This window comes from Pseudogymnoascus verrucosus (assembly GCF_001662655.1).
Source record: "Pseudogymnoascus verrucosus strain UAMH 10579 unplaced genomic scaffold scaffold_32, whole genome shotgun sequence".
NCBI classification, from domain to species: Eukaryota; Fungi; Ascomycota; class Leotiomycetes; order Thelebolales; family Thelebolaceae; genus Pseudogymnoascus; species Pseudogymnoascus verrucosus.
The window spans coordinates 304,728-365,705 of record NW_017263683.1 but is presented as its reverse complement, the minus strand read 5'-3'; the positions used below and the strand labels follow the sequence as shown (position 1 = coordinate 365,705).

At 53.4% G+C, this 60,978-nt stretch overlaps 17 protein-coding genes across 17 annotated transcripts in view; 9 read left to right on the top strand and 8 right to left on the bottom strand.

Annotated features, from left to right (window-relative positions):
- Positions 1-276: 276 nt before the first annotated feature.
- VE01_07667 (uncharacterized protein) lies at positions 277-2,805 on the bottom strand. Its single transcript, XM_018277100.2, has one exon. It carries the CDS (start codon positions 2,209-2,211, stop codon positions 598-600), a length of 1,614 nt encoding a protein of 537 aa, XP_018129010.1. The 5' UTR covers positions 2,212-2,805; the 3' UTR covers positions 277-597.
- Positions 2,806-3,434: 629 nt separating this feature from the next.
- VE01_07666 (uncharacterized protein) lies at positions 3,435-4,453 on the top strand (the record flags this gene model as incomplete). The annotated part of the gene is made up of 1 exon (XM_018277099.2): positions 3,435-4,453. The coding sequence occupies one exon, from the start codon at positions 3,435-3,437 to the stop codon at positions 3,954-3,956; it is 522 nt and encodes a 173-aa protein (XP_018129009.1). The 3' UTR covers positions 3,957-4,453.
- A 110-nt stretch (positions 4,454-4,563) lies between these two features.
- On the top strand, positions 4,564-4,943 carry VE01_07665 (uncharacterized protein; the record flags this gene model as incomplete). The annotated part of the gene is made up of 2 exons (XM_018277098.1): positions 4,564-4,771; positions 4,819-4,943. The coding sequence occupies 2 exons, from the start codon at positions 4,564-4,566 to the stop codon at positions 4,941-4,943; spliced, it is 333 nt and encodes a 110-aa protein (XP_018129008.1).
- A 405-nt stretch (positions 4,944-5,348) lies between these two features.
- On the bottom strand, positions 5,349-8,839 carry VE01_07664 (uncharacterized protein; the record flags this gene model as incomplete). The annotated part of the gene is made up of 1 exon (XM_018277097.2): positions 5,349-8,839. One exon carries the CDS (start codon positions 8,837-8,839, stop codon positions 5,528-5,530), a length of 3,312 nt encoding a protein of 1,103 aa, XP_018129007.1. The 3' UTR covers positions 5,349-5,527.
- Positions 8,840-9,627: 788 nt separating this feature from the next.
- On the bottom strand, positions 9,628-10,871 carry VE01_07663 (uncharacterized protein; the record flags this gene model as incomplete). Its single annotated transcript, XM_018277096.1, has 2 exons — positions 9,628-10,156; positions 10,240-10,871. 2 exons carry the CDS (start codon positions 10,869-10,871, stop codon positions 9,628-9,630), a joined length of 1,161 nt encoding a protein of 386 aa, XP_018129006.1.
- Positions 10,872-11,138: 267 nt separating this feature from the next.
- VE01_07662 (uncharacterized protein) lies at positions 11,139-13,034 on the top strand. The gene is made up of 3 exons (XM_018277095.2): positions 11,139-12,111; positions 12,168-12,317; positions 12,434-13,034. Exons 1-3 carry the CDS (start codon positions 11,913-11,915, stop codon positions 12,910-12,912), a joined length of 828 nt encoding a protein of 275 aa, XP_018129005.2. The 5' UTR covers positions 11,139-11,912; the 3' UTR covers positions 12,913-13,034.
- Positions 12,941-17,023, bottom strand: MSH6 (DNA mismatch repair protein msh6). The gene is made up of 2 exons (XM_018277094.2): positions 16,326-17,023; positions 12,941-16,269 (listed from the first exon to the last, which is right to left on the bottom strand). The coding sequence occupies exons 1-2, from the start codon at positions 16,855-16,857 to the stop codon at positions 13,166-13,168; spliced, it is 3,636 nt and encodes a 1,211-aa protein (XP_018129004.1). The 5' UTR covers positions 16,858-17,023; the 3' UTR covers positions 12,941-13,165.
- Positions 17,024-17,442: 419 nt separating this feature from the next.
- Positions 17,443-20,494, bottom strand: VE01_07660 (uncharacterized protein). Its single transcript, XM_018277093.2, has 5 exons — positions 20,022-20,494; positions 19,868-19,970; positions 19,578-19,817; positions 18,430-19,528; positions 17,443-18,376 (listed from the first exon to the last, which is right to left on the bottom strand). Exons 1-5 carry the CDS (start codon positions 20,136-20,138, stop codon positions 17,683-17,685), a joined length of 2,253 nt encoding a protein of 750 aa, XP_018129003.1. The 5' UTR covers positions 20,139-20,494; the 3' UTR covers positions 17,443-17,682.
- A 509-nt stretch (positions 20,495-21,003) lies between these two features.
- On the bottom strand, positions 21,004-21,504 carry VE01_07659 (uncharacterized protein; the record flags this gene model as incomplete). Its single annotated transcript, XM_018277092.1, has 1 exon — positions 21,004-21,504. The coding sequence occupies one exon, from the start codon at positions 21,502-21,504 to the stop codon at positions 21,004-21,006; it is 501 nt and encodes a 166-aa protein (XP_018128939.1).
- A 3,740-nt stretch (positions 21,505-25,244) lies between these two features.
- Positions 25,245-30,552, top strand: VE01_07658 (uncharacterized protein). Its single transcript, XM_018277091.2, has 3 exons — positions 25,245-25,745; positions 25,799-28,731; positions 28,784-30,552. Exons 1-3 carry the CDS (start codon positions 25,422-25,424, stop codon positions 30,156-30,158), a joined length of 4,632 nt encoding a protein of 1,543 aa, XP_018128940.1. The 5' UTR covers positions 25,245-25,421; the 3' UTR covers positions 30,159-30,552.
- Positions 30,538-31,648, top strand: VE01_07657 (uncharacterized protein). Its single transcript, XM_018277090.2, has one exon. The coding sequence runs from the start codon at positions 30,846-30,848 to the stop codon at positions 31,629-31,631; it is 786 nt and encodes a 261-aa protein (XP_018128943.1). The 5' UTR covers positions 30,538-30,845; the 3' UTR covers positions 31,632-31,648.
- A 356-nt stretch (positions 31,649-32,004) lies between these two features.
- VE01_07656 (uncharacterized protein) lies at positions 32,005-33,615 on the bottom strand (the record flags this gene model as incomplete). Its single annotated transcript, XM_018277089.2, has 2 exons — positions 32,005-32,948; positions 33,001-33,615. 2 exons carry the CDS (start codon positions 33,613-33,615, stop codon positions 32,208-32,210), a joined length of 1,356 nt encoding a protein of 451 aa, XP_018128944.1. The 3' UTR covers positions 32,005-32,207.
- Positions 33,616-38,689: 5,074 nt separating this feature from the next.
- VE01_07655 (uncharacterized protein) lies at positions 38,690-39,456 on the top strand. The gene is made up of 2 exons (XM_059463901.1): positions 38,690-39,072; positions 39,190-39,456. Exons 1-2 carry the CDS (start codon positions 38,739-38,741, stop codon positions 39,375-39,377), a joined length of 522 nt encoding a protein of 173 aa, XP_059319568.1. The 5' UTR covers positions 38,690-38,738; the 3' UTR covers positions 39,378-39,456.
- A 636-nt stretch (positions 39,457-40,092) lies between these two features.
- VE01_07654 (uncharacterized protein) lies at positions 40,093-43,382 on the bottom strand. The gene is made up of 2 exons (XM_018277087.2): positions 40,552-43,382; positions 40,093-40,419 (listed from the first exon to the last, which is right to left on the bottom strand). The coding sequence occupies exons 1-2, from the start codon at positions 43,019-43,021 to the stop codon at positions 40,205-40,207; spliced, it is 2,685 nt and encodes an 894-aa protein (XP_018128942.1). The 5' UTR covers positions 43,022-43,382; the 3' UTR covers positions 40,093-40,204.
- A 220-nt stretch (positions 43,383-43,602) lies between these two features.
- MSY1 (tyrosyl-tRNA synthetase) lies at positions 43,603-47,410 on the top strand (the record flags this gene model as incomplete). Its single annotated transcript, XM_018277086.2, has 3 exons — positions 43,603-43,951; positions 44,007-45,675; positions 46,175-47,410. Exons 1-3 carry the CDS (start codon positions 43,707-43,709, stop codon positions 47,408-47,410), a joined length of 3,150 nt encoding a protein of 1,049 aa, XP_018128946.1. The 5' UTR covers positions 43,603-43,706.
- A 5,547-nt stretch (positions 47,411-52,957) lies between these two features.
- Positions 52,958-55,053, top strand: UGA2 (succinate semialdehyde dehydrogenase NADP+ linked). The gene is made up of 4 exons (XM_018277085.2): positions 52,958-53,293; positions 53,353-53,443; positions 53,507-53,876; positions 53,936-55,053. Exons 1-4 carry the CDS (start codon positions 53,159-53,161, stop codon positions 54,948-54,950), a joined length of 1,611 nt encoding a protein of 536 aa, XP_018128947.2. The 5' UTR covers positions 52,958-53,158; the 3' UTR covers positions 54,951-55,053.
- Positions 55,054-58,881: 3,828 nt separating this feature from the next.
- VE01_07651 (uncharacterized protein) overlaps positions 58,882-60,978 on the top strand; it is a 2,588-nt gene continuing 491 nt past the window's right edge. The window contains exons 1-3 of the mRNA XM_018277084.2: positions 58,882-59,686; positions 59,749-60,017; positions 60,560-60,978. The exon at positions 60,560-60,978 is cut by the window's right edge and continues 491 nt beyond it. Of these exons, the coding sequence (XP_018128945.2) occupies positions 59,530-59,686; positions 59,749-60,017; positions 60,560-60,978 (845 nt within the window). The 5' untranslated portion in view covers positions 58,882-59,529. The remainder of the gene's footprint in view (positions 59,687-59,748; positions 60,018-60,559) is intronic.

Genomic DNA, 60,978 nt, shown 5'->3' with positions numbered 1-60,978 from the left:
CTGTTTGCCTAAGGCTTCCTTGCGCGATGTGCCTAAGGCTCGCAGTCGCGACTGAACCGTAACGGCCCCGAGTCTCGAGGGCGTCACGTGATGACCGTAACTGACCCGAGTAAGAAGGCATCCTTACAAATTGATTTGTTAGCTCGTGTGGCTTGCTACTCGCGGCAATGGACCCCAACTGTTGGGGGCGCAGTGGTTATAATTTTGCAACCTGGTACCATCATGTATACCGATAGATTTGTACGCTAGAAGAACACACGATGTGAAGTTGTTTTTCCGGGCAACATTGTGGTGGCATCGATCGAAGCCATGTGACAGTTAGGGCGTCCACATGTCAGAAGCATCACATTTCAAAGCTATCCATCTCGCATCCATCACAAACTGAACAGACATTTATAGCACGTGAAGCGGAAACGAGCCATATCATTTGTCGTTCCAATAATTTAGGCTGTGGTACATCTAATAGTGTCAATACAACTGCGCACAGCAAATTCGCGCCTGGGTCAAAGCCGGGTATATGTCAATCCACGCCACGCTCTAATTGCTCTCATTAGGACTACGCCTTGGAACTGTTCCTCCAGGACTCCTCCCTTACGCCTAGAATCCCTGCCAAAGTTTTCTCCACAGCGACCTCCCCTTCCCCGTATCCACCGTATTCTCGTCCTCGACACTCGCGATGTCCACATCGGCACGGCGGCCATGATCCAGGTCCACATCCTCGATCTTCTGCCACTCCGTCTTGTTCACCCACTTAAAGACCCCGAAAATGACCGGGAACAGCACGAGCAGGATATACGCATCCACGAATGTGCCAGCCGTGAATGGCGCCAGCGTAGTCCAACCTTGAATCAGTGCGAGGAAGATGTTCGCGCCGAGCCCAAACCAGGCGTTGTACGGGTACAGCCACGACCGGTAGGGGAGGTCTTCGACGCGGCGTCCCTGGACGGCCCAAGCGCTACGGAAGCGGATGTGGATAAAGGAGATTGCGCCCCAGACCAGAAAGGTCGACACGCCCGACAGATTGACGATGTAGCTGTAGGCCGTGGCGGCGCCGGTGGAGACATTCATCATGGACAGCGCACCGAAGAGGTTGGTGAAGACAATGGCGGCGGTGGGGACGCCGCGCTTGTTAGTCTTGCCCAGGATAGCGGGGGCTTTGCCGTCCTGCGCCATAAAGAGCACGGTACGGCTGCCTATGTAGATCGAGGAGTTGATGGCGGACAGACACGTGACAAAGATGAAGGCATTGATGAGATGGACGCCACCGTACCAGCCGGCGTTCTGGATGGCGATACTCATGGGCGACTTGAGGGCGCGCGCCGCCTCGGAGAACTGCGGCGAGTTGGCGGGACACGTGAGCCCGAAGAAGAAGGCGCTGCCCATGTAGATGAAGAGAATGCGCCAGAAGACCTGGCGGATCGCGAGCGGCACGGCGACGGACGGGTTCTTGGTCTCTGTCGCGGCCACGGCGATGGACTCGCAGCCGGCATAGAAAGTTGCGCAGAAGACGAAGACGGATGCGACGCCGCGGAAGCCGTCCGTGAATGCGCCCGGGTCGTGCCAGTACCTGAAGCCGAGGGGCTCCGTCTGCCCCTTCAGCCCTCCCGCCGCATAGATGATGGAGAAGATGAAGTACGCGACCAGGCCCGCCAGCTTGACCAGCGCGAGCCAGAACTCCGCCTCTCCAAAGGCCTCCACGCCGAGCAACTGGAATCCGAGGAAGAAGAACCAGAAGAGCAGGAAGTAGCCCCACAGCGGGACCTTGTCGCTCCAGAAGTTGAAGATGGAGCAGATGGCATTGTACTCGTTCGCCAACACCGCGGCCCAAATGATAAAATAGTTCCAGCCGACCGCGGCGCCGAAGGCCCGGTCGACAAAGCGGTCCGCGAGTTTGGTGAATGCGCCCCCGCTGGGATACAGCGTTGTCATCTCGCCGAGGGACTGCATGATGCTGAACGCGATGATGCCGATGACGCCAAAGCCGATCAGCAGCGGCGCAGGGCCTCCCTGGTGTAACGCGCCGCCCGCGCCCACGAGCAAGCCGGGCCCAATAATCCCCGCCAATGCGAGCATGCTGAGATGCCGGGTCTTGAGGCCGCGCCTCACGCCGCTGTCCGGATCCACCCGCTCGCTCGTGCTGCTCACGTCATGGTCAGTCTGGTCCTCCAGCGAGGACGCGTCCTTGGTTGTTGGCCCTCGATATTCGGCCATGCTGCTGGGGTGATGGGATATCAAGGTGAGGCCGTGTGGCTAGCGAGGGACACGGCGATACTATATATCTGCTCTGACCCGCCTTCCTACGAGCACATAGCGCCATAGCGCCGTGACTGGGATAGCACCATCGCATCCCCGTTCGGCGAAGCCAGCGAAGCCAACTACAGCCCTGCCTGCGTCTGCCGACTAAGGTAGTGTGTCGTAGCGTGTATCCGCCTCGATAACCCCCCCACGGCGAAAATCAGCGTGGAAAGGAATAAGATTGGCCCGAGGCGCTGCGTCGGCACTGCGTTTGTGGCGGCATCACGTCATTCATGGAGGTTTGTGCACCATTCGCCAAGAACGGGACGTGAAGTGGGACATGGGGTGGGCCAGGGGGTGGAGGGTGGAGTGAAGGGTGGGGGGCGCCAGAGAGGAGAGAGGGTCGAGGAAGGGGCAAAGAGGGTTAAGTGGACCGCCGTAGAGCACTAATGGAGAGGCTAAAGACCTACTTTGCACGAAAGTTTCTCGGCCAGGGACGCTATCAGGAGATAAGGCGTGACTTGGCCGCCCTCGGCCCGCTTAACGCCGACCCCACACGTGACGTTGGCGTCGATGGCATGTGGGACGGCGGCCGAAAGTCAATGTCAACATCGTCGTTTCATCCTCAGCCTTCAGTTTTCGTCAACCTTCAACCTTTTCTCTGGTCTGTTGTGTGTGGTCTGATGTGCTGAGGGTGGAGGATGAAGGTAAATAACCGCCTTCAATGGTGCGAACAGTTCAAACCATACCTGTCGGCCGTTCACAATGAAACTGTTGAGCATCTCCAGGAACCGAGGAAGGTGCGAATGGCCCGTTCAAGAGCTTCCTGTCTCGGGAAGGAGCGAAAGAATAAAGCGGTGAGTCCCGGCCTTTCTCTCCTCAAACACGTCGTGCCATTGTGTCTTTTGCAATCCCCTTTGTCGTCCGTTTCGTCACTCAACGACAAAGACGGATTGTTTCGCATCGTGCTTTCACGGAGCCTCTTCCTGTGTGAGACGGCAATGATACTCTCTGTTCGCCTGCCACGAGTAAGGGACCATTCTTCCCTTTGTTGTGAAAAGTTGCATAAAAGCTTGCTTCGGCGCATCTCAAATCCTCCGAAAGCCAAGCAAATCCATCTGCCCACCGGATCAAGGTAAGTCAGGTGCAACCACAGGTAAGCATTTTCTTTTTATATCCACATCGCCCGGCCAGGCAAGATGTGTTGGTTTTCCCAGGACTTCTACTGTTGGTGCGGCCACTACTACATCCACAGAGCACCCTGCGCCATCCCTATTTGCGTGTTTGCAGGCGGTGCTCCAATCCGCTTCTCTATCGAATATGAGTGCCCAGCCTGCATGGGTCACCCCGTTCAACCCACTCCTCCCCCGTCCCCGGCCGCCACAGCCAGTAGCCGCTTTTTCGCCCCTCACGATGCCCTCGGCGAGCAAACCGGCACCCGCGCACGCCGCCGAACCCTGTTAGTCAACACGTCGGACCATTACAGCCACCCACAACAACCAACGTATTCACTATATAGCCCGATAACATTCAGACCCGAGCTCGTCCACGTTGTCCGCGTTGCTGAGCTGCCCGAGAATAGCGCCGAGTGTGCAATATGTGGCGGCCCGCTCTCCGACTGTGCCTTCGACCCCGACGCCTGGGACAAAGCGAGTTTCCCGTCCACCTTCCTTGCGACCATCGACACATCTTCGGAGTCTCCTGTATCCTACGCCGGTTGAATGATAACAGCACATGTCCGGTGTGCCGGTGTGAGTTCAATATAGACCGGGAGACGGGTGGCCCTTGGGAGACTAGCGAGGAGCGCGCTCGCCGTATCGCTGATCGGCCGAGGTCTGAGGTGAGGATCGTTGATGAGGAGTTGCAGTTTGCGGATTGGAGTGACAGCTCCATACCCGGGGGTCTCGATGGTGAGGCACAAGACGGTGGGGTTGCTGGGGTGAGAGATAACATCGCAACAGAACGAAGGAGAGCAATTGAACTTGAAGTCGACGAATTGATTCGAGAGGAATCAAGAAATAGTAACTTAACTTGGTGAATCAGGTAGGCAAAGCCCTGTTCGATAACTTTATCCCCTTTCGTCCCAAGATTTGTCTCAGGTAGGCAACCTTTATTTGATATCTTTATCCTTTACCCTTGAAGTTTCGTCTCGGTTCGGTAGATTAACAAACGGACATAACTACGAAACGCCAAGGAAGCTACGAGATACAGTTTATAGACATAACTCTTCCATATATAAAATAGACATCTCTCTCTGTGAAAACCTTCTCGTCTTCGTTTGTTGTATTGCTTCCACTCTGATATTTGCACACTCCGAAAGATGACACGATGGCCACGGACCGATTAAACAACTTAACTCAGCAACAGCTCACAGAAGCGGTGCAGCAGATTGTTGACAGTCCTAAGTTCTGGGTTAATAATGGGCATATCCCGGTCGAGATAAGACGCCAAACAAAGGAAGACATTCTCAAGGGAAAATGGGGACCTGCTCCAATCTTCTCTCCATATGCCGCAACTCATGATGGCTACAGCCAAGGTGGGTACAGCAGCCTCTCATTAATTCGCCCATCTCACTATTTATAGTTCGATATCAAAATGTCAAAATGCTAGTACATCGGGTTACTTTTCGCCATATGTATGGCACACAACTAAATCCAGCGCTCGAGATTTCACACATTGTGAACTGTGGCTCGCGCAGTACTTCGTAGGTTTGCGTTAAGCTTGATAACCGGGATTGGATATTACCTGTCCGTAGAAATATCAATCCTTTGCACATGGTGGAAGAGCCGGGCATTCTCAACCGCTCCCGGATATGCTGCTTTCTCTTCATGGACGACAATTGTCGCGAGAGCCTACCGACGCCAGTGGAACAAACCGAGAGCTATATCAAGTCGACAGTTAGCACAATATACGCCCTAAATGCACCATGTCGCCGGCTATATGCACCGCAATGCCAGTTAGATTGGAATTGTTGGTTTCAGTCTCCCCTAAAAATTGATAGAACATTGTAATAAGGAGGCGAGAAAAGTTCGACGCGTGACAGTGTATTTCGGTGCGGTAGAATATTCACTATGGCCCGAAATGCAAAAGGCATCTTGAGGAAAATAATTTCCATACTCTCAATTTAATAGAAATTGTCCCAAGATTCTACAATATCCTATAAATCATCTTTCACCCGCTAAATCTTAACGCCAAGTTGGCCAGCACCAGAAACATCCAACGCCCCTAAATCCCCAACCAGACCCCCGAACATCCCCTGTAATTCTCCTACGTGAATCCTGAGAGCAAAAACTCACATACTCCCCCTCCTTTCCATCTGATCCACAATCTCCTGGACCCTCTTCCCTCTCAAGCTCTTTGCTGGCGATGTAGACCGACTCGACAGATGAGTGTCAGGAGCTGCCTTATTGGACGGCGTCTGTGGCGAGGCAATCCTCTTGATGGGAGTCAGCGGCGAGGCCCTCCCGTCCTCCTGCTCTGGTGTCGCCATCCTACCCTCTTCATCGCGCCCCTCTCTAGTGGGACTTCCTTCCCTCTGCATCCCAATATCGCTTTCATCATCCTCTACGCCCTCATCCTGATTCACCACGCGCAACCTCTCCTTCGGCACTGTAAACATAACCTGTACCACCCTGCCCCTCACTGCTTTCTCGACATCCCACTCCTCTTCCTCCCCTGGTGGCGCCGTCTCCAGTCCCGCAACCGAGTACGGCCGAGGCCCCACTGTACCCTCGTCAGCGCTATCCTCCCAGTCCCCTCTTCCCTGCTTCCGCCGCCACAGCATCGACCCCGCGCTCGCCGCGCGCCTCGGCACTGTATCGTCGTCGCGATAGGGTTCACTCCCAAAGGCCGCACGGGTAGGTGATGGGGAATCAACATATCTCTCCGCCTCGTCCACACCAGGCCCGCTCACCCACTCCTCCTGTCCAAACACCTTTTTTAAACTCCCCAACCATCCGGGCGGCTTCTTGAGTCCCTTGCTTTTACTTGGGCTTCCAGACTCCCACTCACCCGGCCGTGGGAGCAGTGACTCTGCCTCGACGCGTAAGGCCGGAAAGCTCCCCCCCGACTGCGCGGTGACGAAGCTGGCTGAGCCTCCGCTGATGCTACCGCTACCTGCGCTACGCGGTGGCGGGGCCGTCAGCGTGCCGCCCGAGCGGTCAGATGTTGGGCTGATGGACCCGTTGGTGTAGTATCCTTCGGCGGTCACGCGGCCGCTGCTTGGCCCGTATCCGCCGTGGACATACTCCACGCGGCGCGCAACGGTGCCTGATGTTGGCCCGGCAGCGCCAGATGATGCGAAGGGGTTCCATCCGGCGGCGCCGCCTGTGAAGAAGGCGGTGAGGGAGTTGCTCCGGGTGGCTTGACTGCCGCTGCGGCTGAGGGTCACGGCGCTCTGCTCGCTGAGGTTGCTCGCTGTGCGTCCAGAGGTGGATTCTTTGCTTGGGCTAAGGCGCCCGCTTTGTGTGAGGGATTGGGAGCGAGAATGGCTTCTCATAAGGGCGTCGGCGGCGGCCCAGTCAGCGACCCATTCGTCGACTTCGCGCTCGCGTTCTTTGGCGGGCGAGTCTGGCGAGGGAGTGTTGCGGTCTAATGAGTTAGGATTGGCGGGGGGGTGGAGCTGATAAGGGTGTATATCCCCCGTTGAAACTTGATGCGGCTCGGTGAACGGATCGGAGTGATCATTCGAGGACGATGGAGGGTATTCAACAGCCTGGCCGACATTTAACAACCCAGCGTCAGCAATATCATTATCCTCGTCCGCTTCGTAAATAGGGTGGATCGTGCCCGCAGTCCCCAGACTATTCGCCCTCGTGTGGTTCGTCCCGAAGTCAAAGCTAGAATACTGATTCGTCGACACTAGCGGCGGCTGACTGTATCCACGTGCATTCCTCGAGCTTGTTGGCTTCCGCGGTATAGTGAAGCTGCTCCTCTGTGCCGGAACAACATAGCTTAGATTCCCGTCATCCTCGTAATCATAACCGCCATATGAGAGAGCCTCATACGCTGCACCGCCGGCATTCCCCCCCCCAACACTCATGCTCCGGTTCCCAAGATTCTGACTATTTTGCCTCTGAACCATCTCACCGTTGTATGGCCCATAAAACGAGTCTCGTCCCTCGCAATGCGCTGCCTGGCTGAGGGCATGGAGCTTCTGGTGTCTCTCCCCAACTCTTTTGGCATGAGCCCTCCGCGCGTACCAGATACAGAGGACGGCAATTGCTATCGCCACCACTCCACCAATACCCGCACCTACTCCGATTTTCACTTTCCTCGAGTTGTCGTCTCCGCTCGGCGCCGCTGGATCGGTTGTACCGGCCGTAGCAGTAGGATTCGGGCTGGAAAACGAAGGATTCGTATAGTTGTTAACCCAAGCCATAGTTGTAGTATCGAGAAGCAACGTCTGAAACTTGCTATCCGCCCGCTTCTCCTTCGACGGCGCAGACGAAATCGTGTGTCCACCGACAACCATCATGACGCCACCAGGAAGCATAACAGCACCATGCCCATAAATCCCCTCCCCTCCACCAAGGCCACTTCCCGCGGCTTTCGGAACCTCCCAAGACCACTCCCCATCCCCGCCAAGCTGCAGCACCAGCAGCTGCGGTTCCGCAGGCGTATTCACATCTCCCACCCACCCCCCAAACACTACAATTCTCCCCCCATCCCCACTCAACAGCGCCGTATGCCCCGACCTGGAATCTGGCATCCCACCCCCGGACGCCCTAATTACTGCCAGCTCTCCTCCTCCCAGAAAAGCACGCGCGCTGACGGACTGGAACGTCCACGTCCCTTCCGGCAGGGCTAGGACCCCCACGCGGTCCATCCCAATGAATGCACCAGCCGTGTGTCCGCCGATGAGGACGTAATCTGCGCCCGCCGAGGAGCTCGCGTTCGCGAGTGTTGGTGCCAGGGAGGTGATCGTGTGGCCAGCCTCCGGTACCAGCTTTTGGCCGTCCGCGGCGCCAAGAGATACGGTGTATGGCGCGGCAGAGCCTGTGGATTTGGGGGGCGTGAGCTTGAGCAGAGAGTTCGTGTAGTTTGCCGAGGCCTGCCAGGTGCTTGCGTTGGTGTTCGCAACCGTGGGACACATCCCGCCTAGCACGAACATCGGCGTGTTCGCGGCATCTGCCTCTGGCTTTGTCGAGAAGTAGAGGCCTGCCGCGAGGAAGTTTGTATTGTGCAGCTCTGACGATGTGGTGGCAGCGGAGTCGGATACCGCTGTCTCGGACCACTTTCCTGGCTTCGCGCTCCCCGAGCTGTATGTCCACACGGACGAGTTCGACGCGCATGAACCTGCGTACACACCGATGTCACCGGACGGCTTCATCGCCGGTACGTACGCGATACCATCGTTGCTCCCCTCTAAGAATGGCAAACTCTTCGAGAGGACGGTCGGCGAGAGCTTCGCTACATCGATGCGCGAGGAGATGTTAAGGGCGAGCAGCTCGCCGGCAGGGGCGCTGGAGGAAGGAGGTAGCAGGATGTAGGCCTGCTCATTGTTGGGCGCCAGGAAGATAGATGTTGGGTTATAGGGGAGTTGTTGTGCGTTGGCATGAAGTAAGACGTGGGCCAGGGCGAGCCAGAGAGGTGGGGTTCTCATCGTGGGGAGAAGCTGGCGGTTCGCCAGGCGGAGGAGATATGGGTGACAGATGGGAAGTTATTAGGTGGGGTTGACCATGGCCGCTTTGCTATAATGTTCAGTGCTGGTCTGTATCCAGACGAGTATGGCTGTGAGGTTTCTCAGAACTTGTGTCTTTCGATGTGACGGGGATAGATGATAGATGGGTGATGAGGCCGAGCGATCGGCGGCCTTGTAGATCGAGATCTGTTGGTTGACGAGGATGTAAACTGTACCACAGTAAACACAACGTAATCTCCAATCCTGCAGGGTAGCGGGCCTAGAACAGTGAGATTTTGTGATCCACTTTCAAGGACGCCATCCAATTGATGGCTATCGATAAGGCGACTGAGGCTGGTATATTGGCACCAAAATGGAGTTTGGTGTTGACATTGTTTATCGACGTTGCCATGGTGATGACAGTATTATGACGCTTGCGAACCTCCATCGCATGTGATCCACAGCCGTACATCACCCAAGACATTGATTGACTGCGACTTTATAGGCGAAGGGTTTATACGATATTGGGGTCTTTTGTGGTCTCGGTGCTCTAGTGGCTACTCTACAGTCGGTAAAGACATGTTTAAGAATTCATTCCCCTACTCTTTCACTTTCCCAAAAATCCATATCCTCACGTGCGTGGGGGAGGGCTTCACACCTCGAATGTTGAAGAGTTATTTTCCTGAGCTGGTACCGTGTCAAAATCCCTAAGACTCCCTATGTACAAAAAATAAGCGCCGTAGCAAATCGTGCGCAAAACCGCATACAACTCACAGCTCAGTCTTCCTGCCTGCCTCTTCCGCCGCTCTTCCAACCTGCTTCTTTGCCGCAGGAAAATAGCCCTCGAGATCCATCCATTCCGCCACAAATGCCGTGGTGATCATAGCCCAGTCTTCTACGCTAGCTGGGTCAAGGTGCTCGCCATCATCCGTGATTTTGTGCCACGCGTCCGGGAACGGGTGGGGGATAAGATGCAGGATTTCGACGCCGCGCTTGAGGAACGGCACATGGTCATCCTGCATCATAGGCCCAAGCCACGGGCCGTTCTTCTTTTCGGCGTCGACGAGAAAGGGAGTGGCGGGTGTGGACTTTGCGGTGGCGATCGCAGGAGAGCGGAGGCGGGATTCTAGCGTCGCCATGTGCTTGTAGGCCCAGTGGGTGGTTTTCCAGTAGGAGGGGACCGCAGGGCCAGGGGCGCCAAGCAGGTCGAGTAGCATGAAGAGGCTGATGGAATGGAGAGGGGTGCGGTAGATAGAGAGAGCGGGGTGGGGCTCGGCGTGCATCGCTTCCGCAAGGGATCTGGTTGTGATGTGTCAGTGACTGCTTGTGAAGTGACGGGAACGGAGCTGAAGTATTGCAAAGATGAAGGGCTAAAATCTCACCTCGCGCCATAGAGCGAATCCGTGTCCGTCCAGTCGACAAACGCCTCCTCCCCATCCAGCAAAAGTATTTGCAGACCCTGCTCTTGTCCCCTGTTCTCATCCACGCCGTCCTTCACCATCTTCTCCCACTTCCTCGTCAGCGCTTCATCCACACTGCGCGCCGCATGCATTATCATCGCGCATGGAGCCGCACTATCCGTTGCGCCGATGAAGCCCTTTGGCTCGACCTTGCTGTCATAGTGGGCGACGAGAGCGAGACGGCCGACGTTGCCCGGCTGTGCCCATGGCGGGTCGCGCGTCAGGATCAGGTTGACGAACGGAACATCGCGAGAGCCGGTGGCGGGGGTCTTGGAGGTAGAGTTCTGGAAGGCGACGGTCCATTTGGGAAGGTGGGTCTGGAAGAAGTCGACGAAGTGGTTGAGGACCTTTGTGGAGCCTTCGGTACCAGGGACGCGGGGTATGAGGATGGGCGCAAGGAGGGCGCCGGTGTGAATATCGAAGTCGGTACCGGGGGAGGGAAGATTCTTCAGAGTCGTATCAGAGAGAGGGGTGTATGCTGAGACGTGGTGGAGGAGGAAGGCGGCGAAGAGGAGGAAGATGGTCGAGAACCGTGGCATCAATTGGGGAGCCATGGCGGCAGTTTAGCGGTGGTCAGCGAGCCTCGGTAATCTCTGCCAGCTGCATCACCGCTCAGCTGTGGAGATCATGAGGTTGTGAGAGGGATTGTGGGATATGCTCAGATGGGTTTCGTTTGAAGCCACGTTCGCGAGTTTCATGTTCACGACTGGACTGAGGATGCGGCTAGATCTTATCTTATCGTATCCCGATCTGATCGTTCCCGCCGCTAAACGCGCTTATTTATCCTCCTTGCCAGGGTCCGCATCAAATCCCCAGCCAGGGGGCCAAACTACACCTGGAAATGATAAGAAATAAAGACAGTATAAACAGCACGTTCATGCCAAGATCAAAAGATAAAAAAAATTCTCCATAGAAAAAAATGGCGGCAGACTTGAACCTTCCCACTCACCGCATCTTTCGCCGATTTCTTCCTGGGTGAGAGGAAGTGTCGAGGCTACTTTTTACGATAAGTGGGAGGAGCATTACTGAACAAGCGAAGATCTCGCTTGTCAGGACAACCCTGCTCTCTTTGGTGTTTATTAGACGACCGCAGAGCCCTCAATACTGCGAAAGAATTTCTCAGTGAACCCTTCAGCCTTGGCCGGGGTTCGAACTGATCATGTCCCTCGCAGGTCAGCCACTTACAATCCAATTACGCCAGAACGGCGCCCCACAGTTAAGCGCCAGCTAGTAGCGTCTTATGTACCCCAGTCTATCGCGCTTACCATATATACCACCAGTATTATACAGTAGTACCTTCCTTCACCTTCAGCCTTGCAAGAATTATTCAACATTGAACCTCCATCCTACATTTCAACTTCTATATCTACACAATTGCGCTCGATCCCACCTGCAATCACCATTATTATCAAGCCCTTCGACACATCTACAGCCGAATATCCATCCGACCCATCTTCAATACAGTCCTTGCACATGAGGTAGCCAAACGCGTCGGTTCTTTGCGGGGTACGCCTCGATCCAATCCAACACACCCCATTTCCCACCGCGCGATCTCCCTCCGCAGTCCACATAAACTGTCATAAGACAACTACGCCATGCTTATCCTCCGATGCGCCCAGCAGGCGCGCCTCTTGCCCCGGCGACTCCACGCATCCTCACACTTCCGAATCCGAGACCAATGGGAAGCCCTTGCCTGCGCAGCGAACTCTTCAAGAACCCGCCCCTTGACGACAAAACCTACAGCCAAGGGCCCCTCCCCTCCCCTCCCCTCCAAGCCGCCCAGCGGCAAGCCGAGTCCGTTCTCCCTACCACCTGTCCCAAAAACACCTAGAGTTAACGCCTTAATGTAGTCTATCCTGTCCGTCTCCCTATTTACCACGCCGGCACGGCACCGACAGTGGTCGTAGGATTTATGAGGATCAGTAGCATCATTTCAGTTTCCGCGCCCGTGCCATTCCTGCTGTTTGGCCACACAGAAGTAGCCTCGACATTCCTAACCGGTAAGCTCCCCACCCCACACGCCAATGCTCCTCCGCTTGAGATCATGACGGCGCTAAGTGGCTCATACTTGCCCTACTCCCATCCCCTACCCATCTCTAAGCTAAACCCCTCGCAGCTGCCGTTGCCTTTATAATCTCGTCCTACGTATGCGCCCCTCGCGTCGTCGCCATGTACCTCCACCTCCCTTCCTACACACGCTACTCCCCCGAGCTGCTCAACCGATACGTCGCATCCCTCCCCAAGACCGCCGAGGCCGACATCAAGACCATAAACGCGGGCGGGATACCACAGACCACAACGCTCGCAGTAGGGGATCTCGCAGTGGTGGACGGCTTTCGGCTGAATGCCGTAAACTTCTGCAGGGTGGGATCGGCGGAGAAGCGGCCGTGGTGGGTGGGCAAGGGGTTTTGGGCCGGGAGGGGGGCCTGGGAGTTTGCGGTTAGTGAGATGGGGCCTGGGAAGGGGTTGAAGATGGCGTGGGTGTGGGATGCGATTGCAGAGAAGGTTAGGCAGGGGAAGTTTGGAGGTGGGATGACACCTAGGGTGGGCGAGGTGGTTCAGACGACGGCGGTTGGGCCAAAGAAGAAGCTGTGATATACCCGGAGACAAATAAATAGAGCATGCCACGCAAGGTAAGATAGATGGGAAGGAGGCGCCATGTATTGCAATGTAGAATTAGCTTCATATCCGCATCTGCCAATCCAACAAGGTCCAACCATCTACAGTGCACACATAGCTATAGCCCAAGTACCCCAAACAAGATAACGAAATAGCTACCTGAAGCCCGGCCAACTCCGTCCCAAATACACGCCACGCACTCCATCACATCAACACATCCTCCCCACGCTCAAATTCCCGCAATAGCCTTCATCAGCACCTCAACCCCCCTATCCGCCCCCTCTCCCAACTTCCCCTCCTTCAGCATCCACGCAATATCACTCTGCCACCCAAGCGGGACATACGTCCCCCTCTTCGCCACCTCTAGCCCCACCGTCAACCGACTCGTGTGCTCCCACTCCTTCGCCGCAACCTCCGCGCGCTCCACCACCTTGCGCGGAATCCCACACATGCTCGCGCAGTGCATACCGAAGCTGCCCTGCGCCACGCCTTCCTCGAGGCGGTACAGGAAGGTGACTCTCCGCTCCGCCTCGTCGACGTCGATGGCCATGCGGCGCGGCGCGATCTCGGGATGGCCTGCGAACTCGGCGGCGAGGGAGTGGTAGTGCGTGGCGAAGAAGCCGATGGCGCCTACGTGTGTGGCGACGTGGTGGAGAACTGCCTGCGCGACGGCGACGCCGTCGTAGGAGCTTGTACCGCGGCCTAGCTCGTCGAGGATGACGAGGGAGCGCGGGGTTGCTTCGGCGAGGATCTTCTTCGTCTCAGAAAGCTCGACGAAAAAGGTCGATTGCGCCGCGAAGATGTTGTCGTTTGCGCCCAGCCTGGACATAATGCGGTCGATTGGGGTGAGAGTTGCAGATTCCGCAGGGACGTAGCACCCAATCTGCGCCATTATTGCGGCGATGCATGTCATGCGGAGAATGGTAGATTTGCCGGCTGCGTTGGCGCCGGTGAGGAGGTTGATGTTTGGCTCGGAGCCGCCGAGGCGGATGGAGTTGGGGATGAAGTCCGTTACGTTGGGGAGGACGCAGGGATGGCGCAGCTCCGTGAAGTCGACGACGGTGCGTTCGGTGTCCACGAAGGAGGGACGGCAGCTGGGGGAGCTGAGGCCAGCGGAGGCACGCGCGAGGGAAATGAGGCAGTCGAGCTGCGCGATGATGTTCACGGCAGTGAGCCAGGTAGTGTAGTCCTTGTCGAAGCGCTGGAAGAAGCGGCCGGCGGTCGCCTTGACAATCTGACCGTGCGTCTCTTGTGCCTCTTGGAGTGCGCGTACGAGAGTTTTGAGTTCGGGGAAGTAGTAGCGCTTCTCCGACTTGGTGGAGGAGACCATGGTCCAGTCCTTGGGAACGGCCTTGGAGTTCTTGACAGGGACTTCGAGCTGGTAGATTTCCTTGCCGATGTCTTTGAATTGGACACCCTTGGTGCCGAGCTTGGCTGCCCACTCCTTCTTGAGTCCGAATAATTCTTGTTTGATGCCCAGAATGCGGTCCTCGCTATCATCAAAGTCCTCCTCTATCCCACGCTCGGGGACCAGAAGTCTTTCATCGCGAGCCTTGGTGCGGTCAAACGCCGTCTTCCAGTACTCGAGCGGCCCAATGAGATCAGGCATCCCAGATATGAGACGGTCGATGATGCCATCCCCCCCGCCAAATGCACCCAGCATGCTCATCGTATACTCAATCTGCTCGAAGCCCTCGAGGACGCGGACGAAGTCGTCCGGCCTGCACACTCCAGCGTGGATGCGCGATATCAACCGCTCGAGATCAGGCATCCTAGTCATCTGCCCCGTGAACTGCTCCCGAAGCGTACTATCCGCATTGAGCATGTCCACAGCGTCGAGACGCTCATTGATCTTCTTCGCATCTGCCAGGGGATGGCAGACCCACTGGCGGAACATGCGCTTCCCGAACGGCGTGATGCAGCGGTTGAGCATCTTGAAGAGCGTCCCCGCCTGCCCTCCATCATAGGTATTGGCGAAGATCTCGAGGTTGATGAGGGTCTGTCCGTCGAGGACCAGGGTGGTCGATTTCTGGATCGGGCTGTACCAGGCGAAGTTGCGCTGGGAGAGGAGGTCTCGGTCCAGTTTCAAGGATCGGAGGTACTGCACCAGCGCACCGAAGGCGGACATGATGATCTCCTTATCCTTCGCCTCGGTGAGCGTAGCCGGCCATTCCTCATCTGCTCCCGGCTCCTCAGTCAGAAAGTATCCACTGCAGTCAAGTTCCCTCTTCGTGACATCAGCGCCCCAAAACTCCTTCCCCGTCTTCAGATAGTTCCAGATAGTGGTCGGGCTGGTATTATTCTTCAGAATCCGCAGCGCCTTGACGGAAATACACGACTTCTCCAGCAGCAACTCCTGCGGTCGCGTCTGCGCCACAAAGGTCTCGAATTTGGTCAGGTCGACATCGTCGACGAACTCGGACAGGAAGAACTGCCCCGTCGCCGTGTCCACGAATGCAATGCCAAACGTCGGCAGATCATCCGCAGTCGTCGTCGTCTCCTTGATCGCCACACAGTACGTCGCCATGTCGTCCTCGAGCATGCTCCCCTCCACCAGCGTCCCCTTGGTCAGTACGCACGCTAGCTCGCGATGGATGATCTTATCGACCTTTTTCGCCTTCGCGCCACCGACGCTGTCCTCGCGCTCGCGCATCTCCTTCCCGAGCGCCGACTCCATCTGATCGACCCTGGCGATCTTGTAGCCCTTCGCCACGAACTGGTTGGCCCAGTGGTCGAGCGAGGACTCGGGCACGCCGACCATGCGCATGTTGACGCGGTCAGTGAGCTTGAGGTCGAACAGCTGGTGGCCGATGGTGGCGTCGTTCTCGTAGAGCTCGTAGAACTTGCCCTTCTTGAAGAAGACGATGGTGTTCCAGAACTTCTGCTTGATCTGCCAGTACTGCTTCTCAAAGGCGCTGAAGCCTGTCCAGGCGTTTGGCGGAATATACACCGTGCGAGGATCGTAGTCGGGGTGGCCGGGTGGGTTGCGGTCCATGTCGAGGAGGTTCGCGAGCCAAGTGTAACGATGTTCCGGCTCCGACTTGCTAGGCTTTTGTTTCTTGGCTAGATCGCTTGAGGTTGGCTTTGGCTTGCGAATGATATTCGACGAGCGCGGCTGCAGCGGTTTGGTGTCATCAGGGTCGTACTTCCATCTCTGCGCGCTTGATCCCTGGCTATCCCCCATCTCCACATCATCATCAACAACAGGAGGAAGCGGAGACGGAGCATATGATCGTTTCCTCGAAGGCGTCTTGGATGGCGATGGCCTCTTCCTTTTCTTCGATTTCGAGGGCGCAGCATCAGAGTCCTCTGAAGCTATAAAGTCGTCCATATCTATTGATCAACGTCAGCATCTATCTCCGATCTGAAGGCCCGTCGCGAGAACTCACCATCATCATCACTCTCCTCATCAACCTCGCCAACAAACACATCCTCATCGTCATCATCATCACTGTCAATAACTTTCTTCCTCGACTTGCTCCTCCTCGCCGCCACAGGCGCTTCATCATCCTCATCGTCCTCATCCGGCTCCTCGTAGCTCACAGGCCTCTTCGCCCTCCTCGATGGACTACTCTGCACAACCGCATTCTTATCTCCCCCACCCTGCGAGCTCGGCGGTTCAATAACATCACTACTCGCCACCGGCGTCCTATCCATCTTCTTCACCGCTTTTCCCACCTTCCCCACCGCCTTCCCCGCCGGTGTCCTCGCTGCAGCAGGGCCATCGGTCTGAGCACCCTCCAGCGTCGCGGGGGGGCTAGCTTGTTTCTTCAGCAGCGGCAGTCCCGCGGTCGGGGCCTTGGAAAAGAAGCCTAAGATCGATCTCTGGTTCTTGCTTGTCGAGGGCGCGGCGGAACTGGCCTGTTTCCTGGCCGGGGCAGGGCGCGAGGGGGTGGTGGTTGATTTTTCGGATTTCGCCATGGTGGGTGGTATTCTGCTTTGGCTCTATTGAACAAATTAAACAAAGAAAGACGATCCCATCAACCTCCCGATTTAGGATTGGTAGGGTAAAAAAAGGGTAAGGTTGAGGGTATTACAAAGGGGGTCCAAGGGGTTGAAGGTCGAGGTTGAAGTTGATATATCAGGGTGACCAGTGGACGATTGGACAAACGCGCACTGGACGCGCCAGCAAGGGGTGAAATCCGCGTTGTGGTCTGTGCGCAGGCGCTTTTTCAATTTAACGTGGAGTCCCGGCCTTGAAGTGCCGGTTCCGCGGGCGTGGGTGGGATTGTAGTAGCGACATACCGAAGTACCAATATTGAACCCCCTTTGGGAAATCCGTATCAACGATAAATGTCATGTAAACCCTCAATTTCATCTTTGAACTCCGGTTTATGAGAACTCTATTGCCTAAAATATCTCAAACCCCTTGCCTTCAGGCTTTCAGGCTACCTTGCTTTCCTGCAAACCATACCACCCTTCCGTCGCCACAAAGAGCAGCGACAATAATACACCCATAAATGATGCCGTATCCCCCCATTCCCCCTATTCCCCCCATCCACTACCCCATGACACCACACTACCCAGCCAGGCCCAGCCCAAACACACTCTTCCATTCGCAAAAATATAACTCCCGCTTACCGCTACATACAGATGCCAAAAAATACCCACAAGACCAGAGATAATCCCCCCCTTTCCTTCCCAGAACTTCCATTTTCGCAGACAGTAACCTCCCCTCCCAACCTTCCAGGAGTAGAGCGGAGTAAAAGAAAGCCCTACCCATAAAGAAGAACAAACAACCACCAATCACCTCTTCAACTCCCCAATCAGCGTCGGCGCGATCTTCCTCTTCTTCGGCGCCGGTCCCTCCTTCTTACCCTCCCCATCCCTTACTAGAGCAGCTTCCTTACCACTCTCATCCTCACTTACACCCCCCGCATCCCTCTTCACCCCTCCCGCCACCGCACCACTAACACTACTCGCGGCACTCCTCGGCGTCTGCGGCGGCGTCGTCATATTAACAGCTGGCACGACGAACGAGCCCGCCGTAATGCCCGGCACGCTCCCCGACACCAGCGGGGGGTTGCTAACAACCGTTCCGGTGGGATAACTCACATTGGGCGCGCCAAAGGCGGAGGGCGCGAAGGGGGACTGCGTGGAGATGATGGAGCTTGTGGAGTTTGTGCGCGTGGGCGAGGCGGGACGGCCGGAGACAGCGGCGGAGGCGGATTGGGTGGCGGTGGCTTCGGCTGGAGGGGGGTTGGAGGGCGTGCGGTGGCGGGATGGGCCGGGGAATGGGGATGGGGGGCAGACGGCGGAGGTGGGTGTTGGGATGGGTGTGTTTTGGGAGGAGAGGGAGATGGGTTGTTGAGTTGGGACATCGGGCTTTGTGGTGGATGAGTCGGGGGTGTATGGTTCGCCGAGCTCGGAGGGAGAGAAGGTGAGGGTGGAGCAGAAGCCGTCGGAGGAGGTCATGAGGAGGGTTAGGCCGTCGTTGGACCTGTAATAACTGTTAGGATAGGGGTGGGAGGTCCAGGTTTGGCAGGGACATACCATGTCAAATCTGTAAAGGTTGCGCAGTGCAGGTTGCTCACGATGCACAGAGGCGTTTGCTGTTGCGTATCATACAGCAAAACCGAGTCTTGCGTGGCAACAGCGTAGACCATGCGATACGGCAGCGAAAATGCCATTGGCGGGCCAGGTGAAACCGCACCAGTTGCCACCTCCAGCTTCTTCGGCGTTGACGTCGGGCCTGGATCGCTAGGGTGTAGGAACGGCGACTTCTGAACCTTAGGTGGCGTATCAGGAGTAGGAGAAGAGATGACCGGCTCCGGCAAGGCAGGTATGGATTCTTCAGATGACGAGGTGTCAATGGTGATGTTTTTAGTCGTGACAGGTCCCTCTCTTATAGTATAAAATATAGGCGAACACTTGACAGCTACCGACGGCTTCTTGTGTCCAGGGAGATGTGCAATTGGGGGTTTGTTGATCCCGCCTCTTGTGTAGATATAGACAGTGTTGATTATTTCATACGCCGCCCTATGTCCCTCGTTCTCTCCAGGATGGGGGATAGAGTATTGTCCAGCCGGAGTAAGCAGGAGACTTCCATCTTGAGTGAACGTCAGCCGCCGGAAGAACGAGGTGAGAGTTTCATTGGCGTATATATTCGCATTCTTGACTCCCAACCCGTGTCCTGGCTTCGGGGACGCTTCCATGGGCATAACAGCCGGGAGAGGCATTGACGGCGCTGGCGACGCCGATCTCCGCATTGAAGTGGACGAGCCGAATGATGATCTCCTACTATGGCTGATCGTGCTCGGCGGGTTCATGGGCAGACCGTGGGCAGTTGGCGTGCTCGGCTCTGATGGCTTTGGCGACTCAGCACCGAGATATGAAGATTCGTTGGATATTTGAGAGCGTATGCCGATATCTGGGGGAGCAGGCGAGCCTCTTCGCCCAGGGAGGTCGATCTTTGCATGGCTGGCAATCCTATGGGGCCCTTGTTCCAAGGTGAAATGCCCATCCTTTGTCCGCAGACTGTATATATGCACCGATCTGTCCGAGGACTGTGTCGCGACGTATTCGTTGAGAGGGTCCCATGCGACGCCTTGAACGTAGTGGCTATGCTCAGCGATCTGTCGAACTAATTGACCTGGCACTTGTCAGCTTTGCACGGCCGACGATGTTACTGGGCTACCTACCTGTTTGGGCATTGTATATCCTCGCAATGTTGTCCATACTGCCGATGATGAAGTAGACGCCATCCGGCGACCACGCAAGATCGTATATTTCCGACCCGGACGACCGGCACATATGCTTCACGCGCCATGTCTCCTTGTCCTCCAAGGCGTCGTCGCCGAACGCGGCTTGGGGGTGGTGTGATTCAGCGGGGATCCAGAGCAGGACATTTCCATCGTCGCCCGCCGAAGCCAGGAGGTCTCCTGTGTCTCATTAGAATTCTGTCGGGGTGGTAGGAAGCTTGTATTCGTACCTTTGGGGGCAAAACGGACGACATTGACTGCTTGGGAGTGCTTGCTAAGCGTCGACAGGTACTCCACGCTCCGTTCCTCGCCGTCCGAATCAACCCTCCAGAGCTAGCGGACAGTCAGCACGGCACGTCGCCGGGGAGGGGGGGTTCTACATACCCTCACATTGTTATCTCCACCAGCCGTCGCGAGCCTCTTGCCATTGGGCTCGAAATGGGCAGAGTAGATCGGGGCGCTGGAGTCGTGCCAGTTGACGATGAGAGGTGCGCTCTTCATGGTGTAGACAAGGCCTCAGCGGCGGTGCATTGGGTATCCCCGGTGGACCAGCTGCAGCGACCGTGTGGAGAGAGTGCTGCTCTCCTGCTCTCAGGGTTGGTATGTCCTTGTCCTTGAGCGTGAGGTGGTGAAGAGGTCTGGTCGGCGAGGCTGACGTCGTGTCTATGGCTGGCCGGCTGGTCTTCCGTGAGGAATGTGAAGTTATGGATGCCTTTCGTGAGAAGCGAGAGCTGGTATGCGGTATGATTGTCGACGGGGAATAGGGGCCAAGTCCTCAGTTTGTGTGGGATTGGAAGAAGCAGCTGTTGTATGCGGAAGTGTTCCTCCTGTGGATGATCGCGGCTGATCGTTGAACGCGGTTCCATACAGTGCTTTACTACGGTGGGCTGTATCTCCCTCCCGTCTCACAGGCTATCACTCCAATACGCGGATAGCGGACCATCGGAATATGCGGCCGCTTCATGCCGACTCGAGCTGGGAGCTGTGAAGCTGTTTCCCCGCACCCAATCAGAAGCGACGCATAGCGCTCGTTTACGCGACGTGCTTGATATCAGCTTGACAGCCATCAACCCCGAAACAATTGCCAACAAAACTCTCCACCAACGTGAATCAGCGCCCAATCAGCGCCCAATTAATACAAATATGGGAATTCCAGTCTCACTACGAGTAGTTCGTCTAATCATCGCCACATAAACCGATTGTCCCCTGTCGCCGACAAGGCTTTGGCACCGAAGGTAATAAAGTAGGTGAGTAAGTAAACAAGACATTCACGGGTCATCATGAGGAGCGTAATAATTGAGTGTTGTAACGAATTGCATTGCTGGTTGGCTACTTGACGAACCTGCCCTGTCTCCGTGTCTTCCCATCATTGCCGCCCTTCGAATCCCAAGGGCGACGCATCCCGAAATCTCTCTGCGATACCTGTAGCCCCTTGCCAGCAGCCACCCACCGACAATACGCCCTGGTCTAATCGAACCTGCCATCGAGGATGCTGGCGTTGCGAACCGATATCTGCAACTTCACATGTAACCAGGCCAAAGTACCATTGTCCAGTCCTAACCGTCTCAATGTCCGCGGCCCTGAGAGAGGTCAATGTAAGCACCTGTGCGGGCGACAAGCGATGCTTTGGATGCAATTCAACTCGAGATTTAAACAATTCCCAGAGTGCAATAGCATCTGACAATTTCAAAGATGCTAGCCACTTCGCATTTGTATTAATCCCTGTGCCTGCCTCTCCTGGAGGGGGGTTTCCTCTGGTGGCTCCTGTTGTTTCCTGGATACCACCGCCGACTTGCTTTATCCCTTGCAGTTTTGCCGCACTAATCGTACTTGTATCTTCTCTTGCCGATTTTGAAAAGTTGTCCATTGGGCCAGCCTCCGTCTTGTGAAATCCAATATTGAATTGACTAAATCTAGAGAAACCTTATGGTTAGTACAACAGACTATTTAAATACACTGCCTCGAGATACCACAAAGGGTTCCTTGAGAGGTATAATGAACTTTCTAGCAGTTCTTGGAATATAAATTACTTGGTTTCTTTATTTGCTCCCTTGTGAGGCTGGCAGTTCTATTCGTAGGAGCAAGTCTTAGCTACAAACGCCGCACCACTGTTTCCTAGACGCATAGACAGTCTTGCGATCAATTTTAGTGACACATACTATACATTTCGGTCCACTTCCGTACCAATAATTGAGCATGCTGCATTCCGTCTTGGGAGCCGTGGCTGCCGCCTTGCCGCCGCCAGTGCTGGTTCCCATCAGCTAATTGCCGCCTCATGCAACAGCCCTATCATAAATAGTCTTGGGTCCAGTAGGCTAGCTATAATAATATGCATAGAGCAAACATATGCACTGGCATATGAGCTTTATGGTGGATTCCCTCGCCAATAAATCTGTAAGCACCCGTTCTATGAACAAACTTTGTTCCGCAGGGCCAATACAACGTATGCCCCCTTACCTTTGCAATTCTCACCGCCCATTCTCTAACCTTAAACTTTGCCAACTAATACTATAATTCCTAAATGCCGTGAAACTTCTGCATGTTTGTGTAACAGACGCCACCGGGCTGTATGGCACCACCCTCAATCAAACGTAGTCCACAAATCGAGGGCCTTCCTCATAAGTAGCGCTTTGATATCCCCTCGCTGTACATAATATAGACGACCTTCATTGCTACTCCCACGTCAAAAATCATCATACCCATAGGACTTACGCACGCCCGTTTATCAAATGTCGGCCGAGGCAAAAAGTACAGGGCTACATCTCCAGTCAATCGAAAAGATATTTAACCGGAGGGGCACCCGTTCTATAAATGAAACTTTGGCTAGAAGCGTTTCTTCGAGGCCACAGCACGACAAACTGCGTGTGCTTTCACTCTAGGTGAATACCTATCTTCTAAGGTGGGGATACTTGCTATTGATTGCCCCTTTGAGAACCCGTGATCATCCTATGGATTTATTCACGTGATATTATGTTTAGAATCCCGTGATATTATTATGTGATTTTGTGCGTTTGTCGCCGCGACATGGATTGGCTCTGTCTGGCTGTACAAGGCTTTGGTGGGTATAAATACGGCATAAGGCAGTATAACATCGAAGCCATCATGGCAGCCATTCCCTACTCTGTGTTCATACTTCTCTGTAACGCTGCTCTGCATCTTCCATGCAACAGCATAGAACAACACAGCCTACCGATCCTGCAGCTCCATCTCCTCTCTCTTCCTCATAACTCGCATCATCGCCCCTTTCATAGAGTACCATAACTTGCGGTCCCTCCCTCCTCAAATCCCGTGATCTAATCTGATCTATCCCCCCTACGGTCCCACAACTCCCACCAACCCCCCACCACCCCACCGCGCATCTGCACCTCTCCATCCCCATCCCCATGCACCCCCACGCCCACCCAATCGGAAGCGCGCGCGCCAGCCTCTCTCGCGGACCGGGCGAGACATGAGGCGGCGGCTACCCTGAGAGGGACGACGAGTTACCCTGAATGGGATGGGACCCTATGGGTGGGGGGATGCTCGGGTCACCTACGTTCAGGTGAGGAGGGTGGGTTGGTGGGGTGGATGGGATGGATTGGGGTGCGGCGTACGGTGGATGGTGCGGTGTAGTGGAGATGGAGGTGCGTGCGATGGATGGGGTGCTGGGTGGTGCTGGGTGGTGCAGTAGTGAGGTTACGTGAGGTTACATGCTAGGATGGGAGGGAGTGGGAGCGGGAGTGGGTGAGATGGGGTTGGGGGCTGGGGTTTGTTGGTGTGGTGGTACGGCTTATGAGGGTGTAACAGGCGGCCGTGGGAATTGGGGATTGGAGTTTGGGAATTGAGCAGGTGATGTGATGGGCGGTGTGGCCTGGAGCGTGATTATGAGTGTGAGTGTGACTGTGAGTATGAGCGTCATTATGAGTGCGAGTATGAGTGTGAGTGTGAGTATGAGTGTGAGTGTGAGTATGAGTGTTGGTCAGGGGAGAGGGAAGGAGCGTAGGATGGGAGGGCGGAGAAGTTGGCAAGAGCGTGAGATAGAGATGCAGGAGAAGAGGAAGGGAGGGAAAGAAGGAAGGAAGGACATATACTCGAGTATACTATTATACTCTCAGTTATCGTAGTTGTCGTAGTTGTCGTAGTTGTCGTAGTTATCGTAATTGTCGTAGTTGTAGTTGCGGTGAGAAGGGAAGGAGCAAGACACAATGGGACTCGGACATCTATGAGTGAGTCACGAGTACTGCAAAAAAGCGAGCATGTAGAAGTGTGCAGAGTGTGCAGTACAGAGTGCAGTTCGGAGTCAGAGATGAGTGAGCGCGTATTCTCTAATATACAAGAGAATATGTAAGCAAATGCGTGGTCTGTACAAAGCGTGTGTATACTCATAAATGCACAGTAAGCCGGTGAGATAACCCGTGAAAACTCGATGACCCTAATCTTTCCTCCTTCCTCTTCTGCTCACCACCAACCCGCCTCCCCCCTTCTCGTTCTCTCGCCGGCGACAAGCCTCGACCGAGCTCGCTAGGATAAAGGTGGCAGGATAAAGGTGGTAGGATAAAGGTGCTAGGAAAAACATGCTAGGGCGGGTGTGCTAGGGTGGTGGTTAGGGGATGGGGTGATGGGGTTGTGGGTGATGGGATGGGAAGGGATGCTGTGGGATGCTGCCTCTCCCTCAGTACCCAGTACAAGCTGGAACCCTAAGATAACGGACGAACAGGGCTCACAGCTACCACTGTCCCACCCCAGACCCTGTACGTCCCTCGTGTCCAGAACGTAGGTAACACCCCGCACCCATCTTTCCCAGACTTTCCCAGACATGTTATTCGACATTTCACTATCCCTAGACATCACTCCTCCGCCGTCTCCCCCGTAGAGCAACTAGCAGCAGCCTTCGAGTCTGTCCATGATGTATGTGATGGAGCCGTGATGGAGATGTGATATGCATACTATGCATTATACTGTGCATACTTGGAATTATGCTGCACAGCTGACAGGGTCCATAGCGTCCGTCAGCACCGCCCAAAATCGTCACCAATCCCCGTTGTCCGTCAGCGAACGCCATGCCCGCTCTTAACGCCCTTAGGGATGATGGATGTGGGAAGTGGCGTAGGTACTAGACAGTACAGTACAATACGAGCATTTTTTTATGGGGATTTTGATATTTTTACTCGAGGTCGTCGTACAGCAGAGGTTGATGGTTGAGAGATATTCACATCTACAGCACAAATATACTGCCTAGCTGGGCGCTACAGAGAGTTGTCTTGTCTAGCATCGATATATGCACAGTATCTAGTACAGACACATTACAGACACAGTATACGCACATGTACTCATCTCCACGAGTACAACTACAACTACAAACCTCACAACGCCATCTCTACCACCTGCTCCGTATCCTCTAGCCTTTCTCGCCGAGTGACTCAGGCCCGTTGCCTTGCACAACCCACCACCACCCTACCGAGCGAACTAGCACCAATCTGCAAAATTTCCTGCCGCCTCCTCCCGCAGATCGCCATAGCTTGGCTCCACCGCGGTGCTGACTCGACAAAAAGCTAAAAGGCTCCCTTCTCGACTTTCCCTAGAGACAGATATATAGTATATTTCGTGCGCGCCGAGCAAAGGGGGACTTGACCGAGTAGACTGAAATTAACGGACGGACTCGGCGTGATGCGGTAACAGCGTCCTTCGTGTAGAACCGCCGACAGCCTGTGATAATTCACTCATTTGGAGCTCGGATTCCCCCCACCACAGGACCCTGTGAACCAAAAGAACAGGACGTCCTTCAATCCCACCACACAGCTCGCCATGTCGAACAACACAATCTCCGTCTCTCTCGCCGCGGGCGCCATTGCACTCGCCCTAGTGACCATCTCGTCTGCGGCGTCGCTACGGCTCATTGCACCCCGGTGGCACAGCAGGAAGGATGGCCAGCTGCAGCGCATCTACGAGGATGCCGACGGCGTGGCCACGGCGGAAACCACAGCCGCCTACTCGACGACGGGGCCCAAAATCGCCATTTGCCTACTGGCTCTTCTCGGCCTAGGCGTATCCGTGGCTATCGCTGTGCTCAGCACTCTAGACAGCAACGAGGGCTTCTTCCTTGAGAACTGGTTCAATGCCACTGGATGGGTAACTTGGGATTGTCAATTAATCTATGAATAACTAGCTAACAGCAATGACAGGTGCTTATTTCCCTCCAGGCTCTCGCCGTAGTCTATGCGAGAGCCCCAGTTATGACCTATGACCTGGGCATCTACGGCTCCATCTCTGCCTGGTTCCTCCTCGGCGGCCAGTGTGCCCAATCCATCATCCTCGCCCAGGTGCGCAGCGACATTGGCCCCCTCCCCACCTTCATCCTGCGCGTAGCCCAGCTCATCCTCACCACCGCCGTCGCCTTCGCCAACCTCACCATCCCGCGCCGCCCCGGCGTCTTCATCGACGGTAGTCGCCCCATCGACGCCATGAACACCAACTCAGCGCTGAGCAAGTACTCCTTCGAGTGGTGCAACGCTGTGCTCCGTTTCGCCGCCAAGAAGGGCACGCTGAACATGTCCGACCTCCCGCGCCCCAACGCCGACACCCGCTCCGCCGACCTGGCAGCGTCGTGGACCCGCGCCAACTTACCGGGCAGCCTCATGCTGCGCATCTTCCTGACGCACAAGTGGGCCTTCGCGGGCCAGTGGGCACTGGCGTTTGTCCAGGCTTTTGGCAACTTCGCGCCGCAGTTCGTGCTGCTACAGATCCTGCGCGTGCTCGAGCGCCGCGGTAGCGGCGAGCCCATCACCTCCGAGGCGTTCGTGTGGGTCGCGGCGCTGGGGGTGATGACGGTTGCGTCGTCGTGGGTGGAGGGGTGGCTGCTCTGGCTATCGCAGGCAGATTTGTCGATCCCGATCCGAGCCGAGCTGTCGGCGCTTGTGTTTGAGAAGTCGATGCGGAGGAAGGATGTGAAGAGCGTGGCGAAGACGGCGGAGGGGGAGGTGGATGAGGAGAATGTCGAGGCCGGGGCGATGAAGGCGGAGATTGATGATGAGGATATGGGGCAGAAGTCGAGGCAGGCGATTGTGAATCTCATCGGTGTCGATGCGAAGCGCGTTGCGGACTTTGCAGCGTTTAATTTCTTCTTTCCTGGCAGCTTCTTCAAGCTGGTGATCTCGTTTGCATTCCTGATTCAGTTGATTGGGTGGCGCAGTCTGCTCGCGGGGCTGATGACTATGGTTATCATCCTTCCCGCCAACATTATATTCAGCAAGCGCTACAGTGCTGCGCAGGACCGTCTGATGAAGGCGCGCGACGCCAAGCTGGCCGTTGTCAACGAGGCCCTACAGGGCATGAAACAGATCAAATGGACAGCCACAGAAAACCAGTGGGGAGCTAAGATCAGGAAGGTTCGTGACCGGGAGTTGCGCGATCTCTGGTCCTCGCTACTCAACGACACTGGCCTGATCCTCTGCTGGATTGCCTCGCCCATCATGCTTTCCGCGGCCTCGCTCGCGACCTACGCAGTCCTAGAGGGAGGTCTAAGCCCATCCGTCGCCTTCACCAGCATCGGCGTCTTCAAGCAGCTCGAGCTGACACTATCTATCATCCCTGAGTTAACCACCGACCTGATCGACGCCTTCGTCTCCGTTACTCGCATCGAGGAGTACCTATCCGCGCCCGAAATCGCCTCTGACCGCAAGGTTTCAGACACAATCTCCTTCGAACACGCCTCCGTCGCCTGGCCCTGCGACGACGACACCGACGAGGCGGACAAGTACGTCCTCCGCGATATTGATATCGCCTTCCCCAAAGGTGAACTGAGCATCATCTCTGGAAAAACCGGGTCGGGCAAGACGCTCCTCCTCAGCGCCATTCTCGGAGAAACCGACCTCCTCGCCGGAAGTGTGCATGTTCCTCTATCTCCTCCGCTTTCCTCCCGTAATGACGCCGCCGCTACGCGCGATAACTGGATTATTCCATCGTCTATCGCCTATGTGGCACAAATCCCATGGATCGAGAATGCAACTGTCAAGGAGAACATCCTCTTTGGTCTCCCGCTTGATGAGGAGCGATACGCCAAGACTATCGATGTGTGCGCCCTCCGCGCTGACCTGGCTATCATGCCTGATGGCGAGGATACGGAAATTGGGGCCCAGGGTATCAATCTGAGCGGCGGACAGCGCTGGAGGTTGACATTTGCACGAGCGTTATATTCGCGTGCCGGTATACTGTTATTGGATGACCTATTCAGTGCGCTGGATGCGCATGTGGGCAGGCATATTTTTGAAGAAGCCCTGACGGGAGAGCTGGGCGCGGGGCGCACGCGCATCCTGGTTACCCATCATGTGGCGCTCTGTAGACCCAGGGCGAAGTACCTGGTTGAGCTTGGGGAGGGGACGGTGGAGCACGCGGGGTTGGTGGCGGAGTTGGAGAGGGAGGGTGTGATGGGGGAGATTGTCAGCCACAATGAGACGAGGGAGGAGGTTGAGGCTGATGAGGCGTCGACGGCCGTGGCATCCGACTCATCGGATGTGGATACGAGTGGGGAGCTCCTGACGAGAGTCGATACCAAGGCGTCGGCGAAGAAGTTTGTGGAGGAAGAGGGCCGCGAGACGGGTGCGATCAAGAAGGTCATCTACCTCGGATACCTGAAGTCAAGCGGCGGTGTGCCATTCTGGAGCGTGGCAGCCGTCATCTTCTCTATCCTCGAGATCACGACGCTTGGCCGCTCGTGGATCCTCAAACTCTGGACTGGTAGCGACGAGGAGCACACCGCGCACGCGATGTTCACCTATGCTTTCCAGGCTCCGGTGGTCAAGGGCGGCAACGAGGAGTTCCACGATAATCTTGTTTATTACCTCGCGCTTTACGTGTCGGTGTCGCTGTTATCGTGCTTCCTGGGTGTCTTCAAGCACTATTACATCTTCTTGGGCAGCATTCGCGCGTCTAAGCAGCTGTTTGAGGATATCACATACACGGTTCTGAGAACGCCGCTACGGTGGATCGATACCGTGCCCATTGGACGTGTGTTGAATCGCTTCACGGCTGATTTCGTCATCGTCGATGCGCGTCTAGCGTATGATTTGAGTTTCGGAATTATGGATGTCTTCTCTGTGATTGGTATTGTCATTGCTGGGTATGCCTCTCACCTCTCCCCCCTTTTTCTAACGACTGTCTAACAAAACTAGTCTCTTCGTATCCTCCTACATCTTCGTCCTCGCCTTCGTCCTTGCAGCCATCTGCCTCCACTTCGCCATGCGCTACCTAGCCGGCGCGCGCGAAGTGAAGCGTCTCGAGAGCAATGCCAAATCCCCAATCTTCGAGACCTTCAACGCCGCCCTCGCGGGCGTCGCTACGATCCGCGGCTTCGACAAGGCAGACGTATACGTCAAGCGCATGTACGACCTGATTGACAGCCACTCGACGACAACTTGGCACCTGTGGCTCTTCAACCGCTGGATGGGACTCCGTATGGCATCCGTCGGCGCGCTCTTCTGCGTCGCGGTCTCCACCACCATCCTGCTCATCCCATCCATTTCCGCCTCCCTCGGCGGCTTCGCGCTAGCGTTCAGCCTCGAGTACTCCGCTGCCATCATGTGGGCACTTCGCCACTACGCATCCCTCGAGCTGGACTTCAACTCCGCCGAGCGCGTAATCGAGTACGCCAACCTCCCCACCGAGACGGAGAAGGGCATCGACCCACCCGCCGCATGGCCTTCCTCGGGCCGCCTCGAGGTCTCCGATCTCGTCGTCGGCTACGCACCCGACCTGCCTGCTATCCTAAACGGCCTCTCCTTCTCCATCGCGCCCAACCAGCGCGTCGGCGTCGTGGGCCGCACCGGAGCGGGTAAGTCCTCTCTCACTCTCGCGCTGTTCCGCTTTCTCGACCCGCGCTCGGGGAAAATCGTCATCGACGGCCTCGACATCTCGACAGTGAAGCTACAAGCCCTCCGCAGCCGCCTCGCCATCATCCCGCAGGACCCTGTTCTGTTTTCCGGGACCGTGAGGAGTAATCTCGATCCCTTCGACGAGTACGAGGATGCCGAGCTTCGCGACGCACTTCAGCGCGTCCATCTCGTCTCCGCGCCTACCTCGCGCGCTGACTCACCGTCCCCGCCGGGCTCTAGCAGCGCCAGCGCCTCACAGGGCCAAACCAACACGAACCCCTTCGCCTCGCTCTCCTCCCCCATCTCCGAATCCGGCCTCAACCTCTCCCAGGGGCAACGGCAGCTCCTCTGTCTCGCGCGCGCGATCGTGGCGAGGCCCAAGATCCTGGTCCTGGATGAGGCGACGAGCGCGGTGGATATGGGCACGGATGCGCTGATCCAGCGCAGTATTAGGGAGGAGTTTCGCGATACGACGTTGGTGGTTATTGCGCATCGGTTGAGTACGATTGCGGATTTTGATAGGATTCTGGTGATGGATAAGGGGGTGGGGGTGGAGTTTGGGGGCCCGAGGGAGTTGATGGAGCAAGGGGGGGTGTTTGCGGGGTTGGTGAGGGGGAGTGGGGAGGGGGAGGCGCTGGAGGGGGTTATTATGGGGGAGGGGGGGAAGAAGGAGTAAGTAAGTAACGAGAGAAGAAAACCTGTTTATACATGTTTATACATGGGGTTCGGAGGAGACATGGTCACTTAGTTTCCGCGTGGAAAATTGGGAAGGCGAGTCTCAAACCCGGATAAAGAGAAAGGAAGGAAGGAAAAGCAGGAAGAAGCGTGTTTAAATCATGTCAGCTATTATTTTTTGCATTTTGTTTTGTTTTTTGTTTTTTCACCCCCTTTCTTGCGTTTGGTTTTATAAAGAACTGGCTGCGGGACGGACGGGTTGGGAAAACGGCGCATAGCTAGGTTTTTGAGGGTTCATAATTATTATGGGTAGTTTTTGAAGAGAGGAATGAATACATATTGTGTGCTATGAATATTCCTATTCTAGATTTGGGGGTGGTTCGCTAATCAAGACATCCGCGCGGAGCACTAAGTAAATGGCGAGCTAGACCACTCAGTTACTGAACAACCATGACAAACACTCACCAGCCCATCCTCATAGAGCCCCAATTAGCACATCGAGCGATATTAAAGTCCAGGAGTCACAGTAGGTGTTGCCTCTCCCGTTACGTAACGGGTCCCCTGACAAGCCGTTGGGGACGACAACGCTAGCGATCATATATTTCCCATCTAGCCCACAGTCCGGGGTTCCTAACCGCCAGACCAGCGTAACACAAACCGGTATGCGCCCGCGACACTCACTACATCCATGGACGAGCAGGAAGAATTGCTCTCCCTCGATCTCGAAGACGACGACTACCTCTACCGCATCCGGCGCGGCCACCGCATCGTCTATGTCTCAGTGCTCCACGCTGACATTGTCCCTCCAGAGCACCGCACAGAGGGGTCTAGGATCCTGTCTCACCTGAGGCTACTCCCTGGATGGGACGGGGAATGGCGCACGCTTACGGCTCGAAAGAGAGGTGGAGGTGTGGAGTGCACCGTTAATGAGTCTGAGGCGCATAAGCTGGATGGTGGCGCCGTCTCCGCCTGCGCTGGCCCCGCATACAATATCCTGGAGCATGAGCGATGTGGGCGGATCATCGTGAGCATGGCGAGGGTGCTTGTGGGCGGGACGGTGTGCGTGGTTAAGATTGCAAGATTCAGGCATGAGCTTGAGGCTCTGCAGAGGGAAGTTCGAGTATACGGTGCTTTGAGGGATCGTAAGTTTGGTCTTTGCCTTGGATTCATTGGGTATGTTTATGAAGAAGAGAAGAGCCGGGTTGTGGGCTTTCTGATGGAAGAGCTGTATGGACGGCATCCTGATATTGGGGACCTGGGCGCTTGTGAGGATACGGTCGAGCAACTGCATGGGGTAGGCGTTGTTCATGGCGATCTGAATAAATACAATATCATCATCTCGGGGAATGAAGCAAAGTTGATTGATTTTGAAGTATCAACGTTTCTGGAAGGCGGACATCACGAAAAGGCAAAAGACGAATTGCGGCAACTGGCCCACCAGTTATTGGACACGTCAGAAGTAGGATTGAGATAGATACAGTAATTTAGCCCCTCTCTCTTACAAAATCATCGCTCTACACCAAACACTCACGGCAGGATCGAAAGCCCAATCTGCTCCTCATTGCTGTAACCTGCCTTGAAACCATGCTCGGTTCAAGCGCGCCGGATATCTATCTCGAAAACATACGCGCTGCGTTAATGGTAAAGCAGCGAACAGAACCCTGACTCAAAGAGAAGTTACAAGGCTTCTATCCACCACAAGCTATGCAAGTTGATGAACATATCATGGGATGGCAGATGTTGCCGCTGCTCTAGGTGCGGAGGGCTTGTGCTGTGAACTTGTAGTGCACAACATGACACGATATCTTGTACTTGGGAAGTTTCTTCCACCATAAAATATGTTCAATCTCCTACTAACTATAAAATGAGTAAACGACAGGATCAGCAATATTGCTATATAATATCTTCCAGAATAAATCGGTTCCCTTCAAGCTGCGTGCACGCAAGACTTGATGACTGCCTTCTTGCATCTATAGAGAGCAGATAATTGTCTATTCCACTTCACATCATCCAGCGGAAACTCAATCTCTCCCTTTAAAGCAAAAGCAATTTATGGTGCCTTGAAGGTGGAGCCGATTGGGCCGACCTTGATGTTGGAGTAGGTGACAGACGCGCCTGGTGAAGCGGACTCAACATCTTTAGGGACACCTGAAGAAGTTGCACAAGAACCACGGACAGAGCCCAGCTTGGTCGAGTCGGTAGGATAGGTGGAGTCAAGCCAGAGCATATTGGCATAGTGGTCGTCCCAGAGTGACATAACGAGCACCATTCCTCCGCTAAGAGCCTTGCTCATAGAAGCCATTCCGCCGTGAGTCTTGAAGCTGTAGTTATCACCGAAGGCTGCCTTTTGCGCGTCGCAGAACGCAGTAGTGATAGAGTTGCCGGTAACACCCGCAATTTTAGATTGGGAGTTCGGAATGACCTTTCCACCTTGGACGTAGAACCGCTTGATCTCTGTGAGCGGGTTCCCAATAAATTGAGTCACCACTGTGAACACCTTGCTGGTGTCAACAGTCTTGCCCTTGCCGTAGAATGATGTATCGCCTTGGCGGTATGAATTGAAGTCGCATCCGTCAGGATCGCAAGTCCCAGCATAACGGTTGGATGAGTAGGTACCACCACAGGCGTCACCTTGACACATTGTTTGGGTGATAGTATCGCAAGAATGCGGCGTGTACGCCGTAGCCATGGAGTTGGCCTCCCAGATATCCATCTCTGCGCAGCAAGAGCCGTGCCCTCCAACACCAGCGTTTGCGTCATTAGAGGATGGCTTCCACCCTTCGACGTTGCCCTAAAACATAGATAAGTTGGTGTTTGATCACAGGTTGTGAATCGGTACTTACCTGTCCATTGATGAACTTGAGATCGCGTGGGCATTGAGCATCGCAGTACCCAGTTCCGTACTTAGCACCGGCCTTGTTGTTGGGATACTTGCTCATTCCTCCGTCCTTATCCATAGAAACAAAGTAGAGGGCACCGTTTAGGCCACAAGGGAGCTGGGAAAGATCCACATCAAAGGTAAACTCCTGATTAAGGAGGTTGAACATTTGATAGTTGGAGTCATCCGCCATCAGGTACGTTCGCGAGCCAATGTTGGTAGCATATGGGCCTGGCGTAACGAATGTCAACTTGTTTGAGTTGCCGCTCACGTTGATGCCATAAGTGCCTGGGTAGTCGCCGCCCTCAAGGGCACAGTTCTTCGCGCAAGTTGCATCGTCTGGGCAAAGAGTAGCATCCCACGTGTTGCCAGTGTAGCAGTTGGTGTAGTCACCGACTTTGTGAACCCATCTCCAATTAGAATCGAGTACAACCTTTCCTGACTGGGATGCACAGCTAGTTCCTCCGGTGCCAGTGCATTTCGACCATGTCATAGAAGGGTGTGTTTCAGTCTGCTGGGTGCCAACTTGCTGCGCACTTGCAGTGGCAATAAGAGAGAGGAGAATAGCTTTGGAATGCATCATGAATGATAAGTTTGAGACGTTTAAGTTTCTTATCTTAGACGAAAGGTTTGCCTACGGGAGGAGGGGCATTTTATACATGATGCTATTGCTTTAGGAACAAGAGGATCTACGAAAGAGCGTTCCAAAAAGTGTCATTTGGAAACGGCTCTTGGTTTCCGCCCCGGATAAGTTTAATAAAGCTATCGGCTCGACGGAGGCGACGGATCGATAAAATGCTATATTCGAGGCCCGTTATGGCTTTGGACGCTGGAATTAAAGTAGGGCGCATAATAATGAGAAATACGCTTTGTAGTATCAAAGACGGCTTATTAGCACAGCTGGTTGTATGTCTTGTAAGTAATAGTGACAAGACCATCAACTCTTATCCACGGCTATTTGTGTATGCCATATTAGAGAGGAGCAGGTGACTGACAGTCTCCATCTGACTATTCTCTACCAGGCAGGGGAGATCTCTAAATTGTGGAAGAACCCCTCTGCCATTTCTAAATGGCCCGATCTGCACGGAACACAGGCTCTGATTACCGGATAACAGGATGTTTAGGTAACTTCACTGTGACTGAGACAATGGAGGAATTATGGGCTGACCGTGCTTCTTAGGATTCAAAGAGCTAGAACAGCATGATAAACTTTGTAACGAGGCTTGTAGGGAAGTCTCAAGAGTCTTGCTGTGTTGAAACAGTCTATTAGGCCCCTTTATGCTCCTACTTATGGGCAAGGCTCCATGATTCGCGGATGCATCCTGTCAGGCAAGCATAATTTCAGCCCATATGTAACTTAGACAGCCCAATCCCACTCAAACAGACCCTGAAATTGAACGAACGTAGAGACGGGAGGAAATCCCGAGGACTGCATGTCACGGAGAGGTTCTTCCGCATGTCTTGCTTCGAATTTGCTAAATTTCCTGTCTAATCCGTCATAGAGATACATGACGACGGTAAATTTCTCACGTGTCTTGGTTCTAGGTCTACAGAGTTTCTAAGTATGTATTTTGTCGCTCGACGTTAGACACAACGCCCTGCTATTTGCTGATGATTAAGGCTTGACATTCACACTATCAATTTGCCAAACTTGGGGTAAATGGGTCAAGCCACCCTCGCCATGGGGTGAGGTATTGACGACTCTGGCGTTGTGGTGGTACTGTTTCACAAGAGTACATCGCAAGAGCTACACTAGCGGACCATGAATCTCGGCACTTCGTACTGCATGTTGTATGTGTCTGCACAATATCACATACTCGGAAATAAGGTAATGGAAGTAGACGCTCGACAAATACGACTAAGTTGCTACCACATGTGTAAACATCAATGGCAGGCATGACACCAGCCGGTCTAGACCTTTATATGCGGAGAAAGGAGTTCGGGAGTTGAGAAGACGAGTTCGTGTCTCGTCAGCTGCCTCGATGGTCGTTGCTAATATATAGTAGCAATATATTCCCACTATATAAATGAAGCGCTTTGAGAAGGCCGGCGGGGGCGACCGGGAGAGGGGGGTTAGTGTCGGTAGCTCTTCCGTATCTAATGCTTCGATATACATTTACCTGGTCGCCTGAGAGGGTAGCCTTCACTCTAGAGCAACCCCCGCTTCCTGGTAATATGTTTAGTGGGGATAACGTGGCACGAGACGGACGCTAGTAATAGCTTGAATCTGCGGGGACCCCGCAAACGCTTATTATGTGGGGTGGCCTAGTTAGATTGTACAAAGCTGGGCGCCCGGAGCTTGCCATCTATCTACTAACTATCCGGTACTTCTGGGCCTAATTAACTCGGGAATATTGAACGATGCAGATGTATGTATTTAGTCTGATTTGGGCCTTTTCAGCCGGGTCGCCATTGGTACTCAAGGATAATCTCATTTTTCCGTATGGTAGCACGACTCAAATCTCGCACCTATCAGATTCCTGTCGCGCAAATTAACTACCATTGAGCGGGCGGGCCAATCACACGTCGGATTGTGTTGAGCGCTGGGGCCACTACACCGCGAGTCTCGTCAACCGTCTGTCTGGGAGAGGATTATACTCTCGGCAGATAGCTATTCTAGGGTGTGGTACAGCGACTATGTGTATTAGGCCGACAACGATGTTTGTTATGGTCAGTAGTAGATATAGAACGGGAAAACAACTCCCTACCATATGATGATAGCTACCGGAAGTTTGATAATTAGAGTTCATCAGTTTGAATCTGGTCTTATAAAAATTAGTCACTCCTTTATACTAACAGATTCTATGGGGCAGGTGACGACGGCTTTACGAGTGGGCTCTTTATATAAAAAAGGCCACCATAAAAGATGTATGCTTAGGCAGCTGCGTTTGTTTTAATGCTGATGGCGACTGGCATACACTTGGCGACCGAACTACTCAGCCGGGGGTCTTAGCCGTCAAGTATGGTCCACCCCTGATGACCAGATGAGCAGTGGTTAAACTCCCGAGTTCCTGCTATGGAGTCCCAAGAATTCTGCTTCTATTTCCTCGCGCCACGAAGGTGGCACTCTCTTACACCACTTGATGAGGTGTTCTGCAGTCTTAAAAACAGAGACATTCCCTGAGTACCACAAGCATCGAACTCGGGTTATATGCTAGGCCACAGCCAAGGTAAGTTCGTAGCTCGCAGTGACTTTAACACCGAACAGGGTTAGGGTGTAGAGTCTCCCTCCCATCAACCTTCAAACTCGTCGTCAGGAGCATGACTCCCCCCCACTCGTCGCCAAAGCATACTCCCTGGTCTGACTAACCCCGTCGCCTACACCACAACCTCAGTATCATAGCACCCATACCTCCTCTCTCCCTCAGCGCCATCTCTCCCCGTAAACATAACTTCTCTACCTCTACCCCTGCCCTGTCCCCAGCCCACCCTGGCATCTCATCAAGCGCCTCAACTGAGTTTTCCTCTCACGTCGCCGTCAAGTTAACGCGCGGAGCAAACTGTTCCAGTAAACCACGTGTTGATACCGGAGGGGAGCTCGGCCCAAAATGGGTCGGTTATGCTGCTCATATCAATGAGGGTGTTTTCGGATTTCGTCTCGACTGATGGATATACACCTGTGGCGCCAGCAATATCGTCAATGGATACCAAGTCAACGCTCAAGGACTAGAGTCGCGGCTGAACCGCCGCATCAACCGTTGATGTCAGGATGGCTCGCAGTATCACAGGATCGAAGCCGTCTTCGCCGTCGGTTTCTCCACTGGAGGGGAAGGCCACTGGAGTCCGTGATGTGAGTGAAAGGGACAGGGAACGTGGGCCGCTTAATCATCTGGGACGAAAGAATTAGTTGCTGTACCGGGGACACAGCAGCACCCAGGAAATGCAGAGCCAGCGCAAACAGAAGCAGCAACGACCTATATCTATTCCAACCCTCCCTTAACAGCGAATCCCCTAGAATCCCCAGATCTGTCCACCCTCGGTCCGCCAACGCCATGTTTTGCCTGAGCGTCAGTCTGCTGCCACGTCGCCGCCGCTAGATATACACCACGACAGCCTGCGATCACACCGCCGAAGTCAAGGGGATTGTAAGCACTGACATCAGCGACTAGAAAATCCTTGCCACTCTGAGATAGCGCTGGCTCCGGGCGATGAAGGCGTCAAGATACTCAGGGACAGTATAGTGATGCCCGGCTGGTGCAGGATGTAGTCCAGCTCATCGAAGTCATCGGCGGCTGATACCGCCGATGGGGCGGAGAGTCAAGATGCAGATGATTACCCAGGTGTAGAGGGCTGCGGCGACCGTAGAGCAGGGTTGGGATGACGATATAGATGGAGTGGTGGAGGGGGATGGAAGGGGGGCCGGGGTGGGTTTTCCGATGCTAGCGGCGCTTTGGTGGGAGGAGCCGTCGTCTACTGAATGCCGCTTGGGGCCAGGCGTATCGGCGTCTGAGCTGGCATCCATCGTCCCACAACTCTTTCCTCGCTGCCCATCTTGCAGTCGAGTTATCAAAGAAAAGCGATCACCCTGCATCTTGCCTGTCAATTCTCACGCCTTTGCTCCTGAAGCAATATGAACTTCAAAGCGCATCAGTGAGACTAGTCCATATATATTTCTTTCAAGAAGGGGGAGTTACTCGCAGATTATATACTGTGGATGTAGCTAAATATAAAACATAGCCTTACAGCCTTGCTGCTGTGCTCTCTCTATTTCGGCACAGCGGCGATGATCGCAGTCAGCCTCATATCCTATGTGTAAATCAAGACTTCTTTTGGCAGCTGTGAGGTAGAGGGGTAACATGAGTTAGCGCCGGGAATGAGGTTATGCTACTTGAGAAGTCAGGGATCACTCGGGCACAGAAATTTGCTTCTTGCAACCATATCTGTGCTGAGGAATGCTAAGTTTACGGGCCATTTCTCATTTCTCTACTTAAATCTAACATACATTTTTCTAGAGACTATAAGGATGGTAAGTGAGGTAGGTCACTCATATAACATCATCACTGGGCTAGCTAGTTTAGTCGGGGCGGGGGGATTAATGTATGTCGCATAAAAGACGTCGAATGACACAATGCCCCCTGGTCACACAACAAGGCTGAAATTTTAATTTTCGGCACTGTTGTGAGGTTTAGAAACCAAGATCAAGGTGTTATAGGGCTTGAAAGGCACAAACATCTCTGGTGGTACTGTAGGTCGAGGGGTTCTATTACACTTTGGATTGACACCCTGCGCAATCAAGCACGACAGCGACGACGTGATCGTAAAATTCAGAGTAGCCGGGGTTTGGACTGTTGAGTGGTCACAGAGCATGCCCGAAACAAAAAATACTGGAATTTTCAATGCATTTACAAATTTAGATTCAATTGAATTCAAAGTACCAATGATTTGTCTCGTAAGGTGGAAAGCAGATTCTGTACAGATTCGATGAACGGGAACTCCTGACTGTGTGTTGTCGCTGAGGGACCAAAAGGCTTGTTACGGACAAGCTTCGAGGCGCATGCTAGGCACCAACCACCCTGCGCCGCACAATATACCCGGATCCATCCTTGTAAACTGAAGCGCTCGGCCCTATAACCACCTTAAACCCCTCTTCCATTCGGAGTATATAATGGGGTTTTCGTCATACCCCCAAATCTTCAATTATCCAAACCCCGCCCCCCCCCCCCAAGTGCGAACAAATATCAATCCTCCCCAGAGCTGTCCAAGATGTCCTCCTCACAGACACCATCTCCGCCATCCCATAACGCAACCCCTTTAGAGGTCCGCGACTATTTTGCCGGGGTTCTCTTTAATTTCCACGACGTCTCACTGGAACAGGCATACGAGATAGCGGCGAAATGGGAGTATGGTCGCGGCTCGGAACTCACATACTATGATGTTGCTACTTTTCGCTCGATATTCGGTGCTGAAGCTGGGACCTTGCTCTATGGTTATGCAAGGAAGGAGCTGAGAACGTCACGGACTGGCCCTAGCGGTAACTTGGGCAACAGAGGGATTCTAGAGAAACCTCAGAAGGATATCTTCGGGGCAACGCCTGGCTGTAAGTTCAGAGCCATGCGCTGTTTTTGTTTTATTATTTGTTTACTCCTCTACACGTCGTTTGCGCTCTAATATACTTGAGAACTTTTTGGAAGTAACTAATATATGTGTGGTAAAGTGTCAATTGTGTATGGATTGTTCGTTTTGAGCATTCTTTCTCTCTTTCAGACATTGATAGAGTATAGGAGGGAGAAAATGGATGGGGTGTTAGCTTTTGGTTCAATATGTTTTTTTCTATTTGCAGGGTTTATAGTTTCTTACGTTACGTATTATTTTGGTCCCGAACCTCAGAGGCGTGGGCCATAGAGGTTTAGGTCGAGTATAACGCTTTAAACCGGAGCATCAGTAGCAAACAAGAACAGAAATAGGGCAGTTGTGGGAGGAGTATCTATGTTTAATATTCTTTGCCGCATCCCCACCAAATGTGTATTGAGCCGCCATCTTCCTTCTGGTTGTCCGACTCGGAATCGCAGATTACTGTCCATTCCGGCCGCAAAATACCTAGAGAGGAAAATTAAACGCAAGGAAATCGAAAGATCAGCGGAGGCAGGTCAACTGGTCACCTAGCTAATGCTAAAGTGCTCAGCCAGTATTATCCATCATAAGACCTATATCTGCGAAATATGAATTTATGGATATTGATACGCATCTTACTAATTATGCAGAATCGGAATGTCTATATGCTAGTTGCCACGTATCTCTCAAGCGCCGTTCATATTCCAGGGCTATTTTTAAGAATGTCCATTGCATTGAGGAACCACATTCAAACTGTGTGACCAAGGAACGAAAGAGTAGAGATGATATGAAATGATGCAAGATGCGAAGGGCGACATTTTAAATTGTGCGAGCAAGAGGTGTTAAACAAGTAGATAAGTAGTTATGAATATCGTTGTCAATTGCGATTTAAACTGCAGTTTTAGTTGCCGTGCGGATGAACTACAAGGTTGATGATGTTGTGAGGCGTATAGTTGCCGATAACGATATGATAATTGGAGGCCATTAGGTTTGTGATAGACGGTGCCATAAATTCTGTCATCTAGTCTGACTTTCTATTTAATCTCCATCGACCTATAACCTACCACTTTTACTACTCTACAACCCCTATTCAATTGCGGCTCCTATACCCGACACCCTCACGGTAAGATCGAGAGCTTAGCCTGCACCTCATTGCTGTATCCTGCCTTAAGGCCGAGCTCGGTCCAGGCGCGCTGGATATCGATCTCGAGGACGTTCGGGCTGTGCGCGCTAATGCTGACGGCGGCGAATGGGATTACCTGGCCGAGGATGGTGACGAGGATGGTTGATTCGAGAGAGGGTTGGAGAGAGGGGAGGTTGGAAAGGTATACTCCTAGTAGGTATTAGTTTGGGAACTGCTTGCTTCATGGGGTGGTGGGCTGGTAAGAAGGGGTAATGCAGAATGGTGCAGATTTTCTAAAAGTGCAGCATGCATCTAAGGAGGTAAAATAAGAAATATACGTACCCCACACCCCCAGCGCCTTCAGCGACGAGACAATCTCAATTCTCCCAGTTTCTAGGAGCGTCATCTCAGACGACACCACCGCAGCAGCTCCGCTCATCTTCCCTAACAGCCCCAGACTCGCCACCCAAAGCGTGTCGTTCTCCTTGCTCGACGGTCGCACAAACCCGCGCAACGGGAAGGCCGAGAGGATATCGTAGCCACGGACATCAAGGGATGCGTATATGAGGCTCTCGGGGCGGTAGTCGACGACTTGCAACGGCGGCGTGACGAGTCCCGATACGTGCGAGCGGACGACGTAGAGCTGGGCCTCAACGACACCAGGGAAGAGGGAGATATGGAGGAGCTCGCTGACCGGGCGTGAGGTGGTGTTGAAGAGGCCAAGCATGCCGGTTCCCGTGACAGCGGCGCCGTGGTAGGTGGAGATCTTGAGTAAGACCGGGTCTTGGTAGCCTTGATAGGGGTCTCGGGTCTTGCCGAAGGTTGAGGGGCGGAAGATGACGGATTTTCCGGCGGGCGTGGGGCCGGTCATCTGGTTGATGAGGGGCATATTGTGCTCTCCTGGGACGTCGGTGATGTACACGGGTCCGCCAGAGACGCAGCGTGCAGCTGCGTGGAAGGCAGAGTACTCGTGGACGGTCATGAACATGTCGAAGTCGGGAACGACGTTGAGGTGTTGAGTGAGGAGAGCGTTGGAGGCGTTGGTGAAAACGTGCCAGGCGTGGCTGCTCTCGATCTCGGGGAAGAAGTCATCGCTATTGCGCACGAGGATGGGAGGCCGGTTGGATGGGAGCTGCGAGTGGAAGATTATGTTGGGCGTTTGCGACATGCACGAGATGGCTTTCACACTGAAGTGTCGCAGGCCAGCTATCGACCAGGCATCGAGGTAAGCGTGAGTTAGGCTTGCGCGGGCGGAAGCTGAAGTGATAGTGTCAAGCAGATACTGGGAGTCTGTCTTGACGGCATCGATGCCGCAGCCGGTCAGAAAGGTGTAGAAGTCATTGTAGAATTTCCCGACATCGGACGGAGCGACGAGAGTCATTTTCCCGTCCATAGGGAGGTTCGCGGGAAGAGAATCTTCACGCTCAACTTCAACTGTTTTGTAGTTTTGTGCAATCTTCCCGTTAGGAGAGATTCCACCCCAGTAGCCGACCAGGGAATGCCAAACCGCGATGTGCTGTATGTTAGGATGCTTCGAGCGGATATTCGTGATGGTGTGTTTGAGCCCCTTTGGGAAACCGGTGGTGTTCGCCTCGAATTCCAGCCAGGTCTGTTGGAACTGGTTTTCTGATCCGGCCGGGGTCTCGACAGACTGCCAGTTATCATCTATGATAAGGTTGGAAATATTTATATTGTTGGCTGCCAGGGTATCAACGGCGTTATATATCTTCTCTTCGGTGAGGTTCTGGCCAAGGCCGTTCCATGTGCAGTATGTCAACCCATCAAACCAGTTCTCCATCCACTGCGGCTTGACGTCGTCTTTTAGAGCCATTAACTCCTGTTTTTCCTCACTTGTAGCCAGGGACAGATCTTGGACGAGGTCTCGAGCATGGTACATTGCTGCAGCATTGGCGGATTCAAAGTCGTTCCCGAGAGCCACGATAATCCGAGCAATGCCTGCTTTGGGGCCATCGTTTCGTGCCTCCAGTGTTATATTTCCTGCGGCGTCGCTCCTGAAAAGAGCGGATACATCATCTATCCCGCTGACAGCCAAAAATACCAAATGTCTTCCACCTCTCCGCTCTAGGAAGGAACAGACTATGGCCTCCTTGTCAAGCTCAAAACTGGAACCTTGTCGTGGAGCCAACCATGCAGTCCAAGTTCTTATAAGGGCAAACCACCGCACAAAGTCCCCTGACCATGGTTTCCCTATCTTAGTGCTCGTGAAAGTCGATTTCTCTCCTTCGGCTGAAGCGACTGGGGCCTCCACGCTCCACAACTCGGTGCCTGGAGATTGGCTTCTTACCTTCTGGACCTTGAACTCGGAGTTCAAGTCCTCAATGAGCTCTGCAAAATCTTCCACGGCTGCAGTTGGTGAAGCTTGGCCTTTCCACACCACAACGCCGTCACCGATGCCCTGATGCTCCTTAACCCACCTCCATGTCTCTTCTCCAGCCTTTTTAAACTTAATTGTGAAGGTAACGGTGGATGTAGTGTCTAGTGATCCGGTGAAGTATGAATGAAAGCGGCCCTCTACTGATTTTAGTTTGTCCAGAGCGCCTTTCCTTGTCAGAGGGGTCTCCTTCCACGAGTCGCCTGATGAGTACCAAACCGCAACCTCCCAAGCTGCAGAAACACCTCCTTCATCAGTTTCCAGAAGAACAGTGAAGGAGATTTTCCCATTCGAAGTCTCCGTCACCTGACCCACAGGCGGCCAAGACGAAATCAACGCCTTGGTGGCCATACCAGCGAACAGATGTTCCGGCTTCGGATCCTCCTGATCGGGGATGTACTGTGCCTGGAATACCTCCATGATTCCGCTCAGTAAATATAATTATATTGGATTAGAAATGAATGATTTGGGAGGGAGAGGACATAGAAAAGACAAAGGAGCAAATATGTACCTGTTAAGACAGCTTCATGCCGCCGATATGGATTTGCGGCGTGAGATGTTCCGTCTTCTGAGCCTGGTAAGTAGATGCACCATACGGAGCCATATATTCCCGTTTGAGGCTAGGGTCCAAGAATTACGGAGGGCATGTGGGGGTTGACAGTGAATTATCGAATTGTGGAAACCTCGAATTATAACTATACCCCTATTTTCGAGTATGATAATAGTTACTTTACACTTGCCCAGCTGTAGACATAAAAAATGATATTTAAGCCAGTCAATGATATCAATGAGCGTCGAGAAGTAAGGAAGTACCAGCGTTCTGAGGGGTACTTGATATCCACCTACGAAGGGTGCGGGGCACTAATGTACCCCTGTTATCGCGAGTACTTGTTCTCCACTGTTCTCCAAAACCCATCCACCATCACGTGATCTCAAGTTTAATACGCACTTGGTTCCTGTCCTGTCCCGTACTAATATAGCTAATTTTCAACAGCCTCGTCCCTCAGCCTTACAGACCTCCGTCGTTGTCTTGTGAAAGCCTCAATACAGTTAATATGCCAGTTGCGTCGTAGGACTGGCCTCTACACGCTCATTACCAGCCATCATGGCCTCCTCTTCCCTTCTTCGAAGTGCGTCCCAGCACAGACTCTGCCAATGCGCCAGGACGGCTGCTCGGTCGACGAGACCGCATGGCGCGACGGGTCGGCGATATATTGGTATGAAGTACCTTGCGAAGGTTGCCGATGCGGAAAAGGCCTGGGCGGAAAAGGCAAAGGAGATTCGAGCGGGGAATCAAAAGTCTATGCTGAGCATATTAGAAGAGCGAGGGCTGGTCCATCAAACCACGGGGTAAATTCCCCCCCTTAAATCTTTCCATCCGCCACGAAGCTGACTAGAGTCATAGAAACCGGGACACCATCGACAACCTGATGATAGATAAACGCGTTGGGGCATACGTAGGAATTGACCCGACTGCATCCTCCCTCCATGTCGGCCATCTCCTCCCGCTCATGTCCCTCTTCTGGATGTACCTCCACGGATACCACAGCGTGTCCCTTCTCGGCGGCGCCACGGCGAAGATTGGGGACCCAACAGGTCGCCTCACAACTCGCACGAAAGAGCACAGCGCCGTCCGCACGGCAAACATGGTCAATATGCACTACCAGCTGAAGAAGCTCTGGGTCAACGTGGAGGAGTACGGCCGCAAGTTCGGTTACAACTGGGAGTGGGCATGGCATCGGGAACTGGTCAACAACAACACCTGGACAAATAAGCTCACGGTCATTGAGCTTCTACAGATCATTGGCCCTGGCATGCGGTTAGGCACCATGCTTGCGAGAGACACTGTTAAGAACAAGCTCAGCAAGGGTGACGGCATGTCCTATGCCGAGTTCTCATACCCAGTGCTTCAGGCCTGGGATTGGTGGCACATGTACAACACCAAAGACATCCAAATGCAAATCGGCGGTGCGGATCAGTACGGCAACATCGTTGCAGGCCTCAACGCCGTAAAATACATCTCATCAAACCACCCTGACCCCGATGTGCGCCAAGGAAAAGATGCCGACATCGCTCAACCATTTGGCTTCACTGTTCCCCTCCTGACCACGGCCGCGGGCGACAAATTCGGCAAGTCTGCCGGAAACGCCGTCTGGCTCGACAAGGAGCTCACCAGCACCTTCGAGCTGTACGGCTTCTGGATGCGCCAGTCTGACGCCGACATGCCGCGCTACCTCCGCTACTTCACCTTCCTTCCCTCACCCGAGATCGACGCGCTGGTTGAGGAGCACAAGCAGGCGCCACACGAACGCAAGGCGCAGCATGTGCTCGCGCGGAACTTTGTCGAGCTTATCCACGGGCCTGCAGAGGCCAAGGCTGCGGAGGCGAATCACCGCCTGTTATTCGGGAAGCCCTCGTTATCAAGTCTGATGGAGACACCCAAGGATAACACCACAGCGGAATCGGAGAAGAAGGGTCCCACCCCTATAACCCTTAACAATGCGCCCAGCATCAACATCACGCTCCCGCGCTCCGTGCTTACCAAGTCAATCGGCAAGATCGTGTACGCGGCGGGGTTGGCGGAGTCGGCGTCCGAGGGGCACAGACTTGTTTCTAACGGGAGCTTGTATATCAGCGGCCCGTCGAGTCAGAAGAAGCAAGCGATGGATGAGGCGGAGCTGAAGTTCACGCAGATCAAGAACTGGCTCATTGCGGATACGAAGAAGTTCCTTGTTGGCGACGAGATGCTCGTGTTGAGGAGGGGGAAGCATAATATTCGCATTGTTAAGATTGTGGAGGATAATGAGTGGGCAGAGGGGGGGAAGAAATACCCTGGAGAGGGGGGCCAGGGTGGACAGAAGGGGGAAGCTGGAGAGGAGACCGCAGAGCTGGGTGCGAAGGACGCTGGGAAGGAGCGCAAGAAGAAGAGCTTCTGGAGCGAGTTTGCGCCAGAGGTGGATCCGAATGAGAGGAAGAGCGTTCTGTACAAGCCTGCCCCTTCAGGGCAGAGGAAGACTATAATCCGGAGGAGCCCCACTAAGCCGTACGATGAGAAGGAGGAGGGGAGCAGTTTAGTACGCAGGAAGGAGAGTTGACGAGGAGGAGATAAATATGTGTACGAATTACGTGTAGGAATTTTGTAGGATAGATTTAGTTGTATATATCCCCTCAAATAAGTGTATTTTCTAATGTGGATTATAGTTGGTGGGTATATTTTAGTTAGTCTCCGCCATGTCATCGTCGCCACTGGCCGGAACGTCTACCATCAAATTTCGGTCGAGATCACGGGTGAAGCAGGCCACGACCACGATTTATCTTTGGGAAAAGTGTGTTCATCGATGATGTCCAGTCCAGGGAGTTAAACATGCCATGCATCACAAACCTGAGAAACCTCTAGTTCCATGGGTGACCAACGAGCCGCCATGCCGTCCAGGCACCAGGCACCAAAACGGCATCAACCGGCCGCAGAGTGGGAAGAACCAGGCTTTTCATCCGTACTTTGTTGTTAATATATCATCCAGATTACCCTCAAATTTCTTATCAGAAGCTACATCTCTTCTAACAGACTCTCAGCAAAACCTAAATATCGGCCGTCCAAACTCTCTGTTGACTCGTATATCGCCACCGAGATCCAGTCGAAGAGAACCCAGCCAGCAAAATAGGACAAGCCACAGGCAACATCCACGCAGCTTTCAAGAAGACTCCTCTCCCGCCACCACGAAACGCACCAAATATGGCCACCTCTCTGACTTCCAAAACGCCCCCTATCTCACGCAACTCCCTCCTCCCCCGCTACCCCTCGCCGCCTTCCACAGCCTCCACAGGCGCAATCTCACATCCCGCGGTCACCTCTTCGTAATCCACCAACACGACCACCCCATCGCAGGCCTCCACTACGACCTCCGTCTCCAGTTCTCCGCCACCAGCAGCCTCAGCTGGGCCATCCCATTTGGGGTGCCAGGAGACCCTAATAGCAAGCGCCGGTTACGTCTCGCGACAGAGACGAGAGTGCATACCGTGGGTAGTCATCTAGTGGAGGGAGGGTCGAAAGGAGGTGGTTCAATGATAGTATGGGATGGAGGAGTTTATGAGGTGTTGCCGCGGCGTAAGGTAGACGGGCCGGAGAGGGATCCAGGGTCGGCAGAGGGGTCACAGTCATCCGGTTTGGGGGTCGTCGAAAATGGAGAAATGGCAGGAGAAAATCGGGATACGGGGGATGGGTTGTCTGAGAATTCGAAACTCGTGGAATCGTTTGGCCGGAGGAAGATCAGGATTAGATTGCATGGCGCGAGGTTGCCGGAGGGGTACACGCTGGATATGTTCGTTGCGCCTGGTTCGCAGCATCTACGTGAGCCACGGGTGGCAGTGAGGAGAAAGAAGGAGAGGCGAGTTGTGAACGTAATTGAGACATCGTCGGAAGGGGAGGAGAACGATCCAGCTATACCTGTCGCAGATGCGGTAGCTGCGGAGTGGGCACTGGAATGGGAGAGGAAGGAGGTTGAGAAGAGGGAAGTGCGACGCGTGAATGCGTATCTGGGAGCAGAGAACACGATTGGGTCACTGTATCAGCGGAAATGGTTTCTGTGCCTTGATAGAGAGGGATCGGGGTTCTGCAAAGCAGATAGGGATGGGGTTTGGGAGAGGAGGAAGGGCGAGGGGGGTGTGCTCGAAGGGTTCGAGCCATTCTATGTTAGGGGCGTGGAGGAAGAGAGGAGCGTGGTGACGGGAATGAAAGCAGAGCATGTGATGAGAGATGCTGGCATCGTTGGGTTTGTGAGGAGGAAGGGGTGGAAGGCTATTCTTGACTAATAGGGCCTTTCTGCATCTCAAGAAGGAAGGAGCGTTGGAAATGAGATTTTTGGAGACCTTTGAAGGGTGCAACATAATTCCACATCGAACACTTCCTTCTCTCCAATACTTTGCTACAATTTTGCTTGAAGGATGCCAGTAATCGTTCTCTTTGTTCTCATTTGTCCCCTTATCCCCTTATCCCCAGCAAATCCACAGTTTGAATGTAATCCCCAGCACCCGCCAACCATGCCGAAAGGTTATAAACCAAGATTAGTCTTCACTTCCAAAATGATTATTTGGGGTGGTTTGGCGCAACGGTAGCGCTCCTGGTTCTTCCATCCTATCAGTAACTCGAAGGTGTGGAGAGTCTGGGTTCGTCTGGGTATGTGGGTTACATACCCGCTACTCTAGTTAGAGCCTTGTAAGTCTTGCGAGGCTGGCTACGGAGTCTAGTTCAGTCAATTCTCTCGGTCTCGCAAGCTATCCAGTTGCAAAGGAATCAGGAGAGATCAAACGAGTTGAGGACATCGCAAGATGACACCAGACAACAAGCTAGTCCACAAGCGCTCCCATGTGGTTATTCAAGCCAACGTGAGACCTCCCATAAGATCACCGGTTCGAATCCGGTCCACCTCCATACATACTTTTTTTTATCTTTGTCGACTTATTTACTAGTTGTTTGCTACGGCTGCAAAAAAGGAGGTAATTGTTACCCATAGTTGTAGTTGGATGGCAGGCGCACAGTGTTACGCATTGAGTTACTTCTATCCCCTTTTTTGCACTCCAGGCTAACATGGCAAGTTACAAGCAGGCTTCAGTCTACCAACAAGAGAACCAAGCATACTCTCCTTAACCTCCTCAGAATCGGCAGTTATTATATGTTTGATCGTCTTCCGGCCTTCCCCAGGCCACACTCGAGGAAATTAGGTCGCACACCTCGTCGCCGAGAGATTTGGGAAAATTATGTCGAACACCCATCGCCCAGCAATTCGAGGAAATTATGTCGCACGCCCCGTTGTCGCGCAATACCATATTGAGATTTAATAATTTATCTCGTTATGTAAACCGGTACTTTAACAACCCCAATAGGTTACGCTGTTGCCGTGTTACATCGGGTCTTGCGGTCTCGCCGTCGCCAGTGAAACTGTCATATCTCCTCTCTCGGGAAAGTGAGACTTTTCAAGTCTTCTGCAGGAACGTGTTTCTCCCCGCCCGGAGGCCAGATTTCCAGCTCAGAAATAAGTAAAGAGCTCCCCTCCCCTCATTCAAGATATTCGTCATCACACAGATTGATCCAGTCCTGCAACCAAAGATCCACGCATTCACTCCTCTGCCTATCCATTCACATCGCCGCATCCAGCCATGCATCTCCAAACTCTTCTATTCAGCATTGCTGCCCTGATTGCCACCGCCTCCGCGGCGCGCAGTTGCTATGCTCACAATAACTTTGGGGTGAAAGACCACGGCTGTGTTCGCTGCAAAAACAACTACCAATTTGAGTTCGTAGAGACGGGCACAGAGAAGGGGGTGTCATGTGATATCGGGCGTTCGTGCTGCCGTGGAATTTGCTGCCTGGAGGATACACAGTAGGGAGGTAATAGGTGGTCCAGTGTAAGTTTGTGGGAGTTGACGGAGTGTCTTATAAATTCTGACAATATGTAGGGCATTGGTAGCTGTGTCGACAAAAAGTGCTTTCAGAACGTTTCATCACTTTCTTTCTCGATGCAGCGAGATGCGTCAGATATGGTCCCGCATTCATACTCGGACCATATTATATTTCGTTCAAAGGGCATGACGGCTCGCATGTATCAGGTGGAGTTATGGGGTCATGTGGATATCATGTTACTAGGAGTCCCTTGCCTGGAATAAAATGATTTATGAGTCGTATGTAAGGGTTGAGATTGTATGACATATAACGGCCCTGCTGTATGGTATATAATTCGGCCGTTGACTCTGTGACACTGGATCAACATTCGCGCTTGGGATTCTAATGCATTTTACTTCCTAGGCATCCCCACGTCTCAGACAACGAAGCAAGGAAGGGCTCATATGTATGCCGCATAGCTTCCATATCCCTTGCATTTGAGATACGGAGAGATTGAAGCTAGGACGTATAATATTGGACTTTAAAACTAAAATTTATGAAGCCGAAAGTATATATATCCGCTATCTTCCTTCTAAGTTCTCATATAGCAATTTCCCATCAGCGATCCAGGTCCAGTCATAAACCTACTCTGTCATAATAAGCAGCATAATAAGCACACTCGACCACCTCAACACCAATTTAGCTCATAATGCGTCTATTCGCCCCTCTCCTCACTCTTACAGCCCTGTTAATCCCATCCTCTGCAGCCGAAGAGTGGTGCTATCCTATCGGCAGTTTCGGATCGCTACTCCATGGCTGCCACCAGTGCCGTGACGGCTTCAACGAGTTCAGGCTCTCCCAGAGTACCTGCGATTTGGGGACTCAGTGTTGCACCGGATACTGCTGCAGAAAGTAGAAGTACTCTGCTACAATGTGAGTTAGGGTTTATATTATCCCGCCCCCAGTTCAGAACTAATGTGGTGGTGTAGGGCGTCGACAGACACGGTTATTACAGTGTTGAAGTTTCAAGATGTCGAGGTTTAGCTCTAAGAGGAATGTGATAGTATGAAATTGATATAGTCTCGGCGCTACCTCCCTATCTAGACCCTCAAGAAGTAGTTAGTTTATCGAACCACCTACCAATGGAAGTTTCTCAATCCAGCTCTTTCTCGGACCATTTTTCAAAATTTGTGAATAATACCAATACCTAGGTTTCCCTTGCGTATTATTTCCTGGGGATCTAGCTATATCTGACAATATAGAAAAACTTTCATACACCCTTATGCTTTCTTATTCTCGAAGCACACTCTTCTAGGATCCTATCCAAGTGTTGTCTATCATAAACCAAGTCCAGCCTCCTCCGCCGCCCCCCAAATCGCTGTCCCACAGCTCGCCACCATGTACTTCAGCACGGTTCTTCTCGGTGACATAGCTCCCTTCGTCTCTGTGATCACATAATGACAACTCTAGGTCGGGGTCTACAACTGCACGCAGTACCATGATGGGTATTGATTTAACTTGGATACTAACAAGGGTACCAATATTGTCAGGGCTTCTGCTGCAGAACGTAGCGGGGCATTCAGACAGTTTTCTGTGTCGTTTCTGTCGGTGGAAAGTGAGCTGTATCCATATCGTCTCGCCTTGGGCTCTCTACATCCCCAGTTTTCACGGTTGTTCTGTCCAGGGGCTCTGGGTCTCAGGTCTCGGAGGTTGAGTTTGTGGCAAAGATATTGGTATGGGATTGGTGTATTATTTTCGTAATCCCGATATTATTTGTCCGTTTGGAATGCACAGATGCCGTTGATTGAGTAGAAATCCTAAGCGTGAAACTGTTTTATATTCAGCTATCAGGATGTGAGACTTTTCAACGGCACTATGACCCTGTATCGGTAGTTAATTTCCGGCTGTTTCTCTTTATCTTCCCGGGGGCTATATATCACTTCCATTTGGGAAGAACTTAATAGAACGTCTATGCCTCTATTTTCCACATCTTGAGTTCCAGTAACCATCCAATCACAATCAACCCGCAATATCCAAGCCGCTTCTTCGTATACTATGCATCTCACTATAAGCCTCTTTGGCCTAACCGCCCTCTTATTCTCTGTTTCCATAGCTCAGAACCCAGATCCGAGAGGATGCTACGAGGTCGGCGACCACGGGGTGGCCGCGCGCGGCTGCTCTTAATGCAAGAGCAACTACCATTTCGTGCAGCCCTATGACCTGTGCGATATATCGCATAGCTGCTGTCCTGGCAAGTGTTGTCCAGGGATACTATAATAGTAACGAGTGGGCTTGTTGCGCGTTGCGAGTTTGTTCTGTGTATGTCGTTCAAGAATTCAGACTTGACAGTGTGTTCCAGGGAGGGGGCAGATAGGGACACCCGCCTACCGGCAGAGCCAGTTGGTTATTCAAGGATATATGGGTATGTCTTGGGGATTAAAGTATGCCATCAATATGTGTATTTGGAATTGGGGTGCTGGTGATAGTAAGTTCTCAAATAGCTTCATGTCGAAACCAACCAAACCCATAGCACGGCGTGAATAAGTTACAAGCTACAGGCATCATCTTCGTGTAGCCTTCGGTGAGGCTTCATGATGGCCCTTTTTGAACGGGAAGTTGCAGAATATACTGTATGATCGCCGCTTGTGTTACTTCTTCATGACGCTGTCTGACGCCCCAGCATCAAATATGAGGCTTCAGAAAAGCCTGTATACATGTTTATCCTTCCATGTTTGCGTCGTCTTCCAAATTCCAAATACATGGATCTTCTTACAGAAATAGGAACTATGCCCACCTCTGAGTTAAGTTGAAGGAATCCTTCGCCAGCAACCCAGTCCCAATTCCAGATCCAACACCACAGATCCAGTTCTTATATCACCAACCTAGCCTAGTTTCCAACCACCAATTCATAATGCATTTCACCCCATCCCTCCTCGTCCTCGCTGGCCTCTTCGTCTCTGCCTGCGCATTGCCGCCCGCAGCGCACCCCACGTTAGGGCCATGCTACCAAATCGATAACTTCGGCTCAAGCTCAGGCTGCCAGCCGTGCTCTGCTAAGTACCGGTTTTTTTCCACGCACGGCGACATCTGTGATGATGGGATCGTTGGCTGCTGTCGTCGCGGGCTGTGCTGCCCATAGAGATGGTGGAGTGGCTAGCGTGGATTTTACCTACTGTGGTGTAAGCTGGTGCGAATGAATGCCCTTGGTAAATCCAGAACTAACTTGATGTTCTAGGATGTTGGTAGGACTAGACAGTCAATAAGGCCGTTTATAAAAGTTACGAAGGTCCATATGACCCATCTTCTTATCTCTTCTTTCGGGCAGACGATGTTGAGCGTTTTGGTGTTGGTTTGGAGTGTTGAGGTTATTCAGTCGGATACGGAGTTATGTTAGTGAGGATAATTTATCTAAAATAAAAGTGGGGGGAATCAGTTATTGTCAAGCTGCAGATTGCATGAATATTATATACTATAGTGTTTATGATGGTGAAGTTACGAGCAGAATGCCAGGGCATATCAATATTACAACACTCATAAGAGTAGATATGCCCCAAATCTGAGATATTATCAACCCCTCATAGATTTAGGGTCGTCCCCTCTTCTCCCCGTCTTCTCCCGGTTTCAGAGTCATGGCTTGGGGGTAGAACTATACCATTCTAGTTTCCAGTTCAAAATAGGGCTGCCATTCCAGAGCTATCATTGTAGGATAGAACTTCTCTTTCGAGACAAGCCCTTCTGGTAACTCTATCATCCAGGATAGAACTTCCTCTTCGAGTCAAGGCCGATTTTGCGATAATTGGAGAAAATGCTTGTTATCGCATTGCTCGTGAGGGGTTTTCCCACTTTTCTCCTCTTTCTCCCCTTTTTCCCCACACCGTCTTTCTCCGTGTTGGGCGAGTTACATAAGCCTGCCCCGCATTTCGGCGCCGATGACACTGCGTCATCTGAGCCGCGGCGCACCCATCGGAGAGAGATAGACGAAGAACTTTTACATCAACGACGACATATATAGATCAATTCCACGCCGACTTCACTTCTTCACTTTATAAACCAATTATCTACCCTCATATACGCTTCTCCGGTTCTTTATCGCTGCCCAGCGACGCGGCGTGTTGTGAAAACTGCTAGTGGCTGTCTATCTACCGTGCGGGGTCGTCATCACGGAACCACGGCTATGCACAATGAACAGCTCCCTTTTTAAATATTCGTCCTCTGCTGCTCTGAGCGTAGCTAGAAAGTCAAAGTTTCAGCGATCTACACTGCCAGTTCTCCAGACGAGACACGCTTCCACAATGAATAACCATAATGTCCCAAAGGTGAGTTGCCCCGGCTATGGCAGGCGGTGCGGGGAAATGGCGAGACTGACAGTTTACAGCTATCCGACCCGTCGTTGCTTAAGCTCGATGTTAACTTCGTCAACGGCGAGTGGGTGAAGGCGAAATCAGGCAAGACCTTTGACGTCTATGGTACATACTTACCCCATCATCCGCCCCCAACTGCTGGACATCCTGGCTAACCAACCCCACCAGACCCAACAAACAGCAAAGTCATCGGCACCGCCCCCGATATGGACAGCGCTGACACCGAGCTCGCCATAGCAGCCGCCGCGACTGCCTTCAAGTCCTTCAAGACCTGGACAGGCCGCGAGCGCTCCAAGGTGCTCCGCAAGTGGTACGACCTGATGGTCGAGAACCAAGAGGATATCGCAACTCTTATTACGTGGGAGAATGGAAAGCCGCTCGCAGACGCAAGGGGCGAGGCGGCCTACGCTGCCAACTTCTTTGAGTGGTTCAGTGAGGAGGCGCCGCGCATCTACGGCGACACCATCCCGGCCAGTGTGCCAGGGAACAGGGTCGTGACGTTCAAGGAGCCGGTTGGCGTGTGTGGACTGATTACACCGTATGTGCTCTCCCACCCAGCGATGTGTTAAACTATGAGATAGTACTAACAGACTACAGATGGAACTTCCCCGCCGCCATGATCACTCGTAAAGTCGGCCCCGCCCTCGCCGCCGGTTGCACCGTCGTCTGCAAAGCCCCCAGCGAGACACCCTTCACATCCCTCGCTCTCGCCGAGCTCGCCCAACGCGCCGGCGTTCCCAAGGGAGTCGTTAACGTCATCACCGCCGCCACCAACACACCCGCGGTCGGCAAGACCATCTGTACCTCCCCCACCATCAAGAAGGTCTCCTTCACCGGCTCCACGGGCGTCGGCAAGACTCTCATGTCCCAGTCCTCCTCCACTCTTAAGAAGCTCTCTTTCGAGCTGGGCGGCAACTCCCCCTTCATCGTCTTCGACGACGCCGACCTCACCTCCGCCGTCGCTGGGGCCATCACCTCTAAGTTCCGCTCCTCGGGCCAGACCTGCGTCTGCGCCAACCGCATCTACGTGCAGGCCGGCATCTACGACGCCTTCACATCCGCCTTCGTCGACGCGGTGGCCAAGTTCCAGCTCGGCAGCGGCTTCGAGAAGGGCGTCACGCACGGCCCTGTGATTAACGCGAAGGCGGTCGCGAAGGTGGACGAGCACGTGCAGGATGCGATTAGCAAGGGCGCGAAGCTACTGGCGGGTGGGCAGAAGCTGCCTGAGCTCGGGGCGAACTTTTATGCGCCGACGATCCTGGGGGGGATGAATGCGGAGATGAAGTTGGCGAATGAGGAGACGTTTGGGCCGGTGGCGGGGTTGTTCAAGTTTGAGACTGAGGAGGAGGTTATTAAGTTGGCCAATGCGTCGGATGTGGGGTTGGCGGGGTACTTTTACTCGCAGGATATTCAGAGGGTTGCAAGGGTGGCGGAGGCCATGGAGGTTGGAATGATTGGCGTGAATACGGGACTTATCAGTGATCCAGCGGCGCCGTTTGGAGGGATGAAGGAGAGCGGGTTTGGAAGGGAGGGGTCGAAGTATGGTGTTGGGGAGTATATGGTTACGAAGATGGTGACGTATGGTGGTAACAGCGGGCCGATTAAGGCTTGAAGGAGAGAAACGGGGGATTAAAGAATGAAAAGGTAGATTATATCGAAATGAGAATTGTATCTTGTAAATAAAATAGTTTTCGATTCCCATAAGTGACTACTACAACATAATGTCCTTCGCGTCCATCTCAAGTCAGGCACTTAAAGAGGATTAGGGGAATAACATTAAGGACTAGGCGCGTAAAAGAGCTCAATCCGGTTCCATGAAGCCGCAGAGAAACGCCCCTGCGCCGTCTCCGGAAGGGAGTTGTTTGCCCGACGGTCTACCCACGCATCTAGCTATCAACTTCTATCCCGTAAGGTTAGTGGAAGCACCGGGAGCCACCAAAGAACCGGAATCAGGGGGCGCTTCTTCTCATGACAACCCGTCGCGGGGCCAGTGACCATGTAGAATGAAGCCGGGCAGACTCTACATCCTAGCCGTTTCGCAGTCCTGCACTATTTCCTGTCAGCTTTAGAACAGAGGGTGGGAACTTCGCCTCCTACTGAACGAATGCAACGCCCCCTCCGTGAGACTGGCTACTCTTGCCGGCCAGTGCCACGCCTTAGAGCACATAAAGCGCAGCACCACTGCTCAAATTATCTCATGGGCTTATGTATTGCAATCTTCCAGGACAAGTTCCCAGAAGATACAGCAGCAGAGGTTGAGCCAGGTATCTCAGCTGAGATATACCGCATTATGCACCATGCTAAATTTAGCATGGCTACGATAACTTTAGGCCGCCTTTGCGGAGCGCTACACGCGCCACCTCTATCACCACCTCTCTGTCACCACCTCTCTGTTGTCACCTACAATTCCCATCACCACCTATGTGTCATGTTTCCGGGCTCGTGAGTTCATATGAATCAATGAGACCTTCGGCTAGGCCCATGATAATGGATCCTAGGGATCCTAGGGCTTAAAGTAGCCAAGCCACTTTGGCTTCATTGTAGTAACAAGCTAGACGACCTCAGGCGCGTCATCTTTTGCTACTGTGCTGCTACGGACGCTCCCTCTGACGAGGAAAACAAAATCTTGGTCGAAGGAAGGAGCAGTTAGTGAAGGAGACGGAGAAGGAAAGGGAAAAGATAGAGAGGGAGTACAAGGAGGAGTAAATGATGAAGAAGGAGAAATGAGAAATTAGAGAGGGGGGGGGGAGGAGGTGAGAGGAGATGTAAGAAACAGAGTGGAAAAGAAAGGAGGGAGATGAGGGAAAGAAGCATGTATTCGGGTTGCGGAATTGGAAAAGACGACCTGGACAAAACGTCACGCCTGTGGGAAAGAAAGCGGGTCGTGACTTCCTTAGGGAAGCATGTAGTTTGGTTGTGGAATGGGAAGGAGCGACTTGGGTAAACAAACATCTACTAACTATGTCGTGACTTCCCTAAGAAGCATATATATAGTCAGGATGAATAATGGAAGGAACGGCTATGTAAACAAACATCCCCTGATAAGTGAGGCGTTTCTTCCCATTCTGTGCTGGCGCGGTCCACGTCGGAATGCACAACTAGAAGGGAGGGTATTGAAGATATCCGCGATGGGGTTGCGGGGTCGGGGAATCGTCTTGTTGATGGCTCGGTGTTGGTTGATGATATCAGATAGGAGAGGGTAAAAGAAGAGAGGGGAGATAAATATAAACAATGAAATAGCAGAAAAGACGAAACAGACGAAAACGACAAAAAACGAAGATATCGCATCGAGTGTGCATCCAGCACTCCCATGAGATGAATTCGTGACGAAACCAGTAAACCCCGCGAAGCTATGCCTTCCATTCGCGGATCCAAACAGAGTAAATGCCTCCGACCCCCTCATCTTCCTCTCCGTCCGAGAAAACGTGCGTCTGAGAAAACGTGTAAACAAACTCCTCGCTGCGGGTAGACGACGTCATATCGACCAACGCGCGTTCCGAATCGTTCACCCGGAGAAGATGCTGATGATAGGGAGGGATATATAAGGGAAGCACTCACTCACTCACTCACCCACTCACCCACCCCGTCTGGTCTAGACGTTCAAACAGTCTGACGTCCAATCCAGCCCTACCAGCCTTACAACAACAACAACAACAACAACAAGTCCAGTCCAGCCAAACGATCCCTGATCACCCGGCTGACTAGCTACAACAACCGCCCAGACCAGATCACCGAGCCCAGCCAGCTTACAGCCAGTCCGGTAACTGTACTACGGGGTGGCCAGCGAAAAGATAAGATGATCTTTGGACCACTCGCTCCACAGGCAATCGAAATCGGACTCGATCCCGCAGGCTTTGGCCTCTTCGGCTGGACTCTTCCCTTGCGGGTGTTCCTGGACTATTAAGTGCACGCACTGTTAGCTGTATCCACAGTGCGTCGCCTCCGTCGCCTCCTAGCTCCCACCGCAATCCCTCAACAGACGTACCTACCCTCAATCCGTCTCACAGACCTCTTCCCCTTTTGTCTCCTCTCTCGCACATTCCTCCCCCATCCGTCAGTCATCCCCAGTCAGCAAATCCCGCGTCCATCCCTTTCTCCTCCCACCGTGCACGATCGACCTCGGCTCCACCCTCCCACCCCCTAAACCAATCTAGCGCGCACATCCTCATTTCCCAAGATGTATGGGATTTATGGGCTCGGAGATGGGGAAGTTGTTTCGTTTTCCGCGCTTGGATGTTGGCCCTGACCCTTGTCGCGCTGGGTTATGGAGTTCGTTTAGAGAGAGGGGCGGTATGAGATGTACGCGTGGGTGAGGGAGGGACGTGCTGGAGATGGGTGTGAGTGAGATGTGAGTGAGATAATGGTTTGACGCGGGAGGGTAGATGGGTGTCTGTGTCTTACCTGGTAGTGGTGGAAGGAAGTGGTGAGTGATAGAGTAGTAGTAGAGTTACTCTTCTCTTCTCGTCTCTTCTGTGGTATCGTACTCCGTGGTATCGTCCTCCTCTTCTTCGATGGTAACTGGTAACCTCAAAATAGCCATCCCCCCCCAGCCCAGGTGATCGATCAGTCGTACCCGTATATGCACGCCCTCCCTTCCTCTCCCTCGTATCCCCGCATGCCGCAGTCACGCCTACGTAAATCTGGATATCAGCATGTGGTATTTCTTCCCTCTTCCTCACCTCGTACATACCATCCCATGCCACCTATACCACCTATACCACCTATACCACCTATACCACCTATACCACCTATACCACCTATACCATCCCATACCATCCCATGCCATCCCATGCCATCATCCCATACCATCCCATACCGTACATATATCACACCTCATGCACACACAAACAATGACGTGGTCCTCACCCTCTCACCGTATATCCCAGTCCGCCTCCCCTTCCGCCCACTCACCACTCCCGGATCATCGTGTCCCCACCACGCCGGCGCTCCTTGGCGGGTAAGGGCGATGCGCGTCGGAGCCAGTGAGGACGCGTGGTTGGGGGAGTGTAGGGGTTGTTATCGGTGGCCACGGACAGGGAAGACGAGAACGGCTGCATGAGGTGCCGGAGCGAGGTGGTTTGGTGGCGCTTTTTGGTCTTTTTTTGCTTTCTTTTCGGCGTCATCGGCGGTGGGTTTGGTGTTTTTCGTGGTGTACGTAGGAGGCGTGGAGAGGAGAGGAGAGGATGGTGTTGTTTTGGTTATGTTCATAGCACAGTACAGGCGTATGGGGAAGATGATGTTTATGGTGGGTTCAGTATAGTTGTGTAAACAGAACCTGCCTGACCGCGATCTTGACCGCGACGACGCTTGGTTAGGGGTCTGTCAGAGCTTGCTGCTTGCTGGAGTACCAAAGGCGATTGTGATCTGGTTATCTGGTTACTCATCTGTTTATGACTCCAGAAAGAAGCTTTTGATCTTTTTTGCTATCCCTGATGAGTCTATCATCACCGTGTTGGCGCTGTCTACCAGGCCGTGTCTAACAAATAATTCCCACAACTGGCCTTTCCCCTGTCCTGGCACTGTCCCAGTTCCAATGTTTTGTACTTTGAGGTACCCGGTACTTTAATTAGTGGTGGAGATGGGTGAAAGTCTATGGATTTTAGTGTGGATTTGGCAGTAAATGAGGGCTAGTATAAAGTCCCCTCTACCACCCCGCTACTTCCACATCTCCCCGTTGGCTGGGAATCCAGTACTCCTTCTCCTCTGTACCCCGTACTCGACTCCCCTTCCTAGCAAATCTTGGAAATCCAGCCAGACAAATCCACAAACCTTCAATTCTTCTCCTCTCCACTCATTCAACTCCTCTCTCTCCTAACCTTCTCCAACGGCCCTCAACCCCCTGCGGCTCGACATACCATCACCGCATCTCACCTCTCCCCTCCTCGAGCTCAATCACCGAGCTACGAGAGCTATCACCGAGCTGCTGTCTCCGAAACAGCTGCCTCACCCATTCCAGTCGACAGGACACAACACGACACAAAGGAACGGCGGCTCCCGCGCCATCCTCCCTCTTTGAGCGTATATGCGCCCATCCTTCACCACGCACCTCCATCTCCCCGTGTCCGCCCAAGCATCAATGCGCCCATAACCGCGTCGCTTCCCCCCCCCCCAATTCCAACAGGTGTCGACGACAAACACAGTAGCGTCACCGAGAGAGAGAGAGAGCGAGAGAGAGAGACGACACAGTCCGGATGGTTGCCCCGAGGTCGCAGTCCGCCATGTCGGCGGCGACGGTAGCATTGGCGTGTCTGGCGCCGCTGGGCGTGCTGATAGCAACACAGGTTCGGCCGGTGCAGGCGTTGACGATAGCGTATTGTGCGGGGATTAATACGGCGTCGAGGGCAGGAAGTATGTTATTTGCCCTACCACCTCGCTCTGTCTGGCGGTCCCTGACTGACTTCCCCCTTCAGACTACAGCACCTACCAGTCCAATGGCCTCTGCCAGACGTTCTGCCAGCAATCGTTTGCCTTCGCCATCGTCCAGGATAACCTCTGCTGGTGCTCCAACTATGCCCCGGGCGCTTCGACGACCTCGAAAGACAAGTGCAACACCCAGTGTCCTGGCTACCCCGACGATTTGTGCGGCGGTACGGACTTGTACGGATATATCAAGCTCGAAAAAGATGTTGTAGGGACAAAGACAACTGATGGGACTGGGGTTACGGCAAGCCCTGCCAAGGTGCGTTTTCTTGCGAGCGAGTTTTGACATCTTTTCGTCGTCCTGTTATGGATCTATCCCCTCGTCCTTTTATGGATTATCTCTTCGTCCTTTTATGGATCTATCCTTTCGTCCTTTTATGGATCTATCCCTTCGTCCTTTTATGGATATCCCCTTCTGTCGTTTCACCCCCTTTCCTCCCCGTTTTCCTAACATACCGTTGTCCCTACCCCTTCCATCGTTGCCCCGCGTTGAGAAAGAGAATATACACGGTCCCCTGTTGGAGCTTAACCTGCTGGCTGTCGGGAACCCGCGCTTCTGTTGCCTCCAGTTTGACATTGGTACAACAGGACTCGGCGACGACTTCTGGCTCATCTACTCACACGGTACTGCATCTCCAATCCATCCGCGCGTGCGCTTTTCCTATCTGGCATCCTCGCCTTTTCATCTTTCCCCTGTCCTTTCTAACTCCCCCTCCTTCTCCCTATCTTCTAACACCCCCTCCCCTCTCCTATCCTCTCCCACCCAACCGCCACCACGGACACAAAGCTAACACACCCCAGAACCCAACAACCACCTCTCCCCCAGACAACGCCAAAGACGACACCTCCTCCTGGACGCCCACCCCCATCACCAGCGTCGAAACCGTCACCGGCCAAGTCCGCGTCGTAACCATCACCCCCACCGCGCCCCCCGGCGCCGACTCCTCCGCGGACAGCGGCAACAAGAAATCCCTCACCGCCGGTGGCGCCGCCGGTCTCGGTATCGGCATCGCTGCCTTCCTCGCCCTCGTCGGCGCACTGATCTTCTTCTTCATGCGCCGCCGCAAGCGTCTCGCCGCTGAGTCTGACGTCGGTCCTGCTCCTCCCACCCCGAACACGGGGTACACACCTCAACGCACTATGAGCGAGAACTCGCGGTACGTGCTCGGCACCGACGGACGACGGGTTGTCGAGGGGTGGGACTCCGGAGCGGGGGATGT

Coding starts and splice junctions, on each gene's coding strand:
- VE01_07660 (XM_018277093.2), bottom strand. CDS start 20,138: ATGAAGAGCGCACCTCTCATCGTCAACTGGCACGACTCCAGCGCCCCG. Junction 19,818..19,867: donor CGTCCGTTTTGCCCCCAAAG/GTACGAATACAA, acceptor AATGAGACACAG/GAGACCTCCTGGCTTCGGCG. Junction 19,529..19,577: donor GATATACAATGCCCAAACAG/GTAGGTAGCCCA, acceptor GACAAGTGCCAG/GTCAATTAGTTCGACAGATC.
- VE01_07658 (XM_018277091.2), top strand. CDS start 25,422: ATGTCGAACAACACAATCTCCGTCTCTCTCGCCGCGGGCGCCATTGCA. Junction 25,746..25,798: donor GGTTCAATGCCACTGGATGG/GTAACTTGGGAT, acceptor CAGCAATGACAG/GTGCTTATTTCCCTCCAGGC. Junction 28,732..28,783: donor ATTGGTATTGTCATTGCTGG/GTATGCCTCTCA, acceptor TAACAAAACTAG/TCTCTTCGTATCCTCCTACA.
- VE01_07655 (XM_059463901.1), top strand. CDS start 38,739: ATGTCCTCCTCACAGACACCATCTCCGCCATCCCATAACGCAACCCCT. Junction 39,073..39,189: donor CTTCGGGGCAACGCCTGGCT/GTAAGTTCAGAG, acceptor TGTGTGGTAAAG/TGTCAATTGTGTATGGATTG.
- VE01_07657 (XM_018277090.2), top strand. CDS start 30,846: ATGGACGAGCAGGAAGAATTGCTCTCCCTCGATCTCGAAGACGACGAC.
- MSH6 (XM_018277094.2), bottom strand. CDS start 16,857: ATGGCGAAATCCGAAAAATCAACCACCACCCCCTCGCGCCCTGCCCCG. Junction 16,270..16,325: donor TGAGGAGAGTGATGATGATG/GTGAGTTCTCGC, acceptor GTTGATCAATAG/ATATGGACGACTTTATAGCT.
- VE01_07667 (XM_018277100.2), bottom strand. CDS start 2,211: ATGGCCGAATATCGAGGGCCAACAACCAAGGACGCGTCCTCGCTGGAG.
- VE01_07662 (XM_018277095.2), top strand. CDS start 11,913: ATGCTTATCCTCCGATGCGCCCAGCAGGCGCGCCTCTTGCCCCGGCGA. Junction 12,112..12,167: donor GCCGCCCAGCGGCAAGCCGA/GTCCGTTCTCCC, acceptor GCCTTAATGTAG/TCTATCCTGTCCGTCTCCCT. Junction 12,318..12,433: donor AGCCTCGACATTCCTAACCG/GTAAGCTCCCCA, acceptor AACCCCTCGCAG/CTGCCGTTGCCTTTATAATC.
- VE01_07654 (XM_018277087.2), bottom strand. CDS start 43,021: ATGGAGGTATTCCAGGCACAGTACATCCCCGATCAGGAGGATCCGAAG. Junction 40,420..40,551: donor GAAGGCGCTGGGGGTGTGGG/GTACGTATATTT, acceptor AATACCTACTAG/GAGTATACCTTTCCAACCTC.
- UGA2 (XM_018277085.2), top strand. CDS start 53,159: ATGAACAGCTCCCTTTTTAAATATTCGTCCTCTGCTGCTCTGAGCGTA. Junction 53,294..53,352: donor ATAACCATAATGTCCCAAAG/GTGAGTTGCCCC, acceptor GACAGTTTACAG/CTATCCGACCCGTCGTTGCT. Junction 53,444..53,506: donor CAAGACCTTTGACGTCTATG/GTACATACTTAC, acceptor CAACCCCACCAG/ACCCAACAAACAGCAAAGTC.